The 72,089-nt window shown below is 38.0% G+C and overlaps 3 protein-coding genes and 1 pseudogene across 3 annotated transcripts; 2 read left to right on the top strand and 2 right to left on the bottom strand.

Moving 5' to 3' along the window:
- The first annotated feature begins 5,939 nt into the window (after positions 1–5,939).
- LOC146892992 (olfactory receptor 1-like) lies at positions 5,940–6,887 on the top strand. The gene has a single exon (XM_087909560.1). It carries the CDS (start codon positions 5,940–5,942, stop codon positions 6,885–6,887), a length of 948 nt encoding a protein of 315 aa, XP_087765686.1.
- A 17,738-nt stretch (positions 6,888–24,625) lies between these two features.
- Positions 24,626–25,564, bottom strand: LOC146892991 (olfactory receptor 1468-like). Its single transcript, XM_085694330.2, has one exon. It carries the CDS (start codon positions 25,562–25,564, stop codon positions 24,626–24,628), a length of 939 nt encoding a protein of 312 aa, XP_085550456.2.
- Positions 25,565–31,971: 6,407 nt separating this feature from the next.
- On the bottom strand, positions 31,972–32,910 carry LOC125400971 (olfactory receptor 1468-like; annotated as a pseudogene).
- Positions 32,911–59,325: 26,415 nt separating this feature from the next.
- On the top strand, positions 59,326–60,267 carry LOC148120899 (olfactory receptor 1468-like). The gene has a single exon (XM_087909561.1). It carries the CDS (start codon positions 59,329–59,331, stop codon positions 60,265–60,267), a length of 939 nt encoding a protein of 312 aa, XP_087765687.1. The 5' UTR covers positions 59,326–59,328.
- The last annotated feature ends 11,822 nt before the right edge of the window (positions 60,268–72,089 follow it).

The following is a 72,089-nucleotide window of genomic DNA, read 5'->3' on the forward strand; positions in this document are numbered from 1 at the left end:
TAGAAAAAAAAGGGGCTAAACTTTGTTTTTTACTGTCTAGAATTCCTTTCCAAGCTCTCTCAGGTTTCATGTGGATTTAGCAGGCACACGTTGGCAATTTGTTGTATGAGGCTGCTTGTTTGTTCCTGACTGCTAAGCCCTGAAGTAACCACACAGAAACTGTACTAATTAAATCACTGCTTGGCCTATTAGCTCTATCTTTTTATTGGCTAGCTCTTACATTTTAATTTAGCCCATTTCAGCTAATCTGTGTTTTACCACATGGTGGTGGCTTGTCAGCAAGATTTTCATCTGGCGTCTGTGTCTGGTGGGTTTACATGGTTTCTTACTGACTCTGCCTTCTTTTTCCCAGCATTCAGTTTAGTTTTCCTTGCCTAACTTTGTTCTGCTGTGTTATAGGCTCAAAGCAATTTCTCTATTCATTAACCAATAAAAGCAACACAACCAAATGGACTTCCCACACTAGAAATATACTGGAAGTTGCATATAAGTTGGGAGAAAGGAATTGCCAATTATACATGTGACTGGCAATTAATATTTAGAATATACAAAAACTAAAAATTACCAAAAAAACAAACAGCCTAAATTTAAAAATTGGCGTTGTACAATTGAATAAAATCCCATAGCATATATGCACCATATTTTTTATTTTTTATTATCTATCAGTTAAAGATACGTGTATTGTTTTTGTTTCTAACTATTGTGAATAGAGCATCAATAAACAAGGATAAACTTGAACCTCTACAATAAGCCAAAGACACTGAAGATACTAAAACTATATAATATCCTTATATAAGTGAACTTCAAAATCCTTAAAGATTATTGAATGAAACTTAAACTTAGCATAAAAAATCACTTTTTCTTCTCATGTTAATCAAAATACAGAGTAGACACATTATTCTTGGAGTAAGCAAGCAAAATATGGCTCTTTTACACAGCTAGAGCAGGCAGCACTCTGCCTAAAATACTGGATGCATTTTTAGATCCCACTTACTATGTTCACATTCACAAACAAAAGTTACTCATCTGTAGGAACTCAATAACATTAAATCAATAAGGATCAAGATTCTTGGAGTTGAAAATTTGTGTTTCATAATTATGTACAGAACTTCATCAAACAGATGACTACCAAGCTCAGGACTACAATGAAGGAAGGAATTAGAAATGCCACCAATGGCCTCATGTTCAATGATAAACTCATAGGAATTTGGAAGTCATTTCACATATATGCAGAAAGGTTGAGATAAGAGTGGGTAGAAGGTACTATCATGGTTTTCATAGGTAAGAAGACCAAATGAATGAACAGACACAGGAACATGGACTACTTTTCTTTTGGCTGAAGGAAGCATTGAGCCAGGCATCTGCTTGCCATATTATTGTAGAATATTATTTTAAGTTGTATTACCTTTGTAATGGATCATGGAAAGAGAGAGGAAGGAGGAATAATAAATGAGTCAGTCATTCAGCTACACAGTCAGACACAATAAAAAGGAAAGAAAAAGTATGCTGGAATAGAAAAGGAAAAAAATCCAAAATCAAAAATTAGATGGGATAATTTAGGTTAAGATGGCATAAACAAGCCAAGCTAAGCCTGGGCATTATAATTAAGAATAAGCTTCCACGTGTGATTTATTTGGGACCTGGCTAGCAGGTCCCCAGAAGAGTAAAGAAAACTAACACCACCACCATAATCCTGTTCTTTTCCTTGGCACACATAGACAGTTGACTGATGAAGATTTAATTTTTCCTGAAGATTGAGTATAAGTCGGAAATCCTTTAGGAGGTAGACAATCATGTTGTATTGAGATGTTGTATTTGGAAGCCATACCAGTGTGTGTGATTTTCTACAGTTTCATCCCATTTGCACTTAAAAACTACTGCAGGATGGTCTGGAGAGTTGGCTCAGAGGATAAAAGTGAGAATCAGAGCCAAAATTTTCAAACTATCTATGGCTTCTTGTGTAAATTTTTCTTGTGTGAGACCAGTTAAGCCATTAGCAATGAAAATAATGCCTGAAACTTGGAGTGCTTTCTAGTCAACTACTTTATTTCTCCCTCTAAAAAAGTAGGTTCCAGTCAATCAGAAGCCTGCTCATGACTTGAGCAGTCAATGAGTATGCATATTTCCAACCTTTTTAGGTTTTGTGAGACTGCATAAGTAACTGGAGACTGTACATTTGTTTCCATCTATCCAGACCCAATTAATCACAGAGAAGCTATATTAATTACAATATTGTTTCACCAATTGCTCAGGCATATTTCTTGCTAGCTCTTACTTCTTAAATTAACTCATAGCTATTAATCTGTGTATCACCACAAATCTGTGGATTACTGCTAAGCTTCTGGTGTCTTTCTCCTTCTGCATCTACATGGCATCTGCCTGACTCTGCCTTCTTTCTCCCTGCATTCAGTTTAGTTTTCTCTCTTATCTCTATTATGTTCTACCATAAGCCAAAGCAGTTTCTTCAATAACAAATAGTAATAAGATATATTCACATCATATATATGGAAAACTCAATAATGCAGATGTTTGTGTATTTTTTGTTATTCTTCCTTATTAGTGAAGGAAGGAGTGATCAGTGTCTATAGTTTGTCTCCACTAGAGACAAACTGAGGTTAATTGATCCTAGGAAGGAACTGGGTAATTACTATATTGTTAATGAGTTATACAGTATCTGAATTCCTGAGGGATGGAGGGCCCCTATTGCCCAGAAATGGCCACAGGGGAATGTTAGAATGAGCAGATAAGATAGGTAATGAGTACACAGGCCACTAGTCCTGTGTCTGCATAATAAAATGAAGGTGAGCAGGATCTTGAACTTGAAGTTTTGACTCAGCCTCAGCATATTTGGGTACACTGAGGAAAAATAAGTATGTGTCTTGCTATCAAACCACATGTATTTCGAGTGTCATGCAGGACATTTTTCCAGGTACAATAGCATTCTTCTTTTCACTGTCTTTCAAGAATTTATCACACTTTGAATGTTTCATGGTGATCACATAACAACATTCACATGGATGGCTACATTACATTTACTCATTATGTAATTTTCTCTCAATAGCATACCATTTTAATTTTAAAAACACACTTTGAGATGGAGTTCACTGTCCTAGTGCTGAACGGTTTACTAGAATTTCCGTGTTCTTTCTTAGTAAAGTTTGGAGAGTGTCATACCTATGATGATGATCCATTTTATATGTACAAGTTTACAAATCTGTTTTAATGGTTACAGCTGTGATTGTGCTTAAGTGTAATCCACCAAGGAAGACATAATATCATCTAGGTGCTAATGTAAAATGTTATCCCTATAATCAAAACCAGACATTCTACATAATCCAAGATGATATGTAGAAGTATCAACTCTTGGAAACATATTCCTTGGTATTTCAGGTGCTGTTTAATTTGAGAATGGTAGGCTTAACATATAAATAAGTTATGTATTCCATTAGACCATCATTGGTAACAGTAGGTTCAGATTTCTCTGGATTTTAATCTATGTACACTTGCCTCCATAAAACAAAGGTGTTGTTCATTTATAGGAAAATGAGAAACTGGGGATGGTGGTACATACTTGTAATCCCAGTGTTCAGAAAGGAGTGCGGGGTATTTCATGTTTGAGGCCAATCTTCTCTCTCTCTCTCTCTCTCTCTCTCTCTCTCTCTCTCTCTCTCTCTCTCGTGTGTGCATGTGTGTGTGTGTGTGTGTGTGTGTGCACGTGCACGCGCACACACACATGCGCACATGAATGTTACTTAGGATAACTACTGCATAAATTAGCAGCTGATAATATGAACATTTGAAAACTGTCTAGAATATTGGGGCCTCTGAGAAGAGTGGATGTTGTAGACTTACATCTAAGGCAAAATGCAAAATTTTTCTATAGTGTTTTATCCTCCTCCCCTAATTCTTTCATCTGACTAAATGAAGCTCACGCTATGAAGTGTTAGTTATTTTACACAAAATCTGCATATTTTAATGGCATTTATAGAATTTATCATTACCAACTATAATATGTTCAAAACTGGTATTGGACTTAGCCCACTGGATGTGTAAATCCACTGTCACAGAGAGGATAGTCATCAGAGGAGTAACTTAAGTGAAGGCTCCAAAGTAACTATTTTCCTTCTTTATAATTCATAAAAATTTGCATGCAATTTGTTTTCTGCAAATGACATGTTGTGGATTAAAGTATATGTATATGACTTGGAGTTGTCATGATTGTGGAACCATGATGCAGATGAATAGCTCTGACATTGCACATATACTACATTATATTGCTGATGTTCATTATAGAGTGTAAAATGTAATGCTGACCTGTCATGTTTTTCACTAGAAATTGTGGATTTTCTACTTTGAAGTTGAAGAACTATATATCAGTTTGAGCACCAGGCAAAAAAATTTCACTGGTCAAAATCATGTGTCATGACAGGTCCTAACCGAAGTTAAAGATTAATAAAATTTGTAAATAACCAAATAGAGTGAAGTCACATAAGACCTCTAATGCATGCAGATTACAGTTGATGTGAAGGTATCTTAAAGCAGTGATTAAAATAATAAGTGCATTGGAAGCGTATAGAATGCTATGAGGAATAGATAAAGGTCTTACTCAGTTGATTTACTAAATTTAACTGTGTATGTGACAACTAATACCCTTTACATATGAATGAGGATAAACCAAATGAAGTGGACAAGAAGGAAGGGAGTGATAATAAAGAAGAAGAAGAACACTAAATGGGAGAGGGAAGAATTTTTTTAACCTTTTTTCCCACGAGACAGGGTTTCTTTATTGCTTGGGAGCCTGTCCTGGAACTAGTTATTGTAGACCAGGCAGACTTGAACTCACAAAAATTATCCTGTCTCTATTTCCTGACTGCTGGAATTAAAGGCATGTGCCACCACAGCCTGTCTGAGAGGAAAGAATTTTAACTCCAGCATTGATGAAGAGAGAAATACATGTGTCACAGTGAAAGCATAGGGGAGAATACCTTGGACATATGTGAGAAAATGAAACCGTGTTTGCCTCCCTGATAGGAGCTTTGTCCTTACCCTCTGAACAACAATTGTAATATGCAGAATAAAAAAGACAACGTAGGATGGAATTCTTGTGTTAGAATGTCTAAATGAAACATGTTGAAAGAGAAGAGAAGAATCAAGAGACTTAAGAACATGTACATGAATTGAATCTCCTTCTGTGTTCTAGTAATGACAAGAGGTGATCCTGATATATGGATATAATTTCACAGAAATGAATGGATGAAATAGCAGGAGAATAAAGGGGGTACTCTGTATAATGTGTGCTAGTAGTTCAAGGCAAGGAAAAATAAATGGGTCAAATTCAGAGATTTCTGACACAAACTTGAATTTCTTTTACTATCCAGTGAGAGACTGGAGAGGTAGGAGGTTGAAGAATGTTTGGAAGACAACAAAGTGAATACATGAATTTCTTTTGTGGCTGTTGAGATCCTGATGTCTGTCAAACATGCAGTGGCAAGAAGATTGCTAGTGAATAGTGGCGCAGAAGTTTGTATGTTACACAGACACACATATCAGAGATTGAAGTGGTAATCTATGGTGCTTGTGAATATGTATTTTTCTTTAAACTTATATAAAATTATGAGGACAAAGATTATCAAATAACATACAGCAAATTGCGAATGAACAAACAACTGTTGAGCAGGCAGCAGGAGAGAGAAGCATTAGTACATCTGACTCTCAGTAAAAAATGCACAGATATATATTGAAAAGGTTGGAAAATGAAATTAGTGTAATAAGAAGTTAAAAAACTCATTGATAATTATAATCATTACAAACATTTGGAAATTGATGATATAGTCACTATAAATATTGTTAGATCTCTTTTTTGTACAAACATATCCAAAATATATGTTAATTTTATTTTAATTTAAAAGGATCCTAATATTTTCTCCTTAGGATACCAGATGATAAGAATAATAATGAAAAATCAAACTGTCATCTCTCACTTTATCCTCCGGGGCCTGCCCATCCACCCAGAGCATCAGCCACTGTTCTATACCCTGTTCTTGGCCATGTACCTCACCACTGTCATGGGGAACCTCATCATCATTGTCCTCATTCTACTGGACTCCCATCTTCATACACCCATGTACTTCTTTCTCAGTAATTTGTCTTTCTCTGACTTCTGCTTTTCCTCTGTCACAATGCCGAAGATGCTGGAGAATATGCAGAGCCAGGTTGCATCCATTCCCTATGTGGGTTGCCTGGCACAAATGTACTTTTTCATAGTTTTTGGAAACATGGAAAACTTTCTTCTTATGGTCATGGCCTTTGACCGCTATGTGGCCATTTGCTTCCCCCTTCATTACTCCAGCATCATGAGCCCCAAGCTCTGTGTGTGTCTGGTAGTGCTGTGCTGGGTGATTACCATGCTACACTCCATGCTGCATACCTTACTCTTGGCTAGATTGTCATTCTGTGAGGACAACATGATCCCTCACTTTTTCTGTGAAATATCTGCCCTGCTCAAGTTGGCCTGCTCTGACACTTTTATTAATGAACTAATGATATTTGTCTTGGTAGGGCCCATTATGGTCATCCCATTCTTACTCATCATTGTGTCCTATGTACAAATTGTCTACTCCATCTTGAAGGTTTCATCTGCTCAGGTTATCCACAAGGTCTTCTCTACTTGTGGCTCTCACCTGTCTGTGGTCTCACTTTTCTATGGGACAATTATTGGTCTATACCTATGTCCATCAGCCAGTCACTCTACTCTGAAGGAGACTGTCATGGCAATGATGTACACAGTGGTGACTCCAATGCTTAACCCATTCATCTACAGCCTGAGGAACAGGGATATTAAAGAGGCCATGATAAGCATCCTTTGCAAGAAGAAAATCTCTTTATAATGGCAACATTGGAGTTCTACTTAATTTCACCTAGTAAATATATTGATACTAATATTACAAATGGAGTAAAATTACTAAAATTGGACCCCACAAAAGACCATGTTCCATAATAATTTCATTTGAAAATGGGGGTTTTGCAAAGTAGTTCTGTTAGGGATAAGGACCTTGGTGACTCAGTGACATAACCCACTGTCTTGCAAGTGTGCATCTGGAAAATCATTAGATAAGAGCCACTGTTGGATCAGACTTTCATTCATTAGATTCTGTTTTTTTTTAATTAAAAAAGATTTTCACTGAGTTTTCCTTAAAGTTTAGCTGTGGATCTCTGTATCTATTTTCATCTGTTGTTAATGCAGTCTAACCAATTCATTAGGCATCATTTTTTTTTTACATTTTTCCTATATGTTTTGTTCTATCATATTCCATTAGGCCATTAGGCTTCTGGCTTCTCTTTCTCCAGGCAAATAAAGGGGTATACTCCTCTTATGGCATGGGTCTCAGACTGGACCCATGTGGTTGGTTGACCACTCCTGCTTATTCTGTGCCACTTTTTTATTATTATTAAAAAATTTCTGCCTCCTCCTTAACTCCCATTTCCTTCCTCCTCCTCCTACTCCCCTCCCCCTTCTTCTCCAGTCCAAAGAGCAGTCAGGGTTCCCTGCTCTGTGGGAAGTCCAAGGTCCTCCCCCTCCAACCGGGTGCAGGAAGGTGCACAACCAAACAGAATAGGTTCCCACAAAGCCAGTACATGCAGTACAATCAAAACCCAGTGTACCACCTGGTTCTGTGTCACCCTCTCTCAGTACGGGTCACGCACCTTCCGTACTGATCACGAGTTTGGGGCAAAGGCCTGGAGATTGAACAAAAGACACACACACAAGAGACCTGGGTCATTTGTCAAGAGATAGCCTAATGCCACTTTATTTAGCAGAATGCAAGGCTAATATACCTTGGCCCCAGTAAGGGAACTCCCTCCCAAACAGATGGGAAACTGGCACAGTAGGGAATTCCTTCCCAGGCAGGGGGTGGAGAGCAGTGACAGACAGTGGGTCAAGGGAAGAAAGAATTAGGCACCCTTTGGGAACTCTCCTGGGCAGGTGGGAAATTACCATACCAAAGGTGAAACAAAGTCCTTCAGCTAAATCACCAGGCTATAGCAGAGATAACAGAAACTGACAGGAAGCTTAGCTGGCAAACCAAAACAGTCCTCCATACATACCCCACGAAGTAAGGGAAATCCTGGGCCATACAGGTCCCCCTTTTATATAAACTATATGACTAAACTTGTCTTGGGTGGCAATGGACATCAGGCAAAACCCCTTACCCGTCGTGGGAAAGCATCCAGGTCAAAATATATTTCTTGTCTTAGGTTGGGGCAGCCCCCCAAAAACCTTACCCGTCGTTGGCTCACTTGTCACTCATCACCAAGTTCAGCCAGATTTATGCTGAAAAATACTCCGGGGCAATAGCTAAGAGGACTTGCCACGTGGCAACATTGACCTGAGCTTGCCTTTGGCTCTGGCACCATGAAATCATGAAGATGACACTCCATCACATATAAGCACTCCAAAAGGAGATAGTGCCTGCTCAATTCTTAAAAATCTGCCCAAAATGGAACCCTTTAAGTAAGGACTCAGCACTGGTGGAAGGAACCCTGTTATAGCTAACTAGAATAATAAATAATAGCCAATTAGAAAATCTTGTTCTCCAGGGTCCATGAAAAACAGCAAAAAGCCTTTTCTGTGACCTAGCAGAGGTCAAAAATCACAACCAACAGCAAAATTAACTGCAGTATTCAATTGTAAATTTAGCTCAATTTGAACGGCCACGGCATTTGCAACCTGCCCTGAAAGAGTATCCACAGCGCTAGCAGAAGAGGCTAACTGATTAAGGGGAAATCCAGCAGCGTAAGCTGCTCTGGCAGACACAGCAATGACTGTCAATAGCATGGGAGGGATGGATGTGTAAAGGAAGGGTCCGTGACGCTCTGACCACCATCGCCAGCTGCAGACACCACAGTCAGCTCATTTCAACAGGATCTTTTTGTCTGAAGTCTCCCTGCAGCAATGTGAGTTGGCAGCTGCAGGTCCGGATCAGGCTGCTCTCTGGGGGCTGGATTTTGGGTTCCTCCTGGAGCTCTTCTCATTGCATTTCTTCTGCTGGGCGATTGTCAGCTAAGCTGTCCTCTCTGTTGTCCTTCTTCTGAGTGCACCAAATTAGTCGGTCTGGAAACCATATGGCTTGATTTTCATCCTGTGAGAAAACATAGACCGCTCTCGACCCCATATTAGTACAGGATCTGGACCATGCCAGATGTCAAAGATTAGTACAGAATCTGGACCATACCAGGTGCCACCATGCATCCTGTTCCAGGAACTCACTCTGTAGTTTAGGCTGGCCTTGAACTCACAGAGATCTGTGGGTCTCTGCCTCCAAAGAGCTGGGATGGAAGTCATGCACCACCATCACCCCCCACAGGGCCGCTGTCCGCCATGGCGGCTGCTGGGGCCAAGTGCGAGCTCAGGCCCCTCCGTGCACTGCCGCTTCCCGGACGTCCGCCGGCTGGCTCCGGGCTGCTGGCTTCAAATATTTTGCGGGCTCCACTCTGCGTGGCTTCTCAGCGAGGGTGGCAGCGGGGGCTTGGCCTGGCTTTTTCCCTGGGCTAATTGCTTTATGGTTGGCATAGCTGAGCTCACATATCCCAAAATACGACTTCCCGCCTGCAAGAGGCGGTCAATAAACTCAGAATAAGGTTCTGAAGCCCCCTGTAGGGTCTCAGAAAGCTGTTCACTCGCTCCTTTGTTAGGCAAAGTTTTCCAAGCTTTAATGCCTGCGAAAGCTATCTGAGCATAAATTGCGGGATCATGTGCACTCTGCACTGCTAAGCCAGCATACTGTCCTTCACCGGCTAACATGTCAAGGTTATGCTGGGTGAAACCCACGATGATGTTATTTCATGCGGTCTTTTTGCAATTTTCTTGCATATCACCTCTCTATAGCAAATAATCTCCCTCCAAGAGACAAGCCATGCAAAGCTGCATCCAGTCACTGGGTGTAAGGTTGAGCTTTGCAAAAGATTCTAGTAACGTCACAGTGAAAGGGGCACGCGCTCCATAGGCCACAACTGCTTCTTTTAATTGCTTGATATCCTTAAAGGCCAGAGAGCTATGCTGCCTGGTCCTTTGTTCTTGCGGATCTATAATTTCTCCAACAGGATAAATTTGCCTCTCCCTACTTAGATTATTCAGTCTGTCTTGAATCTCTCGAATTTCTGCCTCTAGGTCTATAGGGGCGGAAGCAGTAATACAAGGATTAGAAGTGGCAAAAAATGTTCTTTGCGGCGGAGGTCTCATCGGGAGATCTCTGTTTGCATCCTCACTTCCCTCTTTTTCTAACTGCTTATTTAAAAGTGTGATCTCCTTTTCTAGAATTTCTTCTTCCTCTTCTATATTCCCAACACTCCTAACTTCCTGCTCCTCAAAACTCCTAATTGAACTCACAGATTCTGCTTTCTGAATCTTCTCAAGGGTTTAGTTCAAAATCTCTAACTGCCCTTTTACTTTTACATCATCACTGAGAAGAGCATCTCTGACTAGGCACCATAGCAAAAAAAAAAAAAAAATGTTAGGGGGAAATCTTCTGGCCCTCATTCTTTCAGAGCATTTTGAAGGTCAGCCTTCACCTGCTCCCAATGAGTGATAGTAAAACTCCCTGCGTGTAGAAACCAGGGACTAATCTCTAAAACCATTTTAATGATCTCTTGTGCTGTCTCAACCTTAATACCGGTGCCTTATCTCTCCAAAAGACCTAACAATTGGCCTGTTAACCGGCCTTTTAACACTGGAGTAGAAATACTTGCACCCATTTAGCCAATACACCCTCGCTACTTATTTACCTGCTGGCCAGCCTTCCAAGGGCGACCTCTCAGGTACCCTTACCTCTCAAAACTCACAGAGTGTAGCCGCTTCAGATCCCCATGGTGCCTCCAATTGTACCACGCGGTTCTGCATCACCCTCTCTCAGTACGGGTCGCGCGCCTTCCGTACTGATCACGAGTTTGGAGAAAAGGCCTGGAGATTGAACAAAAGACACACACATAAGAGACCTGGGTCATTCATCAAGAGATAGCCGAATGCCACTTTATTTAGCAGAATGCAAGGCTAATATACCTTGGCCCCAGTAAGGGAACTCCCTGCCAAACAGAGGGGAAACTGGTGCCTTAGGGAATTCCTTCCCATGCAGGGGGTGGAGAGCAGTGACAGACAGTGGGTCAAGCAAAGAGAGAATTAGGCACCCAGTGGGAAATCTCCCTGGCAGGTGGAAAATTACCATACCAAAGGTGAAATCAGCTAAATCACCAGGCTATAGCAGAGATAACAGAAACTGGCAGGAAGCTTAGCTGGCAAACCAAAACAGTCCTCCAGATGCACCCTAGGGAGTAAGGGGGGACAGGGCCCTACACCCAGTGTTATTGTCCTTGGCTTCTCATTCAGCCATCATTGTCCACCACGTTCAGAAAGTCTGGTTTGATCCCATGCTTTTTCAGTCTCAGTCCAGCTGGCCTTGCTGAGGTCCCATTAGATCAGCCCCACCGTCTCAGTGGGTGGGCGCACCCTTTGCAGTCCTGACTTCCTTGCTTGTGTTCTCCCTCCTTCTGCTCCTCATTTGGACCTTGGGAGTTCAGTCCAGTACTCCAATGTGGGTCTCTGTCTCTATCTCCATCCATCGCCAGATGAAGCTTCTATGGTGATATGTAAGATATTCATCAGTGTGGCTATAGGAGAGGGCCATTTCAGGCTACCTCTCAGCTGCCCAAGGAACTAGCTGGGGACATCTCCATGGACACCTGGGAACCCCTCTAGCGTCAAGTCTCTTGCCAACCCTAAGATGGATCCCTTAATTAAGATATCTTCTTCTCTGCTCCCATATCCACCCTTCCTTCATCCCAACCATCCCATTCCCCCAGGGTCTCCCTATCCTCCCCTCCTCACTTTTCTCTCCCAATGTCCTCTTACCCTCACCCCAATCCCACTCCCAAGATCCCAATTTTTGTCTGGCAATCTAGTCTACTTCCAATATCCACGAGGATAACTATATGTTTTTCTTTGGGTTCACCTTCTTATTTAGCTTCTCTAGGACCACGAATTATAGGTTCACTGACCTTTATTTATGGCTAGAACCCACTTATGAGTGAGTACATACCATATTCATCTTTTTGGGTCTGGGTTACCTCACTCAGAATAGTGTTTTCTATTTCCATCCATTTGCATGTAAAATTCAAGATGTCATTTTCCAGCTTCTTTATGTAGGCATTTAATGCTATGAACTTTTCTCTTAACACTGCTTTCATTGTGTCTCATAAATTTAGTTATATTGTGTGCTCATTTTGTTTGATTTTTGAATTTGTTTGACATTTTGTTTGATTTCCTTTATTTCTTCCTTAACTAATTGATAATTCAAGTGATCATTGTTTAATTCCATGTGTTTGTGGGATTTCTGGAATTAGTGTTTCTCTTGAATTCTAGTTTTAAGCCATGGTATCTGATAAGATACATGGTGTTATTCCAGTTTTTTGTATTTGTTGAAGTTTGCTTTATTGCCTAGTATGTGGCCAATTTTTGAGAAAGTTACATGAGGTGATGAGAAGAAGGCATATTCTTTTATGTTTGAATGGAATGTACTATAAATGTCTGTTAAGTCCATTTGAGTCATAACATCTGTTAGTTCCATTATTTCTCTGTTAATTTTCTGACAGACCTGTCCAGTGGTGAAAGTGAGGTTTAGAATTCTCCCATTATTAGTGTGTGGGGTCTAATGTGTGATTTAATCTTTAGAAGTGTTTCTTTTACATATGAGGGTGCCCTTGTATTTGGGGCATAGATGTTCAGTACTGAGATTTTCTCTTGATGGATTTTTCCTGTGACTAATATGAAATATTCTTCTTTGATCTTTTGATTGATTTTAGTTTGAAGTCTATTTTTGTTAGATATTAGGATAATTACACCACCTTGTTTCATCAGTTCATTTTTGGAAAACTTTTCCCGAGCCCTTTACTCTGAGGCAATGTCTGTCTTTGAGGTTGGGGTGTGTTTCTTGTCTGCAGCAGAAGAGTGGATTCTGTTTTCATATCCAAACTGTTAGCCTGTGTCTTTTTATTATGTGAGTTGAGTCCATTTATAATAAGGGATATTAGTGATCAGTGATCAGTGATTGCTATCTCCTGTTAATTTAGTTTTCGTTGTTGGTGATGTTATTTTGTGTGTTTTTCCCTTCTTTGGGATTTGCCGCTGTGAGATCATCTATTATCTATGTATTTTTTGGATGTAGCTAACTTCCCTGGGTTGGAGTTTTCCTTCTAGTACTTTGTGTTTGACTGGGTTTGTGGTCATGTTTTGGTTAAATCTGGTTCTGTCATGGAATATCTTGTTTTTTCTGTCTGTGATGATTGAAAGTTTTCCTAGGCATAGTAGTCTGGACTGGCATCTGTGGTCGCTTAATGACTGTATAACACATGGCCTTCTGATTTTTATTGTTTCCATTGAGAAGTCAAGTGTAATTCTGATAGGTCTGCCTTTATATGTTGCTTGACATTTTTCCTTTGTAGCTCTTAATATACTTTCTTTATTCTGTATGTTTAGTGTTTTGATTATTATGTGGCAAGGGAACTTTCTTTGATTCAGTCTATTTGGAGTTCTGTAAGATTCTTGTATCTCCTTATGCATATCTTTTTTATGTTGGAACAGATTTCTTCTATGATTTTGCTTGTTCCATTTTCCCTGGATATTTTGTGTTAAGGTTATGTTTTATTTAATGTTTTCTTATACCGATGAGTCTATTTCCTCTATTGTATCTTCAGCACTTGATATTCTCTCTCCCATCTCTTGTATTCTGCTGTTTATGCCTGCATTTGTGGTTCCAGATTGTTTTCTCATAATTTTTGTTTTTATAATTTCCCAGTTTGTGTTTTCTTCCTTGTTTCTACTTTGGTTTTAGAGTCTTGAATCATTTATCTCATCTGTTTAGTTGATTTTTCTTTGTTTTCTTTAAGGGATTTATTGATTTCTTCAATTTTTTTTGTCTTTTCTTCCATTTCTTTGACAGAATTTTTTAATTTCCTCTTGAAGGGCCTCAAACACTCTCCTAAATTTATTTTTAGGACATTTTCTTCTGCTTTATTTATATTTGGGTGTTCGAGTCTTGCTGTTGCAGAGCCACCAGTTATTGTTGGTGTCGTGTTGCTCTTTGTGGTGCCGAGTGTGTTCTTACCTTGTCTCCTCATCTTTATCTCTGATTGGTGTAATTGAGGCTGTGTCTCTGTTGATCAGTCTTCCAGGTGCCAGTGGATCCAAGGTTGAGATGGTTGCTCTTTGTGGTGCAGTCGAGGCCACAGTTCCAGTCACCCCAGAGGTCACTCATGTTCATGGAGGTCGCTCTGAGCTTCTGCTGGTTGCTTTGCAAACCCAGGTGTCATTCACCCCTGCCCCCATGGAGGTTGCTTGCTTGAGGCTGCTCCCACTGAGGTCACTGCCTTGAGCCTGCTCTGGCAGAGGTCACTGACTCAGGCCTGCTCCCTCTGTGGTGGCTCCCTTATACCTGTTCTTATGGAGTTGTTGCCTTGGATCTGCTCTGGCTGAGGTCACTGGCTCAGGCCTTTTACCTCAGATGTCACTAACTTGGTCCCAGTCCCAAAGACATTTTGAGCTCAGACGTGCTCCCTCAGAGGTCGCTCCCTTGAACTTGCTCCCTTGAATCATTTATCTCATCTGTTTAATTGATTTTTCTTTGTTTTCTTTAAGGGATTTATTGATTTCTTCCATTTTTTGTCTTTTCTTCCATTTCTTTGACAGAATTTTTTAATTTCCTCTTTAAGGGTCTCAAACACTCTCCTAAATCCATTTTTAGGACATTTTCTTCTGCTTTATTTATTATTTATTTATTTGTGGAGGTTGCTGCCTTGGTCTTGCTCCAGTTGAGGTCACTGGTTCAAGCCTGCCACTGTGGAATTCACTGCCTCAGACCTCTATTCCCCATGATTGTGCCTTTATGAGATAAAGGAATTCTACTCTTCAAACTCATTTTTTTTTTTTTTACTTTTGGAAGAATATATTTTATTTTCTGTAATTTTTATATTCTTTGCTTCACTATGGCATGGAATAACCTTGATCACTTAACTTAATTTTCTGTCCTCAATAGTTGATGATATACCAACCCAGTTTTATACACTCTGCTGACACTCCCTCACTCTATCTCCACATCCTAGTGAAAACTTACATGTTTCTATGACATACATGGTATGCTGCCTGATCTTTAGGAATTAATCTTACTTTCATCCTATTATTGCAATCTCTACATCCAAATATGTTTAGTCATTATAAACATGAATTGCTTCTTTTTATGTTGTGTTAGCATGCTCTAATTGTCTACTATTAGTAGTACTAATCACTACTAATTGCTTCTGATATGCACAACATATTGGCATATCTCTTTCCTTCCTGCCTGCTTATTTTAGGGAACTGTAGTACAACTCATTCTGTAGATGTTTTGTGAATTTTCTTGAAGGATTTTTATAAAATCTATCCTCTTAATTCTATATGAGATGCAGGGAAAGCATATATACTTTAATATCCTATATTTCCAATTAAAAGTTAGTTATAGCTATCCTACAGGATTAATTATGTTATTACTGACTAGTCATATTCTATGTATTTCTCCCTAAGGACATCTGAGGCCAATGCATCCCAAGAGAAATTAACTCATTTCTCTTCCAACCTTTTCTGGCTCCCTGTCTCTCATTTCTCGTAAGAAAATTAATTCATGATCCATTATATCAGTTTAACTACATTTTTCTTTTTTCTTAACTTGAAACCTAATCTAGTACAGTATATAGAATGTCATCTGCATCCTCTTCTTATCTTTTTATTTGAAACCCTCCGTTCATATTTTAGTAATAGTTGTCATCATTTTATGCACGAAATAATGAAGTCAGCATTAAATTGAAACCCATGTCTCATGTCTAAGTTCTATTTTCTTTAATTTGTTTAACCCACACTGACATTTTGAGTTGCAAATAAAATCTTCTCTTTGCTGATTCTTTCCTCACATATCCATCTTCTTCTTATGGGCAAATTGCTATCATATGGTCAACTGATGCTTGATTACTAAACTTCTATCACTGTTTATAGCCTCTTATAAACTCACATGGTACTTTCATTCTTCTCTTCAGCAACACTGTGCTTCAGTTGAAGTTTCTGCCTCAAACATTTCTGATCCGATACCAGTTGTAGCTATTATATGCTCTCCTCTGTGTGTGCATTGTCCCACTTATGTTTCCACAATATGATATGCCATATGCTAAGTTGAAGCTTCATTGTTTATCTAGACACTTTAAGACCTTGTACCATCTTGCTTCTTGTACTCATTTGAGAGCTAATGTTATCCCTGATCACTGGTTCAGTTATTTTTACCAGGCTATAACTTCATGCAGGAAAGGACTTGCCCACCCTCATACTGCAGCAAGGTCAGTCTTGCCAATTGTGACTGAGTATTCATGAAGATTTCCTGAATTTGGTGTAGCTTGAGACAAAGACTCTTTCAAATTTAAAGCATAAAAGCACATTAAATCCAAATAATTACTCTTCTTCAGTCTCCCCAGAATATAATCTCTAAACTTGACTTTTTAGCATAAAAATTTGGTACTCTGTGATTAGCTTTATAGACGCAACATGGAAAGTATTAAGGTGGGAAAGATGCAATGGTCTTTTCAAAAATAATAATGGCTCATAAATATTATACTTCAATTCATATTATTTCACTTCTAGTAATGTAGTAAAATATATATGATGGACATTTTATGAAGTAGCAATTATTTTTATCCTTCTATTTTGTTCATCTTCAGATATTCATAACTAACTTTATAGTTAATGATTATAGGAACTGTTATAGCTCCTGAGTTTAATTTTGGTTAAAATATAGTTCCAGATATTTCTGTGATGATGATTAACATTTTTATTAATTTTCAAATTGTAATTAAATTTAAACTATGGTTAAGTAATACTAACCCTTTATTATATGATGACCTTCATGCAGTAAGTTGCCAGAAAAAGCAGAAATTTTATAATATCTTGAAAAATCTCACTCAGACAACCTTGGATTTGAGACTCTAATGTCCACTCTTTCCAGATATTCCATTCTGACCCTATTATACTTATCAATTCCCAATTGTGTGGACTGTATTTTTAAAACAGTTCATTGTCTTGTTCTGTATTCTTACAGATAACTTTGTCTATGAATCCTAGTCTATGTCATAATTGTCAAAGAAGTCATGAAGAAACACAAACAGATTTGGGGGCAGAGACTGGGCATTTATCGCATTGGTACTATCTAGCCTGCCCAAGGCCCTGAGTTCTACTTCTAACTGAAAAAAAAAAATAGAAGAAAATGAATGACTCACAGAGAAGTGATAAATCCTTCCATGACTCTATCTGACTGAGTTTAGATACTGGTGTCTCCATGCTGTTGGTGGTCATTAGTGCTCTTGCATTGATAGTTTAATACTTGAATGTTATGTTTGTTTACAAAGGGAAGAGCAATAGAGTTGAAATTGTGTGCCTAGTTTCTCAGAATTATTCTTATTCTGTGAGTGAGTGGGACCATGTCTTATAGAGGCTTACTTGCAGAGATTGCAAAGCAGAGGTGGCATTAGAAGATTGTTATTGATGATCGAATAAATTTTACTTCTTCAATTTTTAAAGTCAAAATTATTGAATTAATAGCTGATGAGAATCTTCATTGATATGTGTCTAGTAGTTAAGATAGATGCAATTCACCTGGCAATCTTGGAAAACACTGACTTTGGATATGAAGCTAATATTAACTTTAAAAATGGATACTCAAGTGATGTCAATACTGTGGTTGATAGGTAAGTAAGAAGTATGTGCATTAATTGAAGTTACAGATTTCTGAGCTCTTTTTGTTAGGAGATCTGTTTAATGTTCACTAATGTTCCAAATCTAAAGTTGTTTTAAAAGAAGACTTAAGAGCTTTAGCATTGCCTCTAAAGAACTGTTATGAGGTTGAAATGGAGAAAGGATTCCCCTGTAAGCAATTGTCATAAACCTAATCATCATCAAAATGATTATCAATGTAACTGTGGAACAAGGCATTTCCACAAAATGACAAAATATTGCAAAGTATGTAAATGGCAAAGAATTTTGTCATACCCAAAAAACTGCCAGTCATACTCTTGCAAAACTGGAAATTTAAGATCCATAGTTTAGAAGACAGAAAGGCATTACCTGACAATTTGTCTAGAATTACTCAGGATGCATTAAGGTCACTGCTTCAGACCCTGGTCACCTTTATTTAATATAAGCACAGGAAATAACAGCCTCCATCCTCAATACCTTATTACTTGTCTAATTCCTTCTAGCCTTCTCTGGATCCGGGAGGAGCCAAGACCAGGAAAAATCTCATAAAAGACACAGTAATTGTCCAGTACCTATCTAGGACGAATTTTCTTAGAGCCCTGATGTGACAGCTAATGATGACCACTGAACATACTAAGGGAAAGGTGGAAATTAAGAGAACATCAATTCATATTCACCATTTGTCCTTATGGAATGGACAGGATTTATGTGTAATTCCAGTTTAGATTTTTGTAGACTAAATGTGGGATATTTGAAAACCATTGACGTAATTGTAAATGCTTTGTGTTGAAAGAAATTGGCTGCTTTGCTATAGACTATCAATATGTGTGGATGGATTTATTCACAGCATCTATTATTTCTCTCTAAATTTTATTGGCATATATAGCATGCCTCCATGTTCATTTCACATCCTAATGACATATGTCCTTTTCTTCATTTTTAAGTTAGCTAATAAACCTTTTTTTTAAAAAAAATCACTCCATAAAAGGACCATCTTTTTATTTCATTGACTTATTTTTATATTTGGTATTCAATTTCAATTGATTCCTACTGTGTGTGTGTGTATGTGAATGTGTGTGTGTGCTTGTGTATGTAGTTCCTTTTACCCTACTTTCTTTGAGTTTAAGGCATTCTTCTTTTTCTACACTTCTAACACAATTAAATTTTTCTTTTCTATTGTGTGAAAAATCCAGAATAAATTTTTTTCCAAATTCTATGCTTCATATTTTCCCAACAATTTTGATAGACATATTTTTCTCTGTATCAAGTTCAAAGTATTTTTAAGTCTTGGTAATGTAGCTATTTTATCAGGATGTAGCAAAGAACAATGATAACAAAAGAATGAAGCTATTTATCTATTTATATATTGGGGAGTAACTGGTTAAGCTATTCATAGGCAGTATAATTGTTCATGCAGAATTCCAATACCTTGGAAAAGGGTTATAGAACTACTAACCTGGCAACATCAGGGCATAAATTCTAAAATTACATATTATAATATTTTCCAGGAACTCTCAATAAATAACTTGTTATTAACTCTTCCATATATATATACATATATATATATGTATATATATACATATATATATATGTATATATATACATATATATATATATATGTATATATATATATATATACTTGTCTCTTTTGCAGGAGAATGAATTCCAATGCCTCAGAGATGTCTGAAAACAAAGGTGGCAGCATTATCTTCTACAAAAATTTGTGTATTGTAAAATTTTACTTACAAATTAGGTGCGTTAAATCCTAACAGTAACTAACAATAACAATTAGTTATAATAATAATTTAATGTAGTTAAAGTCATCTAGTGTTACTTTCTCAAAATTTGCTATAATATATGTCAAATATATTATACTCACCTTCCTACTTTTGATCATGAGAACTATTACCGTGCCTATGTTAACAGGAAGTAAGGTGACAGACTCCGGCAATGTGATCTAACTTTAGCCTGCTTTCTAAGCCTTATTTGAAGATTTACCTGAAACTCCCTGTATAAGTCTTAAAAGCACACAAGGGCATTTGGTTGTCTAGATGGCTGAAGAGCAGGCCAAGGAGAAAGCAGCACATATGTTGTGGGAATGTTAGATAACATGGCTGTTCAAATCTCTTGTAGAACGGAGACTAGAACATTTACCATTCATGTGACATAAACGTGGTTGACCAGCATATTTTTCACATAGTGTGAAATATCTGCATGTGGAGTTTTGCAGACAAAATAAGAAGAGAATGAAAATAGTGTTAAAGATTGAATATTATTTTTCTTCCAGATTCTTTCTTTCATTTTGGGTAGGTAAATTTTAAACGGCTGGTGGTTAATAATTTCAGGGAGTGAAAAAATGGCACAAATAACATCATTATGCAGGAAGATCTCAAATTTTATTTTAAAATCAGTACCTGTCATAATGGACAACACAGAAATAAAAAGAAGGCTGGGCAGTGGTGGCATATCCTTTTAATCTCAACTTGTGCAAAATAGAGACAGATGGATCCTTGTGAGTTTGAGGCCATCCTCAAGTTCCATGCAGTCAAGTCTACAAAGAGAATTCCTGCCTAATTGTTTTTAAAAATTTGGAAAAAAAGAAAAAGAAAGGTGAAAGAGAGTAGGAGGATACATTAGAAAAAGTTTGTTTTTGAAATATTTGGAAGCTTTGGGGCATCATAGAATCATCAAACATCATTTATTCATATTTAAATATTATATTGAGGTCAATACAGAAATTTGGATAAAATAATAAAATTTGGGGAAAATTTGGAATCAATCTACTTCAAGATTCAAATTTACCTTTCTCAGACATATACTCAAAGGTCTCTTTATCCTATCACAAAGACAATTACTCAACTATGTTCATTGTGGGTTTATTCATTATAGCCATAAAATGAAAGCAATTGAAGAATAGATAAAGAAAAAAGTACAATTTGCACAATGGAGTATTACACAGCTGTTAAAAATGACTTCATCAAATTTGCATGGAAATGGTTACAACATGAAAAGCTCATCTTGAATGAAGTAACCTATATCCAAAAAGCAAATATGGTATGTATTCACTTATAAGTAGATATTAACTGTTAAGTAATGATAATCAAGCCACAATCCACAGACCCTGGAAGATTATGGGAAAATGAGCAATATAGGAGCAAAGCTAGAATCTCTCTGGGAAGGGAAAATGCAATAGATTATGGGGGTAGACTGGGGACATGTAGGTAATGAGGGATCAGGTGTGGGAGGAGGGATAATGGAAGATAGTTCAGGAATAAACAGTTGGCCTTAGCGTGCAGTAAGAGGGCAATGCAGAACCCTAGTGCAGTGGAAGCTTCCTGGAATCTATGAGGGTGCCCATGGTGAAGACTCACAGTAAGACTTGCAGTAATGCAGAATACAGAGTCAGAACTGGCCACTTTTTCTAGTCAGACAATGTTTCCAGTGGTGGGATTTCATTACATTTGGTTTAGTTGTTAACCTAAGAATCCCCATAGAGATCCCCAAACAACTCATGCTGAGGCTAGAACAGATTTAGCCATCTGATAACTTATGGTAGGGCCCCAATTGCAGGAGACAGAATCCACATAGTTAACTGAACATGGAGAGGTTGAGCTAGTTTGGGCTTGGAGCCTTCACTCCTACATCTCAGTATCTTTGGGAAAGAATGGAACTCTGCAGGGTTTGAAAAGGGAAGCCTAGATACAAACCCAAGCACGAAACCTTCACCTACAATCTGTATCGCCTATAAGGTGTGTAGGCAATGGTGGTCCAGATCTTGTGGGAATTTAAGGCAACCAAAGTTTGGTTTAACTTGAGGCACACTCCACAACAGAATGACTATGTGCTGCCCAGTCTAATTCCATGTCTAGTTCTAATTAGAGAGGTTTCATTGGGAAGCAGATTGGAACAGTTGCAGAGATAGAAAGCCAGACATTCTGTATAGAGAGAGTCTAAATTGGAGGTCTCCACCCATTTTCTCTCCTTATATATCAGGGAACCCTGTGCAATAAGTTTGGAGGAAAGATCTGGGGAATCAAAGGGTGTGGAGGACACCAGAAGACGACCCGTTGAATAAACTAAGCAGAACTCAAAGAGATTGAAATTACAAGCACAAGGCCTGCATGGATTGATACCAAGTCCTCTTCACATATATTAGGGCAGATGGTTTGGTGTTTTTTGGGGACTCAAAAGAGAGAGTGATCTCTAACTATTTTGCCTGCTCATGGACTTCTTCCTTTTTCTTGGTTTGCTTTTTCTAGCCTCAATATGAGGGCTTTCACTTTCTTGTACTGTGTCTTCTTTTGTCACATCTGTTTGCATTCTCTTAGAGATCCGCATGTTTCTGAAGAAGAAATGAAGAAGGAGTGCATCTGGGGAGGAACTGGTGAGTTAAGGGTAGTGGAAGGAAGGAAACTGTGATTTGGATGTGTCTTATGAGAAAAATCTATTTATTTCTTTTTAATTTCTTATTAAATTATTCTTTCTTATATTAAATATTGGCAATAGGTTTTCCTCCCTCCTCTCTACCCAGACCCTTCCCTCACTCTGTTCTCCATCTCTCTCTCCTATGTTCCCTTCAGAAAAACATAGGCCACCCACAGAAATCAATCAAACATGACATAACATGTTTCAATAAGACTAGACATTACCCCTCAAATTAAGGCTGTATGATGCAACCCAGTAGGAGGATAAGGGTTTCAAAATAATCAAAAAGCATCAGAAACAACAGCCCCCCACTCCCTCTGCTAGGAGTCCCATAAAATATCAAATTGTACCACTGTAACATATATGCAGACAGCCTAGGTTAGACACAGGAGATTCCCTGGTTGTCATTTAGTTGCAATGAGACAGTATTGCCTAGTTGATTCTTGTTGTGCTGATCCTATTTGTTTTCTTGTTGTGTCTTTGAATCTTTCGGCTCCCACAATTACTCCTCCCTTTCTTCCACAGGATTCACCCTCAGCCAAAAAATGGATAAAGAAAAGTGGGACACTTATACAATAGAGTACTACTTAGAAATAAAATATAACATTATGAAACATGTAAATAGATATTGCATAGATTCTAATTAGTCTTAATAATAAGACCACGGAGTCGGATATCAGGGTAAATGCTGAAAGATCAGAGAAGTAAAGGAGCCAGTCACTAGAGAGAGCTTTTACCTTTACCTAATCCTCAGACCAAAGTAGACAAGATGTCTCCATAAATTCTCAGACTGAATGTAATGCCCTCTTGTCTCCTCCTGCCTTATATTCCTTTTTCTGCCCAGCCATATCAGTTCCTGTCTCCACCTCCTTGGTGCTGGAATCAAAGTTGTGTGACTTCCAAGTATTGGGATTAAAGGTATGGTCCACCTGACTCTGTTTCTTTTTGAGACTAAATCAATCAAGTGAAGCCCAGAGTTGCCTTGAACTCACAGAGATCCATTTGCGTCTGCATCCTGAGTGCTTGGCATTAAAGGTGCATGCCTCCAATGCCTGACCTCTATGCCTAGCCAGTAGTTTAGCTCTGTAATCTGGTCTTTTGGCAAGTTTTATTTGTTAGGTCACAAACAAAATATCACCACAGGCATAAAAAAATCAACTTATACAAGGTAACCCAGACTCAGAAAGAAAAATAAGGTACATACTCACTTGTAAGTAGATATTAACAGTGTCTATTACTATTCTATTACTGTGAAGAAACACCATGACCACAGCAACTTTTATAATGGAAAACATTTAATTTGGGTAGCTTACACTTTCAGAGTTTTAGTCCATTAAGCTCATGGTGGGACATGGATGCTTACAGGCAGATATAATGCTGAAGAAGGAGGTGAGATATCTACATCTTGATGAGAAGGTGTAAGGATGAGAACTGTAACTTTGGGCACAGCCTGAAAATAGGAAACCCAACATGGCCATACCTACTCCAACAAGTACATACATTCTAATAGTGTCACTCCCTCTAGGGTCCATTTTCTTTCAAACAAGCAAAACTGTCAATTAATGAACAATCATGCTACAATCCACAGATCCAGAGATTCCAAGTTACAAGGATGACTCAAGGTGAGATGCACGAATCTCCATAGGAAGGGAAAATATAATAGATATTGAGAATAAACTAGATGCAGGCAGAGATGGGTAGAAACATGGTGCAATGAAACCTCCCTGGAATCAATTTGGGTAATACTACCTAAGATTCCAGGCAAGAATTGTAGTGGAGGGAACAGACACTAACGCAACTGCATTTTTTGATTTATAAGTTTTACTGCCTGCCAGCAAGATGTGCTGCAGTAAAAGTAGCACAGAATAAACAGGAGTGACCAATCAACAGGTCCAGTGTGAGACTCATGATATAAGAGGGAGCATACAACTGACATTGCCTGGAGGAAGAGAAAGCAGAAGCCCAGTGTCCTGAATAATTATGATAGAATCAAACAGGTCAGAAAAAGTTAATAAAATGATACCGAATGCATTGGTTAGGCTTCATCAAACAATTGATGAAAATAAATGCAACGACCCACAGCTAAACATAGGGAGAATTCAGTGAAAAATCTGTTTTCATTTAAAAAGGCATCTGAGTAATGAAAATCTGGTGCAACAGTGGCTCTTATCTAATGCTTTTCTATAATTACACTTGCGAGGCTGTGGATGAAATCACTGATTCACCAAGGTCTACTTACCTAACTTTGCAAAACTATTTTTTGCAAATGAAATTGTTATGGAGTATGATCTTTATGTGTGTTATAATTATTGTAATTGTACTACAATTTGCAATATTACTATGAATACACTTACTAGATGAAATTAAGTAAAATTCCCAGTGTTACCATTATAAAGAGTTTTTCTTCTTGCAAAGGACTCTTAGCAGGGCCTCTTTCATGTCTCTGTTCCTCAGGCTGTAGATGAAGGGGTTCAGCATGGGAGTCACCACTGTGTACATCATGGCTATGACAGTCTCTTTCACAGTAGAGTTGTTAGTTGATGGACAGAAGTAGACACCAATAATTGTCCCATAGAACAGTGAGACCACAGACAGGTGGGAGCCACAGGTGGAGAAGACCTTGTGGATAACTCGAGCAGATGAAAACTTTAGGATGGAGCAGACAATTTTTACATAGGACACAATGATGAGTAAAAATGGGATGACAATAACGGGACCTCCCAAGATAAATATCATTAGTTCATTAATAAATATGTCAGAGCAGGACAACTTGATCAGGGCAGATAAGTCACAGAAAAACTGGGGGATTATGTTGTCCTCACAGAAAGACAATCTAGCCAAGAGTAGGGTGTGTAACATAGAATACAATATGTTAAACACCCAGGACATTACTACCATACACACACAGAGCTTTAGTCTCATGATGCTGGTGTAATGAAGCGGAAAGCAGATGGCCACATAGCGGTCATAGGCCATGATCATAAGGAGGAAGTTTTCCATGTTTCCAAAAACTATGTAAAAGTACATTTGTGTCAGACAACCCACATAGGAGATGGATGGAACTTCGATCTGCATGTTCTTCAATAACTTTGGCGTTGTAACAGAGGCAAAACAGAAGTCAGAGAAGGATAAATTACTGAGAAAGAAGTACATGGGTGTGTGAAGATGGGAGTTCAGTAGAATGAGGATGATGATGATGAGATTCCCCATGACAGTGGTGAGGTACATGGACAGGAGCAGTGCATAGAACAGCGGCTGATGCTCTGGAAGGATGGGCAGACCCCGGAGGATGAAGGAAGAGATGACAGTTTTGTTTGTCATTATCATACTTATCCAATATCCTAAGGAGAAAATATTAGGATCCTTTCAAATTAAAAAAAATAAACATATATTTTGGATATATTTGTACAAAAAGAAATCTGATGATTACAGTCACTATATTCTCAAACTCCAAATTGTAATTATTGCAATCAACAACGATTTTTTCCCAACTTCTTCCTGATCTGATTCTATCTCCCATCTTTTCAAGAGAGATCTATGCATTTTCTACTGAATGTCAGATGTACTAATTCTTATCTCTCATGCAGCTTGCTCAACTGTTGTTTATCCATTTATAATTTGCTCTGTCTTTTTTTGTATGTTGGTGTTATTGATAAATTTGAGAAACTATGTCCTTATAAATTATATATAAGTTTCTAGAAAAACACACATACTCTAGTGCCTTAGATTACCATTTCAAACTCAGATGTGTATGTCTCTGTAACACACAGATGTCTGCTTTGCTATACACTAACAATCTTCTTGCCACTGCCTGTATAACAGATAAGGGGCCCAAAAGCCACAAGAGAAATTCATGTCTTCACTCTGTTGTCTTCCAAAGCATTCCTCAATCTTCTACCTCTCCAGTCTCTCATTGGAAAGCAAAAGAAATTCATGTTTGTGTCAGAAATCTCTGAATTTTACCTAGTTTTCCCTTACCTTGAACTACTGTCACATATTATACAGAGTCTCCTCTCCTGCCTTCTCCTATTTATTCCATTCCTTTCTGTGTGATTATATCAATATATTAGAATCACCTCTTTTCTTTACTAGAACACAGAAGCAGGTTCAGTTCATGTCCATGTTCTTAATTTTCTTGACCCTGTTTTTCTCTTTCATTATGCATCATTTACACATTCTAAAAGAGGCGTTCCGTCCTTTGTTGTCAGATTTATTCTGCACATTACCACTGTTGTTCTGAGGATAAGGACAAAGCTCCTATCTGGGAAACAAATACTGTTTCATTTTCTCACCTATTCCTGTGGTATATCCCACTATGGTCACAGCGACACTTGTATTTCTTTCTTCATCAATGCTGGGCCTAAAAGTTTTCCCTTTCAGTCGGACTGTTGTGGTACATGCCTTTAGTCCCAGAATTTGGGAGGCAGAAGCAGGTGGTTCTCTGTGAGTTTAGGGCCTGTCTCATCTACAAGAGCTAGTTCTGGACAGGCTCCAAAGCTATGGAGAAACCCTATCTCGGGACAAAAAAAAAGAAAGAAAAAAAAGTCTTCTACTTCACTATCACTCCCTTCCCACTTCTCCCCCTTTATTTGATTCATACTCCTGCATATGTAAAGGGTATTATTCATCATATACACAGCAAAATTTACTAGTGCCCTACGCAGAGTAAGACATTTATCTATGTCTCATAGAAATCTATATGTATCCAATGCACTTATTTTTTAATCACTGCTGTAATCTAGCCTCACATGAATTGCAATCTACATGCATTTTAGGTCTTAAACGACTCCATTCTGTTTGGTTATTTACAAATTTTCTTAATCTCTAACTAGCGTTAGTACCTGCCATGATATGTAACTTTGTCCAGTGAAATTTTCTTGCCTGGTGTTTAAATTGATATTATTTCTTCAACTTCAATGGTAGAAAATTCCCCATTTCAATTACAAAACTTGATGAGTTAGCATTCAATTTTACACTCTATGATGAGCACCAGAGATCTAATGTGCAGTGGTAGAGCTCATCATTCGCATCATTGTTCCAAAATACTAATAGCTCCAAGTCATATACATATGCTTTAATCCACAAAATGTGATTTGCTGAAAAAGTAGGATGAAAAATTGTATAAATTATAAAATAGAAGGAACAAAGTTACTTTGAAATTTTAACTTATTTCTCAATTGACTATACTCTCTGTGATGGTTGATTTATACATCAAATGGGTTAAGTCCAATACCAATTTTGGACATATTATAGTTGGTAATAATATATTCTATAAATGCCATTAAGATCATCAGATTTTGCATAAAACAACTTCATAACATGAGCTACATTCAGTAAGATGAAAGAATTTGGGGAAGAGCACAATATATTACAGAAAATATTTACATTTTTGCTTTAGATAGAAGTCTGTCACCTCTACTCTCCAAGGCCCTAATATTCTAGATAGTTTTCAAATGTTCAGCTTTTCAGTTGCTAATCTATACAGTCTGTATCCTAAGTCATATGCATGTGCACACATACACACACACACACACAAGACTGGCCTCAAACATGCAACACCACTGACTCTTTCCTAAACACTAGGATTACAGGCATGTACTAACATTCCCAGTTTCTGCTCCCCCTGGAAGTAGATAGTATCTTTATGTTATGGAGGTATATGTACATAGGTCATTATCCGGAGAAATCACCATCAACTGCTGCCAATGATGGGCTAAGTGAGTGCATGCCTTATTTAGATGTTAAGTTCACCATTATCAAATTAAACAGCACCTAGAAATACTAAGGGGTATATTTCTAACAGTTGGTATACCTGCATATCATCTTTGACTATGTAGAAAAACTGGTTTTGATTAAAGGGATATCATTTTACATGAGCACCTAGATGATATTATGTCTTCCTTGATGGGCTGCTCTTAGGATCAATCACATATGTAACCACTAAAGCACAAATTTGTGAACTTGTACAGATAAAATGGATCACCATCTTTGGTAGAACACTCTCCAGACACTGCTAAAACCCCACAGTGGAAGGTATAGTAAAGCACTGAGCACTAGTGTGCTGAACTCCATCTCACAGTACTGCTCTTGGTTTGAAACGGTGTGGTATTGAGAAAATTACATAATGAGTAATTGTAATGAAGTCATCAATATGAAAGCTGTTATATGATGACCATGAAATATTCACAATGTGATAAATTCTTGGGAGAGAGTGCAAAGAAGAATGCTACTGTACCTGGAAAACTGTCCTGCATGGCGCTTGAAATTCATGTAGATTGACAGCAAGACACTAACTTATTTTTCTGAATGGACCCAGCTCTGCTAAGGCTGAGTCAAAGTTTCAGGTTCAGGATCCTGCTCACCTTTATTTTATTTACACACACAGGGACTAGTAGCCTCTGTACTCATTACCTATCTGCCCATTCCTACTAACATCCTCCTGTGGCCAGTCATGGGCCTTAGGCACCCTGCATCCCTCAGGAGTCCAGATACTGTATAACTCATTAAAGGTATTTCATTATCCAGTTCCTTCCTAGGACCAATTTACCTCAGGGATCTCTAGTAGATAGCAATTATAGTCACTGATCACTGTTTCCTACACTAATGAGAAGGTAGAATTTAAAGATTACAAACAAATGAAAGAAATAAACATAATCATGATGCAGGTTTCCTGTTTGTATGCTGCGCATATGTCCTATTACTATTTGTTAATAAAGAAGCTGCTTTGACCTATAACAGGACACAATATGCATAGGATAGAAAACTAAATTAAATAAAGGGAGAAAGAAGGCAGAGTCAGGCAGATGCCATATAGCTGCTGAAGGAGAAAGATACTAGAACCTTACCAGGAAGCCAAAGCCTCATGCTATACATAGGTTAATAGTAATGTGCTAATTTTTAATGTAAGAGCTAGCTAGAAATATGCCTGAGCCATTGGTGAAACAGTGTTGTAATTAATATAGTTTTGTGTGATTATTTGGGTCTGGGCAGCCAAGAAACAAAAATACAGTCTCCATTTACATATGCAGTTCCATGAAAACTAAAAAAAGTGAAAAGATCCATACTCATTGATTGTTCAAGTAATGGACATGCTTCTGCTTGACTGGAGCCCACTTTTTTAGAGAGAGAATTGAAGCAGTTGACTAGAAAACCAGCCCATGTTATTTTCATTGGTAATGACATAAAGTGTCTTACACAACAAAAATTTCCACAAGAAGCTGCAGATAGTTTTAAAAGTTTTGCCAGTGATCTTTGCCTTTAGTGGAAGCTCAAACTCTCCAAACCATCCTACCGTAGTTTTTAAGTACAAGTGGAATGAAATCGCAGAAAAATCACACACACTGGGGCAGCTTCCAAATATAGCATCTCAGTCCAACATGATTATCTACCTGTTAAAGAGTTTCGGGCATAGACACAATCTTCTAGGAAAATTTCAACTTCATCTGTCTACTTCCTATGTGTGCCAAGGAAAAAGGAAGTAATGGGGTGTTGTTTGTTTTCTTTACTCCTTTGGTTTCCTGCCACCCAGCTACCAAATAAATCACACATGGAGGCTTATTCTTAATTATAAGTTCTATTTTATGCAATCTTATCTTAATCTAAATTATTCTATCTATTTTTTTTGGCTCTGGGTTTTTTCCTTTTCTTTTCTTGCATACCATTTCTTTCCTTTTTTACTGTGTCTGGCTGTGTAGCTTGGGGGCTGGCCTCTGAATTTCTCTTCCTTCCTCTCTTGTTCCTTGATCTCTCTTTGTGCTCCTCCCAAATTTCTCCTTCTATTTACTCTCCCTGCCTGCCAGTCCTACCAATTCTTTCAGTTGCTTCACTGTTGGATCTTTAAATTTTTATTAGGCCGTCAGGTGTTTTAGACAGGCGCAGTTACACAGCTTCACAGAGTTCAACAAATGCAACATAAACAAAGGCAACACAACTTAAAATGATATTCTACAACAATATGGCAAGTAGATGGAATATTTAATGCTTCCATAAGCCAAAAGAAAAGCAGTCCGTGTTCCTATGCCTGTTCACACATTTGGTATTCTTACCTATATAAACCATGATAATACCTTCTACCACCATTACCTCAACTCCTCTCTATATATGTGAGATGACATCCTAATGCCCTTTTCTATGAGTTCATCATTGATCGTGATACCATTGATGGCATTTCTAATTCTTTCCTTCATTGTAGTCCTGAGCTTGGTAGTCATCTGATGAAGTTCTGTGCATGATTATGAAACACACATTTTTATCTCCAGGAAATCTTGATCCTTATTGATATAATGTTATTGAGCTCCTAGAGATGAGTAACTTTTGTTTGTGAATGTGAAAATACTAAGTGAGATCTAATGATGTATCCAGTATTTTAGAGAGAGTACTGCCTGCTCTGGTCAAGAAAAACAGCCACATTTTGCTTGCTAATGTAATGGTTTCAGTTACTCCAGAAGAATGATGCATATATTCTCTATATTTTGATTAATATAAGACGCAAAAGTGACTCTATGGTAGGTTTAAGTTCCCCTCAAACATTTCCAAGGATTGTGATGTTACTTATATAAGAATAATTAAATAAGTGTTTTGGGTAAGAGGCGAAATTCATGCAGTGGCAGGGTAGAAACATAGTATAATAGAAACACTCTAGAATCAATTAGGATGATAGCTAAGACTCCTAGTAATAGTGGATATGGAGACCGAACCTGACATGTCTTATAACCAAACAGGATTTCTAGTGGAGTGATTGGAATACTAAACTAACTGCAAGATTTTGGTATGTACTTTGTCCTGACAGCAAGACGTGCCATGGTAAAAGCTGCACAGAAAATATGGGAGTGACCAGACAATAACTGGTCCAGCCTGAGACCCATGTGTGAGTGAGAGTACACCCCTGACATTTCCTGGGGGAAGAGCAACCAGAAGCTAGGTGGGCTAGAGACTCGTGATAGAACCAAACATGTCAGAAAGACGTATATGCAGTGATCTCTATGTATCAGTTACGATCCATAAAACAACTGGAGAAAATAGAGGCAGATACCCACAGCCAAACATTAGGCAGAATTCAGTGACAAATTTATTTTCAATGAAAAAAAGAAATCTAAAGAATGACATCCTGATACAACAGTGGCTCTTATCTAATGCTTTTCTAGAATCACACTTGCAAGTCAGTGGATGACAACAGTAAGTCAGGAAGGTCCACTTCCTAACTGAACTACTTTCAAACTCCCCTCTGCACATGAAATTATTATGGAGTATGTTGTTTTGTGGGGGTCCTATTGTAGGGATACATTTTGTAATATCGGTATCAATATATTTACTAGATGAATTCAAGTAAATATCCCAGTTTTGGCATTATAAATATATTTTCTTCTTGTAAAGGTCTCACAGCAGCGACTCTTTAATATCTCTGTTCCTTAAGCACTGGAGGAAAGGGCTCAGCATGGGAATTATAGTGATATGAACACAGAAATTTATGAACTATTACAAAATCTTGGGAAATATTAGAGATCAGTCAAAATAGTGACTTTTAACTAAAGCTTTTAGAGCCACACATGCAAGGGAGAGGAAGGCATCACTAAGTCAACAAAGTCAGTTCCATACCTAAACCACTTTGCAAAAGAGTGTTTTGCAAATAAAAAATGTATATACTTGAGTGTTGGTTCCATCGTAGGGATACATTTTGTAATATCAATTTCAATATATTTATTAGGTAGATTTAAGTAAAAATTCCAGTGCTGCCATTATAGGCATATTTTCTTTTTGCAAAGGACTCTTATCAGGGCCTCTTTCACGTCTCTGTTCCTCATGCTGTAGATGAAAGGGTTCATCATGGGAGTTACCACTGTGTACATCATGACCATGACAGTCTCTTTCACAGTGGACTTATTAGTTGATGGACATAGATAGACACCAATAATTGTCCCATAGAACAGTGAGACCACAGACAGGTGGGAACCACAGGTGGAGAAGACCTTGTGAATAACCCGAACAGATGAAAATTTAGGATGGAGCAGAAAATTTGTACATAGTATACAAAAATGAGTAAGAATGGGATAACAGCAATGGGCCCTCCCAAGATAAATATCATTAGTTCATTAATAAAAATGTCAGAGCAGGCCAACTTGAGCAGGGCAGATGTTTCACAGAAGAAATGCTGGATCATGTTGTCCTTGCAGAATGACAATCTAGCCAAGAGTAGGGTATGTACCATGGAATACAGCATGCTAATCACCCAGGACAGCATTACCATACACACACAGAGTTTGGGGCTCATGATTCTGGTGTAATGAAGGGGGAAGCAGATGGCCACATAGCGGTCATAGGCCATGACCACAAGGAGGAAGTTTTCCATGTGTGCAAAAAAAAATAAAAAAGTACATTTGTGTCAGACAACCTACATAGGAGATGGATGGAACTTGCCTCTGCATGTTTTGCAGCAAGTTGGGCATTGTGACAGAGGCAAAGCAGAAGTCAGAGAAGGACAAATTACTGAGAAAGAAGTACATGGGTGTGTGGAGATGGGAGTCCAGTAGAATGAGGATGATGATGATGAGGTTCCCCATGACAGTGGTGAGGTACATGGCCAGGAACAGGGCATAGAATAGGTACTGGTGCTCTGGGGGGATGGGCAGGCCCTAGAGGATGAAGTGAGATGTGACAGTTTGATTTTTCACTATCATTTTTGTTATCCAGTGTCCTCTTGAGAAAAAGTAGGATCCTTTATATTAAAAAATGAACATATATTTGGGGTATGTTTTATACAAAAAGAGATCTGACAATGATTATAGTGACTATATCCTCAAACTCCAAATGTCAGTAAACATTACAATCATCAATGATTTTTCCCAATTTATTCTTAACCTGATTCTATCTCCTATTCTTTTCAAGAGAGATCTATGCATTTTCTACTGAGATCCAAGCACACTAATGCTTCTCTCTCCGGCGTCCTGCTCAACTGTGGCTTATTCATTTGTAATTTGTTAGATGTTTTTATATATTTATGTTATTGAAAAATTTGAGAAACATTGTCCTCAAAATTTTATATAAGTTTTAAAAAAACCCACACATATTCCAGTGCCTTAGATTACCATCATGTCTCTGTAACAAATATATTCATGTCTTCACTCTGTTGTCTTTCCTTCCTCCTCTCCAGTCTATCATTGGACAGTAAAAGAAATTCAGGTTTGAGTCAGAAATATCTGAGTTTGATCCTTTCATTTCTCTTTACATTGAACTACTGTCATATACCATACAGTGTCTCCCCTTCATTCTGCTCCTATTTTATCCACCCCTTTCTGTGAGATTATATACGTATATCAGGATCACCTCTTGACTTTACTGGAACACAAAAGATGATACAGTTCACGTCCATGTTCTTATGTCTCTTGGTGCTTCTCTTCTCCTTCAGCATGCTTCATTTACACATTCTAACAGAGGTGTTCAATCAGCTATTGTCTGATTCATTCTTCACATTACCACTGTTGCTCTGAGGGTAAGAGAAGGACAAAGCTGTTATCAGGGATGCAAACACTGTTACGTATACTCACATGTGCCAGTGGTATATCCCCATATGTGTTCACAGTGACACTTGTATTTCTCTCTTCATCAATACTTGAGTTAAAACTCTTCCCCTCCTCCATTTTAGAGTTGCTCATCTGCTTTACTTTCACTTCCTTCTCTCTTCTCTCCCATCATTTGGTTCATCCCCATTTGTGTAAAAGGTATTCCTTATCACATAAATAGGTAAATTTATTGTCTCCCCAAACTAAGTAAGACCTTCAGCCATGTCCCATAGGATACTCTATGTATCCAATACACTTATTACTTTAGTAATTGTTTTAAGCTACCTTCACATAAGTTACAATCTGCATCCATTTGAGATCTTATATGACTTAATTCTGTTTGGTTATTTACAATTTTTCTTAATCTCTAACTAGGGCCAGTACATATCATGATGTATGACTTTGTACAGTGAAATATTTTTGCCTGGTGCTCAAACTGATATAAATTTTTTCAACTTCACTTTCGGTAGAAAATTCCCCATTTCAATTGAAACCCTAGAACAGATATAATTAAATTTTAAACTCTATAATGAGCATCAGAGATCTAATGCACACAGTGTTAGGGCTAATCATTTGCATCACTCCTCAGTAATATTGCTATCTCCAAGTTACATATATATGCTTTAATCCACAAATGTCATTGATTTGTTCCAGAGAACAAATAGGATAAATTTTTTATGAATAATAAAAAAGGAAAAAAGTTATTTTGAAATCTTCACTTAAGTTATCCCTCAGATGACTATGTTCTGTATGATAAAACATCAAGTAGATTAAGACCAATACCAATTTTGGACAAATTCTAATTGGTAATAAAATATTCTATGAATGTCATTAAAAGTCTGTAAATTTTGCATTAAACAACTAACACTTTAAAACGAGCTTCATTCAGTCTGATGAAAGAATTAGGGGACGAGGACAATACACTGTAGAAAAAATTTCATTTCTGATTTAGATAGAAGTCTATAACCTCTACTCTTTTTCAGAAGCCCCAATATTCTACAGTTTTTACATGTTCACCTCATAAGTCACTAATGTATGCATGCAGTATCCTAAGTCACATGCATGTGCACACACAAAGAGAAACACACACACACACACACACACATACACACACATACACAAATCATTCTGTGATTCTGGATAGCACTGGTTAATGAACTTATTACATGCTTCAAAGCCGACAAAACAGGAGAAACATCAAGAGTTGTAATCAACATTTTTTTTTTCTGAAATCAACAACCAGGTTTGACTGCTTGTTTCTTCACAGACTGGCAGTGTTTAATGTAACTGAAGCCAGAGTTTGTACACTTAAACATTACATATTAGCCTGGGAGAGGAGTAAACCATATGGGGATAATCATGCACCATATAAAGATGCTCTCCTTATGGATTCAAAACTGGCATGAAACATGCAACACTCCTGACTATTCCCAAACATTGGGATTACAGGTATGTGCCACCATCCCTGGTTTCTGTTTCTCCTTTAAATGAACAGTACCTTTGTGTTGTAGAGGCTTGTGTACATAGATCACAATCCAGAGAAATTTCCATCAACTATTACCAATAATGAGTTAATGGAGTTCTCGCCTTCTTAAGGTGTTAAGACCACAATTCTCAAATTAAACAGCACCTAGAAATACCAAGGCGTACGTTTCTAACAGTTGGTACTCCTGTGTAATATCTTGGATTATGAAGAACTATTTCAATTGTATAGATTTTCTTTCATATGAACACCTGGATGATAATATTGTCTTCCTTGATGGACTATACTTAGAAGAAAACACAGATGTGACCACTAAAACACAGATTTGTGAACTTGTACAGATAAGATTGATCATCATCTTGGGTTGGGCATTGTTCAGAGTTTGATAAGACCCCACATTAAAAGGAAATTAAACCAATAAGCACTAGAGCAGTGACTCCAACTCACAGGACTACTCTTGAATTGAAATGGTGAGGTATCGAGAAGAAATTATATGATGAGTAATTGTAATGAAGTCATTAACAAGAAAGTGATTATATGATGACCACAAAACATTCACAGTCTGATAAATACTTGGAAGACCGAGAAAAGAAGAATGCTATTATACCTGAAATTTTTCTGCATCACACTGGAAATTCATCTGAATTGACAGAAAGACAACATCTCACTTTCCTGAATGTACCCAGATCCGCTGAGGCTGAGTCAAAGTTTCTGGTTCAGTATCCTGCTCATCTTTATTTTGTTTGCAGGCACAGGAACTAGTGGCCTGTGTGCTCATCATATAACTGCCCTATCCCTACTCACATTCTCCTGTGAACATTCCTGGGTCTTAAAGGCTTGGATCCCTTAGGAGTTCAGATACTGTTTAACTCATTAAAGATATACTAACTACCCATGTCTTTTCTAGGAACAATTTTCCTCAGGGATTTCTACTGGAGACAAATTGTTACTGATCACTTCTTCCTACACTTAGGGGATTATAAAAATGATAGAAAAACAAGAAACAAAAGGAATAAACACATGCAATCATAAGAAAAACAAAAAGGTGAAAAGATGCACACCCATTGACTGCTCAGGTAATGAACAAGTTTCTGCTTGACTGGAGCCTGCTTTGCTAGAGTGAGAAATGAAGAAGTTGACTAGAAAACCACTTCAAAGTTATCAGACAGTATTTTCATTAATAATGTCTTAAAGTGTCTCAAACCAAAAAAAAATACAGAAGAAGCCATGGATAGTTTTGAAATTTTTGATTGTGATTCTAGATTTTAATGGCTGATCCATCACTCCATCCCATCCACCAGTAGTTTTTAAGTAGAATGAGTTCTTAGAATATCACACACACTGGGACGTCTTCCAAATACAGTATCTCAATTCAACACGACTGAGTAACTGCAAAAGATTTAGGACATCTACCCAACCTTCTGGAAAAAAATAAAACGTCACCAACCAAGTTTCTGTGTATTTAATTAGAGTGGGGGAAATTCCTGATTTTAGGAACAAAATTTTTTCTGTGTTTTTCTCCATTAAACATGAGGTTTTGAGGGTATCCTTGTGAATGTTTGCATGTGGAGGCCAGGAGAGAATAAGGAGTTCTTTCCTCAGATGCTGTCCAATGGTGCTGTGATAGGACTTCTCACTGTAGTGGAACCTGCCAATTAGGGTTGACTGACATCACTGTTAATGCAGGATCCTCTTTTAGTTATCTTCCCAACACTATCATTAAAGATGTGTACCCCTGCACACAGCATGGTACGTATTTAACCAACTTATTCATCTCCCCAGGCTCTTCTTCTTGACATTTTTACTTAGGCTTTAAAATTAAACCTAGAAGCTCGATGTTTGAATTGTTGTTATGCAAATTTTCTTCCATGTTCTCTTCAAACAGTCTTGTGCTTTCAAGATTTATGTTGGTAACTGAGCTTTTCTTGCCAATAGCTCTTCTGACAGATGTGGGTATTAAGCATCTCTCCAACCTCTGTAAGGATTTTTTTTGGACACAGGGTTTCTCTGTATAGCTTTGGTGCCTATCCTGAGACTAGCTCTTATAAACCAGGCTTGCCTCTAACTCACAGAGACCTGCCTTCCTCTGCTTTCCTCATGCTGGGATTAAAAGTGTGTGCCCCTGAGCGAGAATTGTTTTTCTTATTAGCAATAGAATTACGATATCCAAGTACACAAATCTGGAAAACGTGTGGAAGTTACACTTTGTTTCCATTCTGCCCAGTCCTGAGTTATTACAGAGAAATTTATATTAAAAACTGTTTGATTTATTAGCCCAGACTTATTATTAACTAGTTCTTGCAATTTATACTAACCCATTTCTATTACTCTGTATTTTTCCATAAGGCTCATGGCTTCTTACTTTACATCTTGTTTCTCCAGTGACTGCTCGCATCTCCCCCAATATCACCTTTTTCCTCTCACTATCTCTGCTTGTATTTTCCTCCTAGCTTTTTGTCATAAGCCTCTGCTATCCTACTACAGCAATCCTGGATATTCAAGCACAGCTGAATCACAAGAAATTACCTTAAATCCAATCGTATGATGATGATAGAGGCCCCTAAAGAGGAAATGAATAAATCTCTTAAGGACATCCAAGAAAACACAAACAGGTGAAGGAAATGAATAAAACTGTTAAATATCTGAAAATGGAAATAGAAACAAGAAAACAAAAAACTGAGTGAATTTTAGAGATGAAAAATTAGTTAAGCAAACAAGAAGGCCTTTAATTACAATGACCAACAACACAATAACAGGAATTCATAATCATTAGTCATTAATGTCTTTCAATATCAGTGGACTCAATTCTTCAGTGAAAAGACACAGATTCATAGAGTGGATGTAAGACAGCATTCATCCTTATGCTGCATAAAAATACACTTCAACATCAAAGATAGACACAACCTCAGAATAAATTATTGGAAATAGATTTTCCAATATAATGAACCCAAGAAGCAAGCTGTTGTGGCCATTCTAATATCTAATAAACTAGACTTAAAATCAAAATCAACTGAAAGGGATTGGAAAGGGAAGGACACTTAATGTTCATCAAAGGAGAAATCAAGATGGCATCTCAATTCTGAACATCTATGTCCCTAGCACAACGGCATCAAATTTTTAAAAAGAAACATTCAGCAGCAGCAGCAGCAGCATTATCATCATCTATGCCTGGGCAATGCTTAAGTATTCATAGGCATCCCATTTATAGTGGTTCTTCAGTTGTTCCTATCCTGGGCAGACCTAGAAGCTTATTGTCATACCCAAGGTTCCACATTCCTCCTTTATGCTGTCTACCCAGTGCTTTTTGGGCCTTCCTCTTTCACCTTATTCTGTGCACTCCTCAAAGCAGTGCTATCTTTTGAGTATTTGCCAACATTCATTTTCAAAACATGGCTGAAGTATCTCAAGTGCCATTGCTGTATTCTTTAGTTTACTCCCTTCTATAGATGGAGATGTTTATTAATGACATTATTGCATAGTCTATCACTTCATATGACATCTAGATTCCTCCTGAGACATGCCTGGAATTAATCAGGATAAAAATAACTGAAGTTTAAATCACAAATCAAAGTTCCCACATTAATAACAGATGTATTCCACATACAACTCTCACCAATCTACAGGTCATCCAGAAAAAAACTAAACAGAGAAATACTGGGGCTAACTTATGACTCAAATGAACTTAGAATGTATCTGTAGGTCTTTTCACCTAAATACATCATAGAACTTTCTCCAAAAACTGACCACATAATCAGTCACAAAACAAGTCAACAGATACAAAGAAAATCGAAACAACCCTTTTGTCCTACCAGACAATTGCAAATGAAAGCTGAATTTCAAAGATGGAAACCAGAGAAGCATACAAAGTTATGCAAACTGAAAAGCTCTCTACAGAATGACTGCAGGGTCAAGGCAGAAACGAAGAAAATATTAAAGATTTCCTAGAATTCGATGAAAATGAATGCACAACATACCCAAACTTATGATATGCAATGAGCACAGTGCTAAGAGGAAAGTTCATAGTCCTAATTGCCTTAATAAAGAACTAGATCTCATACTAGCAACATAACAATATTGAAAAGTAGCTGAAAGTCTAAAACAAAAAGAAACAATCACACTCAAGAAGAGTAGACAGCAGGAAATAACCAGAGAGTTGAAAATAACAAAATAGCAACAAATAAAACAATACTAAAGTGTCAGTGAAAGAAAGAGTTAGGTCTTTGTGAAAATCAGCATGATAAACAAAGCCTTATTTAAAAGACAGAGAGAAAATATCCAATTTTTAAAAATCAGAAAGAGAACTGGGACTATACCAACAGACACAAAGGAAATCAATTGAATCATTAGGTCATACCTCAAAACCTTTACTCTAAAAATTTAAAAAATCTAACATAAATTAACAATTTTCTTGATAGAAACTAATTACTAAAGTTAAATTATGGTCAGATAAACAATATAAGTAGATTTCTATAACCCCCAAGAAAATAGAATATTTCATCAAAAGTTTCCTAAACAAACAAACAAACAAACAAACAAACTAAAAGTCCTGGTCGACACAATTTTAATGCAGAAATCTACCAGACTTTCAAAGAAGAGCTAATATCAATATTCCTCAAATTATTTCACAAAATAAAAGCAGAAGGAATAATTCAGAATTCATTTATGAGGCCACAGTCACCCTGATGCCAATCTACATGAAGACTCAACAAAGAAAGAGAATTATAGAACAATTTTCACTTATCCACATAGATGCTAATTATTCAATAAATTTTCTCACAAACTGAATTCAAGAACACTTGAAAAGCATCATCCACTGTGATCAAGGAGGTTTCATCCCAGAGCTTTAGGGATGAATTAACTTATAAGAATCCATCAAAGTAGTTCAACATATAAGCAAACTTAAAGAAGAAATACCACATGAAAATATCATTAGATACTGAAAAGCCTTTGGTAAAAGTCTCAGGTAGTTCATGGATACAATGACATACTTAAACATAATAATGGCAATATACTGTAAGCTTATAGGCAAGATATATTAAAATGGAAAGAAGCTCACAGAATTCTACTAAAATCAGGAACAAAAAAAGGTGTTCACTCTCTCCATTCAATATATCAACTTAAGTTCTAGCAAGAGCAATATGACAATTAAAGGAGATCAGATCAATGTGAAACAAATTGGAAAAACAGTGGTTAAATTAGTATTATTATTTGCATAAGATATGGTAGAATACACAAAAGAACCCAAAAATTTTAGCAGGAAATTCCTACAGCTGATAAACATCTTTTTTTTCCAAGTATGATCATCCCTGAATTTATTTACTTTTTTTTAAATTTACATGTATATTTATTTATTTATAAAAATTTCCACTCCCCCCCCTCCTCCCGATACCCTCCCACTCCCCACACACCCTCTCTTCCTCCCTCTCCAGTCCTAAGAGCAGTCAGGGTTTCCTGCCCTGTGGGAAGTTCAAGTTCCGCCCCCCACCTCCAGGTCTAGGAAGGTGAGCATCCAAACAGACTAGGATCCCAAAAAGCCAGTATATGCAGATGATACAAGACCCAGTCCCATTATCAATGGCCTCTCGGTCAGTCCCCATGTCAGCCACATTCAGAGAATCCGGTTTGATCACATGCTCATTCAGTCCCAGTCCAGCTGGCCTTGGAGAGCTCTCATTAGATCAGTCCCCTTGTATCAGTGGGTGAACACACCCCTCGGGGTCCTGACTTCCTTGTTCATATTCTCCCTCTTTCTGCTTCTCATTTGGACCTTGGGGGCTCAGTCCAGTGCTCCAATGTGGGTCTCTGTCTCAACAGAAGAACTTCGAATGGCCAAAAGACACTTAAGATCATGCTCAACCTCCTTAGCAATCAGAGAAATACAAATCAAAACAACTATGAGATACCATTTTACACCAGTCAGATTAGCTAAAGTCAAAAACACCAATGATAACCTGTACTGGAGAGGATGTGGAGAGAGAGGAACTCTCATCCATTGTTGGTGGGAATGCAAACTTGGGCAGCCACTGTGGAAATCAGTGTGGCGGTTTCTCAGGAAACTGGGAGTCAACCTCCCTCAAGAACCAGCAATTCCACTCTTGGGAATATACCCAAGAGATGCCCTATCATACCACAAAAGCATTTGTTCAACTATGTTCATAGCGGCACTATTTGTAATAGCCAGAACATGGAAACAACCTTGGTGCCCGTCAATAGAAGAATGGTTAAAAAAGGTGTGGAACATATATACATTAGAGTTTTACTCAGTGGTAAAAAACAATAACATCTTGAATTTTGCATGCAAATGGATGGACATAGAAAACGCTTTACTGAGTGAGGTAAGCCAGACCCAAAAAGAGGAATATGGTATGTATTCACTCATAAGTGGATTCTAGCCATAATTAAAGGTCTTTGAACCTATTATTCGTTATCCTAGAGAAGCTAAATAAGAAGGTGAACCTGAAGAAAATCATGTAGTTATCCTCCTGGAGATTGGAAATAGACAAGAGTGCCTGAACCCTCATCTGTTGATGGATGGAGACAGAGACAGAGACCCGCATTGGAACACTGGACTTAACTCCCTAGGTCCAAACGAGAAGCAGAAGGAAAGAAAACGTGAGCAAAGAAGGCAACACCAGAGGGAACCTTCATTCAACGATGGATGGCGATACAGATGGAGACCCACAGTGGAGCACCGTACTGAGCCTCCCAAGGTCCAAATGAGGGGCAGAAGGAGGAAGAATATGAAAAAGGAAATCAGGACAGCGAGGGGTGCTTTCACCCACTCATACAAGGGGACTGATCTAATGAGATCAGTTCAGTTGGACTGGGACTGAACGAGCACGTGATCCAACCAGATTCTCTGAATATGGTCGGATTCTCTGAAAGTGGCTGGCACGGGGTCTTTCTGAAAAGCCATTGACAATGACACTGGGACTTGTTTCCTCTGCATATACTGGATTTTTGGGATCCGGTCTGTTTGGATGCTCACCTTCCTGGACCTTGAGGGAGGGGGAGGAACTTGAACTTCCCACAGGGCAGGAAACCCTGACTGCTCTTAGGGATGGAGAGGGAGGAGGAGAGGCAGTGGGTGGAGTGGGAGAGTGTTGGAAGAAGGGGCAGAAATGGAAACTTTTATAAATTAATAAACTTTGAAAAAAAACAAACAACAACAACAATAACAACAACAAAAAGTCCACAAAAAGTAACCAGCACATCTATGTTCACCCCCAGAATATAAGGACCACTACTATATGTTTGATAACATGCTAGACTGTTCATTTTTATGGTTGGTAGGCCTTTCATCTGGGCAGGACAATAGTTTTCTCTCTTGATAGCTTGCATAGCATTTTCCAGTACAATGAAAGCTATTGCTCAGAAAGGAGGCTTCCAGGTAAGATCTTGTCAGAATTTCCCATGTCCTGTGTCCAAAGAAGATGATGTCATTAACAATGGAAACTTACCTTCATCTCTGAGAGTTAATTAAAGCAATATCAGTAGCCTATATTTTAGTTATTGCTTGGATTGTCTGATTGACAGCTTGAATGTAGGTTTCTCATGCTTTGTATGGGGGATTCTGTTAGATTGTCTTTGGCTCTTGGGGGAAATATTATCGTCCCAAATAATAGAATGTCCTTTAAAAAATATATAGTTTAACATTATTTACTTCTATATGCATACATAAACTAAATATGAATATAATATACACATATATACATTTATTTAGAATGTTATTTTAGATAAAATTATATGGTGAGGTCACTTTCTAATGCCCTGTTCTATGAGTTAACTATTGATCGTGTGGCCATTGGTGGCATTTCCAATTCCTTCCTTTATTGTATTCCTAAACTTGGCAATCATCTGTACATGATAATGAAACACAAGTTTCAGCTACAGGGAAATTTGATGCTTATTGTCTAACCTTTACTAGGGTGTTAGAGATGATTAACTTATGTTTTGGAATATGGAAATAGTAATTGGTATCTAAGGATGTATTCCAGATTTTAGACACTGGTTATATAGTGTCAGTTCTGGTTATATAGAACAGTCACATTTAGCTTGCTAATTAATTATTTTCAATTACTCCAAGAAAAATGATGCATCTACTCTCTTTGTTTTGGTGGACAGAAGATGCAAATGTGGTTCTAATACTGGTTCAAGTTTCAATTCATCTCTGAGTACTGTGATGTTCATTTACATTAATATAGTTAAATAGTCTTAGTATTTTCAGTATCATTCAAAACAATTTATGATGCATAAATAGAACCCATAATTGCCCCAAATATCCTGTGCCCATTCACACATACACACACCTCCAACCATTCGTATGCAGTTCCCCTCTACTTTGTGAAGATTTTCTATTCTTGATCTTTCATATGAATATAAGCTCTCAATACTAGCTTCTTTCTATTGGCATCTTTTCAAGGTAGATTTGTGAAGTTCTCTGTGCCAATAATTCAGTGTTATTGCCAAAAATATGTTATTGTACAGATATGCATTAATCATTACTTAATCATTGGTTTGAATGAAGTCCTTTTATTAATTGGATTGTAAGCACAATTAGGCAGTTGTTGGTTACTCTCTAGAGAAAAGTATCACTATTGTACTACTGGGATTTCTTCCCATATTGGTTATTGTTGTGTTTTATAAACTTTACAGTGGGGTATGTCTACTGATGAGAAATCCCCTGGAGTCTTGCATAGCATCTTCCAATACTAAGGGATAGTCCTCATGATGGGGACTTCTTAATCAGTTGTAGCTCAGTTCTTCCAAATCCTATGTCTGAAGTGCACGATTTCTTCAGCAACAGGATCTAACCTTCAAAACCTAGGAAAAACCAGGGCAACAGACTATATTGTTTGAGGAGTCTCTTGGGCTTAGTTGGTCAACAATGTTAAGGGAAGTTTCCCATGTCTTGTAGTGGGATTTTTGTTAGGTAGTTTGTGACTCTTATCAGGAGCATTACAACAGCCTGCAACATAAAGTATGAGGATCTCTGAGTTCAAGTCTACACACATAGAAACTTTATCTTGAAAAAAGTTAAAAATATACACATACTAATATATACTCTGTATGCATGTATAAATATTGCAAGAAATAATGTGTTTGTCTATAATCTTTTCAAACCTTTTGAGTTTTATTTATCTCTGCTTCATCTCTCTTCCTCTGAATTGCCTTCTTCCCTCACAGTTAAATTCATCACTCTGTTTTCCCTTTCTCACTTCATAGCGCACTTACCCTATTATACAAGAAAATAACTTGACAACAAAAGCTGGAGAAGATCCAGGGCAAAGGGGAACTCATGATTGTAATATTGTAAACTGTTGTAGCTATAAAGGAAACCAGTATAGATAGTTCCTAAAATATATAGATTTACTACTTGACCCAGTCCTAACACTTATTGGAGTGTACCTGAAGAAATTCTCCAGAACACTTACTTAGCCTTGTTTATTGCATCTCTGTTTACAACTGCTGGAAAGGAAAGGAGCATAGATGTCCTTTAACTGATGGGTGGACAAGGACAAGGAAAATGTAGGGCAGACACAATTCTACTCAGGTATAAAGGGAAATGAAATTATGAAACTTGTAGATAAGTGGATGAAACTAGGAAATTATACACACTGTTATAATGAAAATCCCAAAATATAATTTATTCTTTAATATTTGTCAATCCTAGCTCTGAACATATCTGTGTGAATATATATCTCAAGAACTAGCATATACTAGGAGAACAGAAAGGGATAATTCATTGGAGGAGGGACACAAAAAGGAAACTTTTTAAAGTTTCTTCCAATGTATTATTTTTGGTGACAACTTTGAGTTTGTAATATTGTCATCATTCTTCCTCATCATAGCTACTGTTGGAATTGAACCCATGTACTTTTGAAGAGCTATCAATGTTCCTAACCGCTAAGCAATCTCTCCAGTCGACTCCCTGTTTTTATTAATACTTTTATCGTAAAGGAATGTAGCATTATTTTTTAAAAAAAGCTTTTTTTTCCTTCTGAGAGGATCATGTGACTTTTGCACTTGGGCCTATATGTGAGATATAGTATATAGTGGTTTGCATAAGATGAACAAACACTACAAATATAGTATAAAGTCAAAATGGTTATCATGAATCGTGGTTTTAATATATTTTTTATTTTATTTACTTATTTATTGATTTTTTTATTAAAACTTTCCACCTCCTCCCCTCCTCCCACATCCCTCCCCTCCCCTCACCCCACTCCTCCCTCTTCTTCTACAGGCCAAAGAACAGTCTGGGTTCCCTACCCTATGGGAAGTCCAAGTTCCTCCTGTTCCCCCCAGGTCGAGGAAGGTGAGCATCCAGACAAGGCTCCCACAAAGCCCATCCATGCAGTAGAGTCAAAGCCCAGCACCACTGTCCTTGGCTTCTCAGTCAGCCTCCTCCGTCAGCCACATACAGAGAGTTCAGTTTCCTAGTATACTGTTGATAATGTATTCCCCATGGAGACTGGTCTACAATTTTTCAAATGTTTTTTAATCTTATTCTGATTTTTCCAGTCAATATTTTCTGCCTTCACACTGTTTTTCCCCCATGTAGCACACATAGAGAGTTCTTATTTTCATATAGTACCATTTGGGCATGTGTTTCCATGTGAAAACTTGAGGAGTTTTGAGTAACTTCATGTGTGTTTGCATGTGGAGGCCAGGAAAGAATCTGGAGGTCATTTATCAGATTCTGTCCAATGATGCTGTGATAGGGCTTCTCACTGGAGTACAGGTTTTCGAAATATGACCTAATGATTCTGTGGATTTCCTCCCTGCCTGTTGTTATGTCCCTTCCTTAATTTCTGATTTTGTTAATTTGGATATTCTCTCTCTGCTTTTGGTTAGTTTGGATAAAGGTTTCCCTATTTTGTTGATTTTTCTAGAAGAACCAAGTTTTTGTCTCATTGATTCTTTTTTATTGTTTTCTTTGTTTCTGTTTTGTTGATTTCAGCTTTCAATTTGATTATTTCCTGCCTTCTAGTCCTCCTATGTGAGTTTGCTTCTTTTTGTTCTGGAGTTTTCAGGTGTTCTGTTAACTCACTAGTGTGGGATTTTTCCAGCTTCTTTTTATTATTATTATAATTATTAAAAAAAATTCCCGCCTCCTCCCTACCTCTCATTTCCCTTCCCCTCCCCCCACTCCTCTCTCCCTCCCTCTCCAGTCCAAAGAGCAGTCAGGGTTCTCTGCCCTGTGGGAAGTCCAAGATCCTCCCTGCTCCATCCAGGTCCAGGAAGGTGCACAACCAAACAGACTAGGCTCCCACAAAGCCTGTTCATGCAGTACAATCAAAACCCAGTGCCATTGTCCTTGGCTTCTCAGTCAGCCCTCATTGTCTGCCACATTCAGAGAGTCTAGTTTGATCCCATGCTTTTTCAGTCTCAGTCCAGCTGGCCTTGGTGAGGTCCCATTACATCAGCCCCACCGTCTCAGTGGGTGGGCGCACCCCTTGCAGTCCTGACTTCCTTGCTTGTGTTCTCCCTCCTTCTGCTCCTCATTTGGACCTTGGGAGTTCAGTCCAGTGCTCCAATGTGGGTCTCTGTCTCTATCTCCATCCAGCGCCAGATGAAGCTTCTATGGTGATATGCAAGATATTCATCAGTGTGGCTATAGGAGAGGGCCACTTCAGGCACCCTCTCCTCAGCTGCCCAAGGAACTAGCTGGGGACATATCCATGGACACCTGGGAACCCCTCTAGCGTCAAGTCTCTTGCCAACCCTAAGATGGATCCCTTAATTAAGATATCTTCTTCCCTTCTCCCATATCCACTTTTCCTTCATCCCAACCATCCCATTTCCCCAGAGTCTCCCCATCCTCCCCTCCTCACTTTTCTCTCCCCATGTCCCCTTACCCTCACCCCACACCCACACCCACACCCAAGATCCCAATTTTTGTCTGGCAATCTAGTCTACTTCCAATATCCACCAGGTCAACTGTATGTTTTTCTTTGGGTTCACCTTCTTAATTAGCTTCTCTAGGACCACGAATTATAGGCTCACTGTCCTTTATTTATAGCTAGAATCCACTTACGAGTGAGTACATACCATATTCATCTTTTTGGGTCTGGGTTATCTCACTCAGAATAGTATTTTCTATTACCATTCATTTGCATGCAAAATTCAGCTTTAAAATGCTAATTAACCCAATTAAAAAATGGGGTACTGAACTGAACAGAGAATTCTCTAAAGAAGAAGTTCGAATAGCCAATAGACACTTAAGGTCATGCTCAGCCTCCTTAGCCATCAGGGAAAGGAAAATCAAAACAACTCTGAGATACCATCTTACACCTGTCAGAATAGTTAAAATCAAAAACACTAATGATAGCCTATGCTGGAGAGGATGTGGAATGAGGGGCACAATCATCCATTGCTGGTGGGAATGCAAACTTGTGCAACCACTTTGGAAATCAGTGTGGTGGTTTCTCAGGAAATTTGGGATCAACCTACTCCAGGATCCAGGAATACCACTTTTGGGAATATATCCAAGAGATGCCCAATCATATTACAAAAGCATTTGTTCAACTATGTTCATAGCAGCATTATTTGTAATAACCAGAACCTGGAAACAACCTAGATGCCCTTCAATGGAAGAATGGATAAAGAAAGTGTGGAATATATACACATTAGCGTACTACTTAGCGGTAAAAAACAATGACATCTGTGCCACTTTTATATCAGCACATCTTGCTGACAGAAAAAAAATATAGATAAAAAATTTTGTGGTTGGGTTAGTTTCCCAATCTCTCCACTATAAATCTTGCCTGGTTATAGGATATGGCTGGTTCAGGCTCCATATCCTAGAAATCTTAGGTACCATCACCCTAATTGAATCCTGGGAGTTTCCATTGCACTAAGTTTTAACCCTGTCACTGAATATCCCTAGTTCCAGTTGTCCCTCCCTGTACTTTCTCCCTCCATACTTCCCCTATCTGATCCAGCCTTTTCCCATCCCCACCTGCACCCAGTTAATCCTCAATATCCATTATATTTCCCCTTACAAGGGAGCTTCATGCTTCTCCCCTTGAGCCATCCTTGTAACTTGGCCTCCCTGGATCTCTGGATAGTAGTCTGATTGTTCTTTACTTGAGAGTTTGTGCTAGTTGGAAAGAAAATGGACCCTAGAGGTAGTGGTACTATTAGGGTGTATGGACATGTTAAAGTAGTTGTGGCCATGTGAAATAAGTATGTCTCTGTTGGATTACCTATTTTCAAGCTGTGCCCAAAGTTACAGTTTACATCCTGATGCCTGCTCATCAAGATGTAGATATCTCACCTCCTTCTCCAGCATTATATCTGCCTGCAAGCTGCCATGTCCCACCATGAGTTTAAAGGACTAAAACAATGAAATTGTAAGCTACCCAAATTAAATGTTGTCCTTTATAAAAGTTGCTGTAGTTGTGGTATTTCTTCACAGCAATAGAAACACTAAGATAATGTTAATATCTACTTTCAAGGGAGTAAATAGCATGTTTGTCTTTCTGGGTCTGTATTACCTTGCACAATTTGATTTTTTTCTAGTTCCACCCATTTCCTGTGGTGATACTTTGCTTGTGATCTAAAATCTAATACTATCCAAAAGATCGGAGTACAGAGCTAAACTTAACTATTAGGTAAACTACTAGCTAGTCATAGAGACCAGGCACTGGTGGCATGCACCTTTAGTCCAGCACTCAGGAGACAGAGGCAGATGGATCTCATGGATCTCTGTGAGTTCAAGGCAACTCTGGGCTTCACTTTACTGATCCAGTCTCAAAAAGAAACAACATCAGGTGGCTCACATCTTTAATCCTAACATTTTTGAGTCACATAACTTTAATTTCAGCAATAAGGAGGAGGAGGCAGGAAGGGATATGCTAGGCAGAGTGATGAATATAAGGCAGGGGTAGACAGGAGTGCATTTCACTCAGTTTGAGGACTTATAGAGACAGTGCCTTGCCTACTTTGGTCTGAAGATTAGATAAGGATAAAAGTTCTCTCTAGTGGCTCCTTCTCTGAGATTTTAGTATTTACTTTGATATCTGACTACAGGTTTTTACTATTAGACCAATTAGAATCCATGCAATATCTGTCTACAAATTTCATAATGTTATTATTTTTATTTATAAGTAATACTCCATTGTATAAATGCCCACTTTTTCTTTATTCATTCTTTGCCTTAGGGATGAATCCTATGGAAAAAGGGGAGGAAGAATTGTGGTACCTGTAAGGGTCAAAGACACAACAAGGAAACCCACAGAATCAACTAGCCTGGGCTCATATTGTCTCACTGCAACTAAATGGCAACCAGGAAGTCTGAGTGTGTCTAACCCAAGCCCTCTGCATGTAAGTTATAGTTGTACAACTTGGTGTTTTATGGGACTCTTAATACAGGGAGTGGGACTGTTGTTTCTGATGATTTTTACTACATTGGAACCCTTATCCTCCAACTGGGTTGCCTCACCCAGTCTTAATTTGAGGGGCATTATCTAGTCTTATTGAAAATTGATGTGTCAGGTTTGGTTGATATCTGTGGGAGGCCTACACTTTTCTGAAGGGAAAAATAGGGGAGAGAGATGTACAATTGGGTGGGAGAAGAGTCTCAGTGAAGAAGAAAGAGGAAAAACTATTGTCAGGATTTAATTTATGAAAGAATAAATTAATAAAAAATTAAACTGAAATGAAAATATATTTTTTCATAAGACACATCCAAACCACAGTTTCCTTCCTTTCAGTAACCTTAACTCATCCATTCCTCCCCAGACTTCTATTTCAGAAAGGTGCAGGTTTCCAAGAGAGAAAAACCAAAATGTTCAAAAGAAGATACAGTAAGAGAAGGTGAAATCCCTCATACTGAAGCTGGATAAGGAAACCCAATAAAAGGAAAGAAGTCCGTGAGCAAGTAAAATTGTTAGATATAAATCAGTTCTCACTGTTTCAAGTACCACAAAAATATCAAACCTACAGCCCTATACATGTACAGAGGACCTCGTACAGACCCATTCATGCCCCGTGCTAGCAAATTTCAGTCTCTGTGAGCCTTGCTTAACTGATTCAGTGGGCCAAGGTCTTCTGACATCATCCATCCCCTTTGACTCCTCCAATAATCTCTCCCCTCACTCCTGCAAAAGTGTTCCTGATATCCAAGGAGAGAAAACTGATGGAGACCTCCAATTTAGGCTCTCTCTACAAAATGTCAGGCTTTTAGTCTCGTCAACTGTTCCAATCTGCTGCCCAATGAGCCTCTCTAATGAAAGCTAGGCATGGTATTAATTAGAGAAACATCACCATTTATAATAACCACAGATAACTCTCTCTACACCTCTTCAGTATAGTGCTTGAAGTTCTAGCAATAGCAATAAGACAGCATAAATAGATCAAGGGGATTCAAATTGGAAAGGAAGAAGTCAAACTTTCATTATTTGCAGATGATGTGATAGTGTACATAAGCGACCCCAAAAACTCTACAAGAGAACTCCTACAGATGATCAACACATTTAGTACTGTGGCAGGATACAAGATCAACTCCAAAAAATCAGTTGCCCTCCTATAAACAAAGAACAAAGATACAGAGAGGGAAATCAAAGAAACATCACCTTTCACGATAGCCACAAATCACAAAAAGTACATTGAGGTAACTCCAACCAAGGAAGTGAAAGATCTATTTGACAAGAACTTTAAGGTTTTAAAAAAAGAAATTGAAGAGGATACCAGAAAATAGAAGAATCTCCCATGCTCTTGGATTGGGAGGATCAACATAGTAAAAATGGCAATTCTACCAAAAGTAATCTATAGATTCAATGCAATCCCCAACAAAATTCTTCACAGACCTTGAGAGAACAGTAATCAAGTTTATACGGCATAGCAAAAATCCCAGGATAGCCAAAACAATCTTATACAATAAAAGTACTTCCAGAGGCATTACCATGCCTGACTTCAAGCTCTATTACAGAGCTACAGTAATGAAAACTGCTTGATATTGGCACAAAAACAGAGATGTTGACCAATGGAATCAAATCGAAGACCCAGATATTAATCCACAAACCTATGAACACCTGATTTTTGACAAAAGAGCTAAAACTATACAATGAAAAAAAGAAAGCATCTTTAACAAATAGTGCTGGCATATCTGAATGTCAACCTGTAGAAGAATGAAAATAGATCCATATCTATCACCATGCGCAATCTCAAGTACAAATGGATTAAAGACCTCAATATTAATCTGACCACATTGAACCTGATAGAAGAGAAAGTGGGAAGTAGTCTATAAGACATGGGCACAAGAGACCACTTCCGAGGTAGAACCCCAGTAGCACAGACAATGAGAGAATCAATGAATAAATGAAACCTCCTGAAACTGAGAAGCTTCTGTAAAGCAAAGGACACTGTCATTAAGACAAAAAGGCAACCTACTGATTGGGAGAAGATCTTCACCAACCCTGCATCAGACAAAGGTCTGATCTTCAAAATACACAAAGAACTCAAGAAACTAGACACTAAAACTCTAATTAACCCAATTAAAAAATGGGGTACTGAACTGAACAGAAAATTCTCAACAGAAGAAATTCAAATGGCCAAAGTACACTTAAGGACATGCTCAACCTCCTTAGCAATCAGGGAAAGGAAAATTAAAACAACTTTGAGATACCATCTTACACCTGTCAGAATAGCTTAAATCAAAAACACCAATGATAGCCTATGCTGGAGAGGATGTGGAATAAAGGAAACACACATCCATTTTTGGTTGGAAGGCAAATTTGTACAATCATTTTAGAAATCATTGTGATGTTTTCTAAGGAAATTCGGGATCAACCTACCTGAGGAACCAGCAATTTCACTCTTGGGAATGTACCCAAGAGATGCCCAATCATACTACAAAAGCATTTGTTCAACTATGTTCATAGCAGCACTATTCATAGTAGCCAGAACCTGGAAACAATCTAGGTGCCCCTCAATAGAAGAATGATTAAGGAAGGTGTGGAACATATACACATTAGACTTTTACTCGGTGGGAAAAAATCAATGACATCTTAAATTTTGCATGCAAATAGATGGAAATAGAAAACGCTTTACTGAGTGAGGTAACCCAGACCCAAAAAATCATTATGGTATGTATTTACTCATAAGTGGATTCTAGCCATAATTAAAGGACGTTGAGCCTATAATTAGTGATCCTAGAGAAGCTAAATAAGAAGGTGAACCCAAAGAAAATCATATAGTTACCCTCCTGGATATTGGAAGTAGACTAGATTGCCAGGCAATAGTTGGGTGCATGGGGGTGGGGGATGGACGTAAGGGGAGATGGGTAGAGAGAAGGGGAGGATTCGGGAGACCTTGGGGGAGTGGGATGGGTGGGATGGAGGAAGGGTGGATATGGAAACCGGGAAATAAATATCTTAATTAAGGAAGTCATTTTAGGGTTGGCAAGAGACTTGATGCTAGAGGGGTTTCCAGGTCCAAGGAGATGTCCCCAGATTGTTTCTTGGGCAGCAGAGGAGAGGGTGCCTGAACTGGCCTTGTCCCATAGCCACACTGATTAATATCTTGCATATCACCATAGAAGCTTCATCTGGCAATGGATGAAGATAGAGACAGAGACTCACACTGGAGCACTGGACTGAGCTCCCAAGGTCCAAATGAGGAGCAGAAGGAGGGAGCACATGAGCAAGGAAGTCAGGATCACGAGGGGAGCGTCCACCCACTGAGACGGTGGGACTGATCTAATGGGAGCTCACCAAGGCCAGCTGGACTGCAAGTGATGGAGCATGTGATCAAACTGGACACTCTGAATGTGGCTGACAATGAAGGCTGACTGAGAAGCCAAGGACAATGGTACTGGATTTTGATTCTACTGCATGGACTGATTTTGTGGGAGACTGGTTTGTTTGGATTCTCACCTTTATAGACCTTTTTGGAGTGGGGAGAACCTTGGACTTCCCACGGGGCAGGGAAACCTGACTTCTCTTAGGACTAGAGAGGAAGAGGAAGATGGGGTGGGGAGGGAAAAGGGAGGCAGGGAAGAGGTGGAAATTCTTAATAAATAAAAAAAGAGAATATGTAGCAGATGACTACTGACATTCATAAGGTCAAGCCACCAGATGAGTAACACTCTGATGGAGGAATCTAGATGAGCAAGGCTTTCAAGGTCACAGGCTACTATGAATGCTGCTTGTTTCTGTCTGTAGTTCACGAGCCTAGAGAATCCAAATAATAAGGTTAACCCAAAGAAAAACATATATAGATCCTCCTGGAAATTGGAAGCAGAGAAAATCACCAGACATAAGTTGGGAGCATAGAGGTAGGGGTAGGGTGGGAGGAAGAGGAGAGGGGGAGAGAGAAGGGAGAAGGGAAGGATTGGGGAGAGTTTTGGGGCATGGAAGGGTTAAGATGGAGGAAGGGCAGATATAGGAGCAGGGAAGAAGATATCTTAATTAAGGGAGCCATTTTAGGGTTGACAAGAGACTTGGCTCTAGAGGGTATCCCAGGTGTCCACAGGGATGTCCTCAGCTAGGTCCTTGGGCAGCAGAGGAGTGAGTGTCTTAACTGACCTTGTCCCACAGTCACACTGATAATTGTCTCTAATATCACCATAGAACCTTCGTCCAGCGATGGATGGAGATAGAGAAAGAAACCCACATCGGAGCACTGGACTGAGCTCCCAAGGACCAGTTGAAGAGCAGAAGGGAGAAGATGAGCAAGGAAGTCAGGACCGGGAGGGGTTGGTCCACCCACTGAGACAGTGAGCCTGATCTAATGGGAGCTCACCAAAGCCAGCAAGACTGGGACTGAATGAGCATGTGATCAAACTGGAGTCTCTGAACGTGGGTGACATGTGGACTGACTGAGAAGCCACTGACATTGGCACTGGGACTTGTTTCTACTGCATGTACTGGCTTTTTGGGATCCTAGTCTGTTTGGATGCACACCTTCCTAGGCCAGAATGGAAGGTGGAGGGCCTTGGACTTCCCATAGGTCAGGGGAGGAAGTGGAAATTTTAAATGAAAAAAAAAACATAAAAAAGAAATTAGGAATTAGAAATAAAGATCAATGATGACCTTAAATAACAGTGTATTAGGCAGACATCTCACATATATGAAGAGGGGTTGAGGTAATGGTGGTAGACGGTACTATCATGGTTTTCATAGGTAAGAAGATCAAATGAGTGAACAGGCGTAGGAACATGGACTGCCTTTCTTTTCGGTTAGGGAAGCATTAAGCATGCCATCCCCTTGCTATATTTTTGTAGAATACAAAAAGGTTGTGTTACCTTTATTTATGTTTTATTTATTTACCTCTGTGAAGCTGTGTTACTGTACCTGTCTAAAACAGCTGATAGTCTAATAAAGAGCTAAGAACCCAATAGTGAGCCAGCAGAAAGAATAGGTGTGGCTGGCAGGCAGAAAGAATAAATATAAGGAGAAATCTGGGAGGAGCATGAAGAAAGATCAAGGAATGACAGAGGAAAAAGGAGGGCTTCAGGAGTCACCCACACAACTACAAAGCCAGACACAATAAAAAGGAAAAAAAGGCATGCAGAAATAGAAAAGTAAAAACCCAAAGGCAAAAATTAGATGGAATAATTTAGATTAAAATAAGATGATATAAACAAGCCGAACTAAACTTGGGCATTTATAATTATGAATTAGTCTCCAGCCGGGCAGTAGTGGCACATGCCTTTAATCCCAGCACTCATGAAGCAGAGGCAGGCAGATCTCTGTGAGTTCAAGATCAGTCTTCTCTACAAGATCTAGTTTCAAGACAAGCTCCAAGGCTACACAGAAAACCTGTGTCAAATAACAGGTTTCCATGTGTGATTTGTTTCAGAGCTGGATGGCAGAACCCCCCAAAATTAATGAAAACAGACAACACCACCATATTCCTGCCCTTTTCTTCAGTACACATAGAAAGTTGATTGATGAAGTTTAAATTTTCCCAGAAGATTATGTATATTTCAGAAATCCTTTAGCAGGTAGACAATCATGTTGGATTGAGATGCTATATTTGGAAGCCATTCCAGTGTGTGTGATTTTTTTTTACAGTTTTATCTCATTTGCATTTAGAAACTACAGTAGGATAGTATGTAGAATAGGATCAGTGATTAAAGGTGAGAATCAGAGCCAAAATTTTCAAAACTCTCTATGGCTTCTTGTGTAAATTTTTCCTGTCTGAGACAGATTAAGTCTTTAGCAAAGAAAATAATGCCTGATAACTTGGGGTGCTTTTCTAGTCAACTACTTCATTTCTCCCTCTAAAAAGTAGTCTCCAGTTAAACTGAAGCCTATTCATTTCTTTCACAGTCAATGAGTATGTATATTTCCACTTTTTTAGTTTTTTGTGACTGAATGTGTAAATGGAGACTTTACTTTTGTTTCTTGGCTGCCCAGACACAAATAATCACACAGAAATTATATTAATTATAAGACTGTTTTGGCAATGGCTCAGGAATATTTGTAGCTAGTTCTAAACATCTTAAATTAACCCATTACTATTAATCTGTGTATCGCCACGAGTCTGTGGCTTACTGGTAAGATTCTGGTGTCTTTCTCCTTCAGCAGCTATATGGCATCTGCCTGGTTCTACCTTTGTTCTCCTTGAACTCAGTTTAGTTTTCTCTCCTACATATATTATGTTCTGCCAGAGGGCAAAGCAACTTCTTTAGTAACACATAGTACTAATACATATTCATAGCATACACAGGGGAAACCCACATCGTGCATATTTCTTTTGTTTGCTCTTATTCTTTAAATTCTACCTTCTCCTTGTTGTAGGAAGGAGGGATCAGAGCAATAATTGGTCTCCACTAGAGATCACTGAGGTAAATTGGTTCTAGGAAGAAACTGGGCAATTACTATGTCTTTAATTAGTTTTATTGTATCTGGATTCCTGAGGGATACAAGGACCCTAATGCCCCGGAATGGCTACAGGAGGATGTGAGTAGAGACGGGCAGATAGGTAATGAGTAGAGAAGTCACAAGTACCTGTGTCTGCAAATAAAGGTGAGTGGGATCCTGAACCTAAAACTTTGACTCAGCCTCTGCAGAGCTGGGTACATTCAGAAAAATAAGCATGTGTCTTGCTGTCAATTCACATGAATTTCTAGTGCCATACAGGACAGTTTTCCAGGTACAACAGCATTCTTCTTTTCACTCTCTCCCAAGAATTTATCACATTGGGAATATTTCATGGTCATCATATGACAGCTTTCATATTGGTGGTTTTATTACAATTACTCATTATGTAGTTTTTTTCTCAATACCATACTATTTAAATGCAAGAGTAGTACTCTGCGATAGAGTTTACTCTTCTAGTACTGAATGGTTTACTATAATTTTCATTGCAGGATTTTAGCAAACTCTGAAGAGTGTCCTACGGAAGACGATGATTCATTTTATCTGTTCAAGTTCACAAATCTGTGCTTTAGTGTTTATATCTGTGATTGCTCCTAAGTTCAGCCCACCAATCTGGACATAATATCATTTAGGTGCTAATGTAAAATGATATTCTTATAATCAAAACCAGTTCTTCTACATAATCCAAGATAATTTTTTGGTATACCAATGCTTAGAAACATATCCCTTGGTATTATTTGGTGCTGTTTAATTTGAAAATGGTGGGTTTAACATATAAATAAGGCTCTTACTCCATGATCCCATCATTGTTGACAGTTGGTGATCATTTCTCTGGATTGGGATCTATGTACACATGCCTCATTAACACAAAGGTACTATTCATTTTTAGAAGAAGCAGAAGCTGGGAATGGTGGTGCATACCAGTAATCCTAGCGTTCAGGAAAGAGTCAGGGGTGCTGCATGTTAGAGGCCAACCTTGTGTGTGTGTGTGTGTGTGTGTGTGTGTGCAAAAGCATGTGACTTAGGATACTAACTGCATAGATTAGTGACTGATAATGAGAACATTTGAAAATTGTCTAGATATGAGGGACTCTGAGAAGAGTGGAGGTTATAGACTTATATCTAAGGCAAAAATGCAAAATTTTCTATATTGTGTTATACTCTCCCCTATTTCTTTCATCTGACTGAATGAAGCTCATGTTATGAAGTGTTATGTTTTTAAGGCAAAACCTGCTAATTTAAATGGCATTTATAGAATATATTATTACCACCAAATGTCCGTAATTGGTATTGGGCTTAATCCATTTGATGTGCAAATCAATCATCACAGCGAGGATAGTCAACTGAGGAATAAATTTAGAGAAGCTTCCAAAGTAAATTTGTACCTTATTTTTTATAATTCTTAAGTTTTTTATCCCATTTGTTTTCTGCAAATGACATTTTGTGGGTTAAAGCATATATATATATATATATATATATATATATATATATATATATGACTTGGAGTTGTCAGTATTATGGAACAGTGATGCAAATGCTTAGCTCTAACATTGCAAACATACCACATTAGATCTTTGATGTTCATTATAGATTGTAAAATGTAATGCTGACCTGTCAAGTTTTTCACTTTAAATTGGGAATTTTCTATCATTGAAGTTGAAGAACTATATATCAGTATGAGCATCAGGCAAAAAATATTCACTGGCAAAGTCATCATGACAAGTCATAACCCTAGTTAGAGAGTAATAAAATTGGTAAATAACCAAATAGTATGACATTATATAAGACCTCTAATACATGTAGATTACAACAGGTGTGAAGATATCTTAAAGCATTGGATACATATAGGATGCTATGAGGTATAAAGGTATAAGGAGTTGGTAAACTTGACTGTGTATGTAATAACTAATACCATTTACACATGAATGAGGATGAACCAAATGAAGGGGGAAAAGGATGAAGTGAATGATAGAAAAGTCAATTATCACTTCTAAAATGGGCGAGGGAAGACCTTTGTTCCATTTTTTTCCTAACACAGGGATTCTCTATAGCCCGGGAGTCTGTCCTGGAACTAGATCTTGTAGACAAGGCTAGCCTCAAACTCAGACATCAGCCTGGATCTGCCTTCCCAGAGCTGGAATTAAAGGCATACACCACCACAGCATGATTTTTACAGAAAAACTTTCACCCCAGCACTGATGAAAATAAAAATGTAAGTGTTACTGTGGGACCAAAAGGAAAATGCCATTTGTATATTTGAGAAAATTAAACAGTGTTTTGTTCATGATGGAAGCTTTGTCCTTATCCTCAGAGCAAAAGTTGTAATGTGAAGAATAAATCAGAAAAGAGATGATGCAACTCTCCTGTTAGAATGTGTAATCGAAGCATGTTGAAAGAGAAGAAAAGGATTCAAGATATAAGAACATAGATATTCATTGAATCTACTTCTGTGTTCTGATGAAGACAAGAAGTGATCCTGATATATGAATATAATCTCACAGAAAGGAATGGATGAAATGGGAGGAGAATGAAGAGGAGACTCTGTATAGTGTGTGACGGTCGTTCAAGGTAAGGAAAAATAAACGGGTCAAATTCAGACATTTCTGACACAAGCTTGAATTTCTTTTACTATCCAATGAGAGACTGCAGAGGTGGATATTCAGGAACGCTTTGGAAGACAACAGAGTGAAGACAAGGATTTCTCTTGTGGCTTTTGAGATCCTGATGCCTGTGACACATGCCGTGATAAGATTGTTAGTAAATAGTGGAGCAGACATCTGTGCACAGAGACATACACATCTGAGTTTGAGTTATTAATCTAATGCATTGGAGTATGTGTGTTTTTGAAACTTATATAAAATTATAAGGACAAAAATTATCAAATTTTTAATAATGTGAATATACAAAATAAAATACAGCAAATTACAAATGAACAAATAACTATTGAGACAGCAGCAAGAGAGAGAAAAATTAGTGCATCTGACTTTAAGTAGAAAATGCATAGATCTATGTTGAAAAGGATGGGAAATAGAATGAGATTTTTAAAAAGCTGACAAAAAAAATTGATGATTATATTGATTACCAACATTTGGATTTTGGGTATATAGTCACTATAATCATTGTTAAACCTCTTTTTTATACAAATATATCCAAAGTATATGTGCATATTTAATTTAAAATGATATTAATATTTTCTCCATAGGATACTGGATAATAATAATGAAAATGAAAAACCAAACTGTTATCTCTTCCTTCATCTTTCGAGACTTGCCCATACCCCCAGAAGATCAGCCACTGTTCTATGTCCTGTTCCTGGCCATGTACCTCACCACTGTCATGGGGAACCTCATCATCATCATCCTCATTCTACTGGACTCCCATCTCCATACACCCATGTACTTCTTTCTCAGTAATTTGTCCTTCTCTGACTTCTGTTTTTCCTTTGTCACAATGCCAAAGTTGCTGAATAATATGCAGAGCCAAGTTCCATCCATCTCCTATGTGGGTTGCCTGACACAAATGTACTTTTTCATGGTTTTTGGAAACATGGAGAACTTCCTTCTTATGGTCATGGCCTATGACCGCTATGTGGCCATCTGCTTTCCCCTTCATTACTCCAGCATCATGAGCCCCAAGCTCTGTGTGTGTCTGGCACTGCTGTCATGGGTAATTACCATGCTGCATTCCATGCTGCATACCCTACTCCTGGCTAGATTGTCATTCTGTGAAGACAACGTGATCCCTCAGTTTTTCTGTGACATATCTGCCCTTCTGAAGTTGGCCTGCTCTGATATTTTTATTAATGAACTAATGATATTTGTCTTGGCTGGGCCCTTTATGGTCATCCCATTCTCACTCATCATTGTGTCCTATGTAAAAATTGTGTCCTCTATCCTAAAGGTTTCATCTGCTCGAGTTATCCACAAGGTCTTCTCCACCTGTGGCTCCCACCTGTCTGTGGTCTCACTGTTCTATGGGACAATTATTGGTGTCTACTTATGTCCATCAGTTAACAACTCTACTGTGAAAGAGACTGTGATAGGCATGATGTACACAGTGGTGACTCCCATGCTGAACCCCTTCATCTACAGCCTGAGGAACAGAGACATGAAAGAGACCCTGATAAGAGTCCTTTGCAAGAAGAAAATCTCCTTATAATGGCAGCAATGAAAGTTTTACTTAATTTCATCTAGTAAATATATTGATTCTAATATTACAAAATAAAGAACAATTAATTCATTTGAGCCCCCACAAAAGACCATACTCCATAATAATTTCATTTGTAAAGTAGTTCAATAGGGAAGTAGACCTTGTCGACTTAGTAACTTTATCCACTGCCTTGCAAGAGTCATTCAAGAAAAGCATTAGATTAGAGCCACTGTTAAATCAGATTTTAATTCTTTAGATTACTTTTTAATTGAAAACTGATACTTTACTGAGTTCTTCCTAAAGTTTTTCTGTGGTTCTCTGCATCTATTTTCATCAGTTGTTTGATGGCATCTAACTGATGCATTAGGCATCATTTTATTTTTTTCGACCTGTGTGATTCTATCATAGGTCTTCAGACATAGTTCTTCCCATTAATCTCTCCCTCCATACTCCATCTACCTTACCCTACCTTAAACCATCCACACCTGCACCCAGTTCATCCTCAATATCAGTTATACATGCATCACCTTTTCAGCCATCTTTGTAAATTAGCCTCTATGGATCTGTGGATTATAGAATAATTGTCCATTACTTGATAGTTTGTGCTAGTTTGAAAGAAAATGGACCCTAGAGGGAGTGACACTATTAGGGTGTATGTACTTTTAGAATAGGTGTGGCCTTCTTAAAATTTAATGTACCATGTTTATCTCTTAGAGTCTGGGTTACTTTGACTAAGTTGATATTTTTTCTAGTTCCACCCATCTGCCTGTGGTAATATTTTATTTGTGTTCTAACAAAGCTTTCCAGAAAACCAGAGTACAAAGCTAAACTACTAACTAGCCATAGAAACCAGGCAGTGGTGGCTTGCACCTTTATCCAGCACTCAGGAGTCAGAGACAGATGGATCTCTGTGAGTTCAAGGCAACTCTGAGCTTCACTTTAGTGATCCAGTCTCAAAAAGAAACAAAGTCAGGTGGTTCACACCTTTAATTCTAATATTTTGGAGTCACATAACTAATTCCAACAATAAGGAAGTGGAGACAGGAACAGATAGGACTGGGCAGAGTGAGGAATATAAGGCTGGAGTAGACAAGAGTGCATTTCACTCAGTTTGAGAATTTATGAAGGCAGTATCTTGCCTACTTTGGTCTGAGGAATAGGTAAAGATAAAAACTTTCTAAGTGGCTCCTTTACTTCTCTGATCTTTCAGCATCTACCCTGATATCTACCTCTGGGCTTTTATTATTAAGACCAATTAGAATCCTTGCAATATCTGTTTATAAGTTTTATATTGTTATTTTTTATTTCTAAGTAATATTCTGTTATATAAAAGTCCCACTTTTTATTTATTCATTCTTTGGATGAGTGCTGAATCCTCTGAAGAAGGGGAAGAGGAATTATGGAACACATAATGATCAAAGACACAGTGTAACATTAGGGCCTGCTTGTTGGGGTTTCTGTCCTGCCCAGTTCCCACAGCCAACAAGTCCCAAAGAAAATTACACAGATGTCTCCATAAGTTATAAACGGATTGGCCCATTATCTCAGGCTTTGTATTAGCTCTTATAACTTATATTAACCCATTATTCTTATCTATGTTAGCCACATGGCTTGGTACCTGTTTCAGTAGGGCAGGTCACATCCTGCTTCTTCTGTGTCTGGACAGGACTGCAGGAAAAAACTTCCTTCTTCCCAGAATACTCCTGTTCTCATTGTCCCACCTCTACTTCCTGTCTGGTTGTCCCACCTATACTTCCTGCCTGGCTACTGGCCAGTCAGTGTTTATTTAAAACATGATTGACAGAACACAGAATTGTCCCACACCAACACAATCAGCTGAGCCCATATTGTCTCACTGCAACTACATGACAACCAGGAAGTCTGTGTGTCTAACATAGGCCCTCTCCATATATGTTATAGCTGTACAACTTGGTTTTTTATGGGATTTCTAACAGAGGGAGTGGTGCTATTTTTTCAGATGCTTTTGATTACCTTAGAACACTTATGATCCAGTCTTAATTTGAGAGTCATTGTCTATTCTTACTGATACATGATATGTCATGTTTAGTTGATATCTGTGGGAGGCCTATACTTTTCTGAAGGAAAAATAGGAGAGAGAGATGTAGAGTGGGGTGAGAAAAGGGTCTGTGTGGAGACAAGGGAGGGAAAACTATTGCCAGTATTTAATTTATGAAAGAATAAATTAATAAGAAATGAAAATACATTTTCTCATAAGACACATTCCAAACAACAGTTTATTTCCTTCCACTACCCTTAACTCACCCATTTCTCTCCTGATGCACTCCTCATTAATTTTCTCTTTAGAAAGGTGTAGGTCTCCAAGAGACAAAAACCTGATATGGCAAAGAAAATACAGTAAGAGAAGATGAAAACCCTCATATTGAGGCTGGACCAGGCAACCCAGCAGAAGGAAAGAAGTCCATGAGCAGGCAAAATAGTTACAAATAAACCAGCTGTCACTGCTTCAAGTACCACAAAATCATCAAAGAAGCAGACCTAATAAATATGAATAAGATTTAGTACAGACCCATGAAGGCCCTGTGCTTGCAATTTCAGTCTCTGTGAGCACTGCTTAGTTGATTCAGTGGGCCAGTGTCTTCTGGCATCGTCCATCCCCTTTGACTCCTCCAATCTTTGCTGCCCTCCACCCCTGCATAGTGTTCCCTGATATCCAAGGAGAGAAAACTGATGGAGACCTCCAATTTAGACTCTCTCTACAGAATGTCTGGCTTTTAGTCTTTGCAACTCTTCCATTCTGCTGACCAATGAACCCTCTAATAAAAACTAGACATGTTATTGATCTATAGGTATAGTGTAATAGCATTAGGAAACATTTAATTAAATGTTTAGCTAGTGGTGGTTGGTTTGATCTTAGTGTTCTGAGTTACTCAATCCTTGGTTTCTTGCCATTTAAGCAGTGCATGGCATGGGCTTTCTGTGGTGGAATGGGCCTCAAGTTAAACCAAACTTTGGTTGGCTTAACTCCCACCAGTTCTGGACCACCGTTGATGCACATATTACAGGCAGGACAGATTGTAGGTGGAGAGTTTTGTAGTTGGGTTGGTGTTCAAGCCTCACTTTTCAAAGCCAGCAGAGTACCTTTCTTTTCCATAGTGATGAGAACATAGAGGTGATTTTTTTCAAGCCCATACTAGTTCAACTTATCTATCTTTAGTTAATTATATGAATGTTGTCTCCTGCAACTGGGCCCCTGCTGTCAGTATTCAGAGAACTAGCATCTGTCCTAGCATCAACCTGAGTTTGTTTGAGGATCTCTATGAAAATTCTTAGGCTAACAACTCTACTACATGTGATAAAATTTAACCACTGGGAGACTTGTCTAGCTAGAAAAATTGGTCAGTACATATGCTGCGTTCTCCATTATTAGAAGTCTTCACTAGAGTCATTCTCATAGATTCTAGGAAGTTTTCACTTCACTAGAGTTCCACATTTCTTTCTAAATTCATACGAATTAGAGCTCTCTATCCTTGCACTTTCTGACTCTATCTTTCCTCCCACACCTGATCCATCATGATCCTATCTACTCAGTCTACCCACATAGTCTATTGTATTATTGCTTCCAACAAGATCCAAGTTTTGCTCCTATAGCCCTCATCTTTCCATAACCTCTCTTGGTCTGTGAATTGTGACTTCATTATCCTTTAATTAACAGTTAATATCCACTTGTATGTGAATACTTACCACAATTGATTTTTGGTTCTGGGTTTCCTCACTCAAGATGATTTTTTCTTGCTGTGATGATTGGCATGCAAATTTCATGATGTCATTTTTTTAACAGCTGAGAAATACTCCATTGCATGAATATACTGCATGTTTTCTTTATCCAATCTTCATGTGAGGGATATCTAGGCGATTCCCATTTTCTGAATATAATGAATAAACCCACAATGAACATACATGAGTAATTATCTTGGTTAGATGCAAAGTTGTTTAGATATATGCTTGAGACTAGTATATCTGGGTCATGAAGTATATTGATTCCCAAATTTCCCAAGATTTTATTATTTTACCCAAATTTCTGTGTTGATTGTGCTATAATATTTTAATATGAATAAGTGACATATCAGGATTCTAGAATGTTCCAGAGCATCCGAGTATTTCAAATACATTTTTCTAGTGTCTCTTTCTATTCTTCCTAGATTAATTTTTATACATACTTCATCTCTTAGACTTCCTTTCACTTTTATTTCATTTCTTTTAGTTTGTCAAGGCAAGGTTTATCTGTGTAGCTCTGGTTGTTCTAAAGCTCAATTCGTAGGCTAAGCTGGCTTCATGCTCACAAAGATCTGCCTACCTCTACCTAGTAGATGCAATCCTAGTGCTGGGATTATAGGTGTGTTGCACCAACTCCTATCCTCTATTATTTTTTGTACTGTCCTTTTTGACATATCCTGACTATAAAAAAATTTAGTTACCCTCTTGTATAATATTGTTTATGTCATTTTTATTTCCCTGAAATTATTAGCCAACAGCCATTTAAAAGTTATTTACACAAAATTATAGAAAGAAACTGGAAGCAGAACAATATTTGGTTTTTTATATTTTTTATTTTTCCTGCAAAATTCCATATGCAGATATTACATAGAACTTAAAAATATGTTGTTCAATCATGTTCATGTCACATGAATGGTAAATGCTTTAGTGTTTCATGAACTAAATCTTGTACCTTGATACTTTTATTCACTTTATTGTCCCTATATGTTATAGTGTGAAATATGTTTCTCTATTCTAGACACAATTGACTTTTTCATCTTTGTTTGAAGTTCAGTTCCTCATAGCTCTCTGCTGTTTTGCATATCTGTTCAGTGCACAGCTCCATGTTAGATAGGAGCGTTTCTATCTTAACACACACAAATTTGCATGGTAAGTTCTATCCTATTTTCTCTTTGTCCTTTTGTGTTTTGATTTTGTGTTATCACCTTCTACCCAGTTACCTGAGCAGTCAATTGTCTGTGTGCAAAACTGTCTATAAACACATATTATTTATACAACTTTTATGTTGATCTTTTTTTCCACTGAATATCCTCTGAAAATATTATTGTCTATGGTTGTCAGGGTCACTCAACTTCTTATCATACATAAACTGCAATCTCTGTGGTGTAGAATGACTAATAATAGGGGATAATATTATCATACAAGTTAAATCACTTTCCTCTACATGAGAAAAGTTAATATTTTAACATGTAGTAGATCATAAGATGAGAAATGATAAAAACTAGAGCAGACATAAAACTCGCATTAGAGAAAGCCAAGAACTTCAACAAATAGTGTCTGGAATACTGAATATCTACATGCAGAAGCATGAGACTATATCAGTCTTTCTTACTGTGTGGAAAAAGAATATGTGCATAAAACAGTAACATTGATCAATGGAATCATTCTAAACACTCAGACAAATATCTGGGGACTTGGGTTCAGAGGAATTCTTACACAGAAGTAAAAATACACATGATAAAAAAGACAGCATCTTCAACAGTCCCCTCAAGGGTAGGGGATCTACTTAGAAGAGTAGGTGGAAAAATTCTAATAGCCACTGGTGATGGGTGATTCAAAGGACTCTGTGTTAATTTGCAATGACTGTGGTATCACAGGTCTTGTCCAAGTTCAAGTCAGATTGGGTGTTAGCACTGAGAAAGAAAACTTTTCCAACCTAAAGAATGGTATGCCTATGAAGGTACAAGAAGCTTACAGACCACCAAATAGACTGGTCCAGAAGAAAAAGATCTCTCACCATATAATTATCATAGACTACACATGTAGAATAAAGAAAAAATAGTGAGAGAAACAAAGGCCAAGAAACAGTAACATATAAAGGAATAATCATCAGAATTATACCTGACTTCTCAATGGCAACTTTGAAAGCCAGAAGGTTCTGTACAGATGTTCTGTAGACATTAAGAGAACATGGATGCAAGTCCAGACTCTTATACTCAGACAAGTTTTCAGTCATTTCAGGTGAAGAAATCAAGATATTCCATGACAAAACCAGATTTAAAAAAATATCTGACCACATATCCAACCTTACAGAAAGTAGTAGAAGGAAATCAACAACGTAGCAAAATTGGCTGCATTTAAAACAAAAAAAAAAAATTAGGCAGCATATAATCTCACACATCACACTAACAAACCCCAAAGAAAGGAAACACACAAAAACTACCACCAAAAAATATCAGGGATAAATAAACACTGGTCTCTCATATCTCTTAATATCAATGGACTCAATTCATCTACAAAAAGATACAGGTTAACAAAGTGGATATGAAAACAGTATCCATCCTTCTGCTGAGTACAAGAAACACATCACATTCTCAAAGACAGACATTACCTCAGATTGAAGGGTTGAAAAAAAATTGTTCCAATCAAATGAACCTAAGAAACAAGTAGGAGTAGTTATCGAAATATCTAACAAATTAAAATACCAACTAAAATCAATCAAAAGAAATGGAGAAAAACAATTCATATTTATCTCAGAAAAATGCATGAAAATGAAACCTCACTTATGAACATCTATACCCCCAAATACTAGCGCACCCACATATGTAAAAGAAACATCACTAAAGCTTTAATTGCGCATTAAACTCTACACACTAATAGTAGGAGATTTCAACACCCCATTCTCACCAATGAATATATCTGCCAGACTGAAACTTAACAGAGAAATAAAAGAACTAACAGATGTTATAACTCAAATGGTCTTCATAGCTGCAGAGCACTTCACACAAACACAAAAGAATATAGGTTATTCTCATCACCTTATGGAAACTTCTCTAAAATTCACCACATAGTCACAAAGAAAACCTCATTAGATACAAAGAAAATGGAATAACCCCTGTATCTTATTGGACCACCATGGCTTAAAGTTAGAATTCAACAAAATCACTAATTGCATAAATCCTACAAACTCATGGAAATTCAACAATGCTCAACTGAGACACCCATGTGTCAAGGAAGAAATAAAGAAAAAAAATTAAAGACTTCCTAGAATTAAATGAAAATGAATGCTCAACACACCCAAACTCATGGGACACTTTGAAAGCAGTGTTAAGAAGAAAGTTTATAGCACTAAGTGTCTACATAAAGAACCTGGAGAAACCTCACAAAAGTGACTTAACCTCACATCTGAAAATTCTAGAAGAAAAGAAGCATACAAAAAGTACAGACAACAGTAAATAATTAAATTGAGGGCTGAAATCCATAAAATAGAAACAAAGAAAACAATGCAAACAAACAATGAAATGAAGAGTTGGTTCTTCAAGAAAATCAAAAAGATATACAAACCCTTATGAGAAACTAACAAGAAGGTAGAGAGAAAAATATCAATTTAACAAAATCAGAAAAGAAATGGGGAACCTAAAGGACACTGAGGAAATTTGAAGAATTATTAGGTCTTACATAAAAAAATGGTACTCCACAAACTTGGAAAACCTAAAAGAAATTGGTAATTTTTTGGATAAGTACCATATACTAGACTAAATCATGCTCAAATAAACAATTTAAATAGACCTATAACCCATAAAGTAATGAAACAGTCATCAAAAGTCTTCCACCCCACCTAAAAAGCCTAGGGTCATCCAGTTATGCCAGCACCATTTGTTAAATATGTTTTCTTTCTTCCATTGTATAATTTTAACTTTTTTTGTCGAAAATCAGGTGTTCATAGGCTTGTTTATTAATACCATATACCAAAGTTGAACCAAGAACAGGTGAACAATCTAAATAGACCTGTTAGTCGCGAAGAATTAGAAGCTGTTATCAAAAATCTCCCTACCAAAAAAAGCCCAGGACCAGATGGTTTCAATGCAGAATTCTACCAGAACTTCCAGGAAGAGCTAATACCTATACTCCTTAACGTATTCCACAATATAGAAACAGAAGAGTCATTGCCTAACTCCTTTTATGAAGCTACAGTTACCCTAATACCAAAACCTCACAAAGACACAACCAAGAAAGAGAATTACAGGCCAATCTCACTCATGAACATCGACGCGAAAATTCTCAATAAAATACTGGCAAACCGAATCCAAGAGCACATTAGAAAAATTATCCATTATGATCAAGTCGGCTTCATTCCAGAGATGCAGGGCTGGTTCAACATACGCAAATCTATCAATGTAATCCATCATATAAATAAACTGAAAGAAAAAACCATATGATCATCTCACTAGATGCTGAAAAAGCATTTGACAAAATTCAACACCCATTTATGATAAAGGTGTTGGAGAGACTGGGGATACAAGGATCAGTTCTTCGATTTGAGTCCATTGGTCAACATCTCTGTTTTTATGCCAATAACAAGCTGTTTTCATTACTGTAGCTCTGTAATAGAGTTTGATGTCAGGGATGGTAAGGCCTCTGGAAGTACTTTTATTGTATGGATTGTTTTGACTCTCTTGGGTTTTTTGTTTTTCCATATAAAGTTGATTATTGTTTTTTTAAAGGTCTGAGAAGAAATTTGTTGGGGTTTTGATGGGGCTTGCATTGAATCTATAGATTGCTTTTGGTAGAATTGCCTGATTTTTGACAAAGAAGCTAAAATTAAACAATGGAAGAAAGAAAGCATGTTTAACAAACGGTGCTGACATAACTGGATATCAACCTGTAGAAGAATGAAAATAGATCCATATCTATCACCATGCACAAAACTCAAGTCCAAATGGATTAAAGACCTCAATATAAATCCAACCACACTGAACCTGATAGAAGAGAAAGTGGGATGTAGTCTGCAACACATAGGCACAGGAGACCACTTCCTACGTATAACCCCAGTAGCACAAGGAATAAGAGCAACAATGAATAAAACACTGTGGCAGTTTCTCAGGAAACTGGGAGTCAACCTACCTCATGATTGAGCAATTCCACTCTGGTGAATAAACCCAAGTGATGCCCTATCATACTACAAAAGCATTTGTTCAACTATGTTCATAGTAGCACTATTTGTAATAGCCACAACCTGGAAACAACCCAGGTGCCCCTCAATAGAAGAATGGATAAAGAAGGTGTGGCACATATACACTTTAGAGTTCTACTCAGCCGTAAAAAATCAATGATATATTGAACTTTGCATGCAAATGGATGGAAATAGAAAACACTTTACTGAGTGAGGTAACCCAGACCCAAAATGATCAGTTTGGTATCTACTCACTCATTAGTGGATTCTAGCCATAAACAAAGGACATTGAGCCTATAATTTGTGATCCTAGAGAAGCTAAATAAGAAGGCGAACCCAAAGAAAAACATATATTTATCCTCTGGGATATTAGAAGTTAACAAGATCGCCGGGCAAAAGTTGAGCAGGGGAATAGGGGTGAATTGGGGAGAAGGGGAGATGGGGAGAGAGAAGGGAGAAGGGGAGGATTGGGGAGAGCATGTGGAAATGGGATAATTGAGATGTAGGAAGGGTGGATATGGGAGCAGGGAAGAAGTTATCCTAACCAAGGGAGCCATTTTAGGGTTGACTAGAGTCTTGGCTCTAGAGGGGGTCTCAGGTGTCCAAGGGGATTTCCTCAACTAGTTCCGTGGGCAGCAGAGGAGAGGGTGCCTGAACTGGCTTCATCCTATAGCCACACTGATGAATATCTTACATATCACCATAGAACCTTCATCTGGCGATGGATGGAGATAGAGACAGAGACCCACATTGGAGTACTGGACTGAGCTCCCAAGGTCCAAATGAGGAGCAGAAGGAGGGAGAACATGAGCAAGGAAGTCAGGACCTCGAGGGGTGCGTCCACCCACTGAGACAATGGGACTGATCTAGTAAGAGCTCACCAAGGCCAACTGGACTGGGACTGATGGAGCATGTGATCAAACTGGACTCTCTGAATGTGGCTGACAATGAGGGCTGACTGAGAAGCCAAGGACAATGGTACTGGATTTTGATTGTACTGCATGGACTGGCCTTGTGGGAGCCTTGTCTGTTTGGATACTCACCTTCCTAGACCTGGAGGGAAGAGGGAGGAACTTGGACTTCTCACAGGACAGAAAACCCTGACTGCTCTTAGTACTGGAGAGGGAGGAGGAGAGGGAGTGGGGGAAGTGGGAGGGTATTGGGAGGAGGGGAGGAAGTGGAAATTTTTATAAATAAATAAATAAATGAAACAATGAAACAAATAAATGACTTCTTATGATAACTCATAAAAAACCTACTGAATATATTCATGCTAATATACTAACAGAGGTACTAACAGAGAAGAAAAGTAAACACCAACTTATCATATAAACCCTTTTCCGACAGAGTCTATCTGCTTATAAGATACTCTGGTGTGACAGTGGCACAAAACTTGTGGAAGTAACAAACCATAATCTGATTGATTTTTAAGGCCCTATTCATGACATAGATCTCATGCCTGACACTACTAAGGAATGTAGGAATATAATCATTCTTCACAACATTCATTTATATCCATAGTTAAGTATAATGCTCAGCCATCATCAGGGAAGCCTCCTCCTGTAATCAATAGAAACAATTTCAGAGATGCAAAACTGGGAAATATGCAGGGATTTGGAGACCTACTAATTACCCAGTCTTAAAAAGGATGTTTCCATCAAACCCCTCTCCTCATGGCTCAAGGATATTTTTGAAAGAGGAAGAGGAAAAATTGTAAGAGTCTGTGAACAGTTGAAAACACCAAGAAAGAAATGCCTTCGAGACACAACAGGACTGATGCACGTATAAACTCTCAGAGACTGTGATTGCATGCTCTGGGCCTGCACACATCCAAACTGGGGTCCCAGCACTGAGAAAGAGAAGTAAAAATGATCTCACATCCTTAATCTAGAAGCTAATTCCAAATGACTATTCACAAAGGAAAAAATCATTTTTTCCAAAAGAGTCTCACTGAGCAAAAAAAGGCACATAAAGGCAGGTCCCTTGCCCAGGTGTAGACAGCTAAGTCAAACTCAATGACAGTTTTTTGAGATTATTTTCTGTCATAATGCTTTGTAAGGGCATTTTAAACTTATTGGTCTATTGCTTATATATTATGGTCATTGATTGCATGTTTATATGGGTTTTATGTATATCCATGTGTTTCTTGTACTTTTTAGGGAGGAGTCTTTTTCAGTCTTCCCTGTTTGTTTCCTAAAAAGATTGAGAAATAGTATATGGAGATGAATGGATGAGAAGGATCTGGTTGGAGATGGAGGGGAAATCATATAGTCAGTATATATTGTATGAAAATATATTTTCAATAAAGAGGAATAACCATGAAAACATAAAAATATAAAGTTTTAGTTGCCTCACATGTTAATTTTTAAAGCATACAATCAATTTGTATACAAATATTTGTGTTGGAATTGTGATTGTTATTTCACTGACTATCAAAATCAGTATTTGAAGAGATAACATCTTAGCAAAGTTAAGCTTAAAATCTGGAAAAATGGTATTTTTTAATATTTATGTCTTTAATTTATATTATACAGTTTTGAAAATCAAAATGTGAGAGCAGACTAGGAGAGCTTCTCAGCTGGACAACCCAGTCCTTAGGCCCTAGGTTCCAGGGTAATACACTGACCTCCTCACCCCAGCACCTCCCAATGGACCTGACAATTTACAGGTCTCACTCTAACCCCAAACCCACCCACCCCCTGAATCTTCAGTGACTCCCTGAGACACAGATTATAACTGCACAGAATGAACAAGAGGTAAATGACCAGCCTCTCAGACTAGTCTCAGCCCTATGTCTAGGTCCTAGATCCTGGAGGAAAATGCTGTAAACCTCATCAACCTGTCTCAGCCACAAAAGCAAGGCTCTTGCAGGCAGACTGGCCAGCACCACCTTTCAGGCCTT

This window comes from Myodes glareolus, chromosome 9 (assembly GCF_982192425.1).
Source record: "Myodes glareolus chromosome 9, mMyoGla1.1, whole genome shotgun sequence".
Taxonomy (NCBI): Eukaryota; Metazoa; Chordata; class Mammalia; order Rodentia; family Cricetidae; genus Myodes; species Myodes glareolus.

What these genes read in the sequence shown, in the direction of transcription:
- LOC146892992 (XM_087909560.1), top strand. Translation starts at nt 5,940, where the DNA reads ATGATAAGAATAATAATGAAAAATCAAACTGTCATCTCTCACTTTATC.
- LOC146892991 (XM_085694330.2), bottom strand. Translation starts at nt 25,564, where the DNA reads ATGATAATGACAAACAAAACTGTCATCTCTTCCTTCATCCTCCGGGGT.
- LOC148120899 (XM_087909561.1), top strand. Translation starts at nt 59,329, where the DNA reads ATGAAAATGAAAAACCAAACTGTTATCTCTTCCTTCATCTTTCGAGAC.